Here is a 72,089-nt window from a genome sequence, read left to right on the forward strand (position 1 = left end):
CGACAAAAGTCATTGTAAAATTGCTAATAAACTAAAAGCCTAAAGAGGAGAAGATGGAACATGGCAATGAAGAAGCTGTCTGAAGAGATGAAGAACCCACTGGAGCGACTGCATGAAAAGGTGTTGTCAGTGGTAGGAGAAGAGCGGCCTACTGAAAAAGCCAAATCACAGTGGAGGATTTCTTACCTGCATCAGAGCTAGTTGTCAGAAGAAAGAGGAGGGCATACCTAGCACTGAATATAGTCACTGACTGGGAAGAAGCAGAGGACACAGGATGACTTATTTTGTGACTACTGCCAGAAATCAAAACAGAGATTTGATGCATAGAGTAAAGGAACCAACAAGAAGAGATGCAAAACTCATTTATAGAGCAGAGAAGTCCCTCTACGAATCAAGGCATAGACTTGTAGACATAGCCATGTCAGAAGGACGCTGACAATTAGGATAACTATGACAGATGATCGGCTAGAGAGCAGGTTAGACAAATCACTGGCAAGATGGTTGATCTTGGTGGATGCTCCAGGGTGCTGTACTGCTCCAAAGTAGGACTGCTGCAACCAGGGCAGTGATCTTCCTAAAGACAATCCAGAACTTTGGTGGTGATACAGCACCATTTACCACCATCACTTGTTGCTGCATTCACTCAGTCTACCTAGGGCACTTGTGATATAGTTATCGTGGCACTCCGGACCCCGCTGCCCGGCCGCTTCCTGGTGTCTGACGCGGTCTTGAAACGTCACTTCTCAAGTCCGCGTCAGAGACCCAGAAGCGCCGGACAGCGGGGACCAGAGTGCCGTGATACGGGACCCACCGTTGGAACTGGGGAGGTGAGTGGACGTCATTGCCCTCAGCCACCTCCTCCCTGGCCAGATCGAAAAAAAAGCCCCCCCCCCCGCCGGAGTACCCCTTTAGTCCTACTACAGCTGTACCTTGCTTAGACACCTTACCTAACATTTGCCTTGTGAATTGTCCCCGTTAGGTTTCTATCTTTTCTCCATCATAAAAGAAAAACAAGTAGAAGAACAATTTTATTGATTTCTTGCCACTGTTACTGTAATTACTGTACTATATTAAAGAAGGAAGGACTATAAACACACTAAAAAGTTTTTTTTTAGTTAATGTTCTCTCCATAAATTCTAGTTCCTCATAGAACTTTCTAGGAATTGATATGTTTATGAAATACCAAGTAACAGACACTGAGCTGTACAGTGAAAAAAAAACTTGCTTCCTAAAAACTAGTGAAGGGTCTGGGTATGATTCTAGTTAATGTGAACTACAGCATGCACTGTCAATAAATAGGACAAGAATGCAAACATGTATCAGAGTGACATGATAAACAGGCAAGTTAGTCAGAATAGAAGAGAGACGCATGTAGGTTTTAGTCTGTATATTGTGAATGTTAGGGAGAAGACCATCTCTGCCTCTCTGTGTAGTGTATAGCAAACCCCTGCCTGATCCTGGAGGCATCAGGAGAGCTGTCAGACACTGTTGCCAAGAACATGCCACAAAAACATGAATTAAAGGAGAGGTCCAGGCAAAATGTATTTTTTAATATGTTATTACATAAAGAAAGTTAGACACATTTCTAATATACACTTATTATGGGAAATGCACATAAAATACTATTTCCCTCAATTTAGTAGATCAGGCAGGCTTCAATTCTCCTAAAAAAAACGTGATGTCACAAATCAGTTGTAATTCCTATGAAGTATCCAGCAGAGGGCGTAGTGTATGAGAAATTACATTGTAAGAATACCTATGTCACAAGTGCCAGCAGCTCCATCCACAGCACATAGGATGGGGCTGCTGGCACTTGTGGTGCGGCTGCCCTGCTTCAGCTGCCTCCCCTCCATGCCAGCAGCCCCTAGTGAACACCCCCACCCCCCTAAAGACCCCCAAACTACCTGACTGCCTCATGCGGTCATGTGACTGCTTCTCTTAAAGCAATACCGACGTCACGCAGGGGGTGGGCTTGTGCAACATCCCTGCTGATTGGATGTGTTCCGGGCATCATGGGAAAGCGCTTTTCCTGCCCAGAACACTTCCTGCTTTCTAAAATGGCGGCTGCCATTTTAGAAAGCAAGAAAAGAATAAAATAAATTTGGAGCGGACTTCCAAAAATCCGAATCCGACCAGACTAGGACTTTTGGAAAAACCGGACCGGATCTCCTACCGGCCGAACTGGTTCGCTCATCTCTAGTAATTTCTCCATACACTGCGCCTCCTGTTGGACACTTCATAGGAATTACAACTGATTTGTGATGTCACAGTTTTTTAGGAGAATTGAAGCCTGCCTGATCTTCTAAATTGAGAAAAATAGCACTTTATGTCCATTTCCCATAATAAGTGTATATTAGAAATTTGTCTAACTTTCTTTATGTAATAACATAAAAAAAAAAAAAAAATTTGCCCAGAGTTGTCCTTTTTAGAATAGTAATTGCAGAACACAGGAGTCAAATCTCCAGCCAGTAATCCACCTGACAACAGCTGTTGGAGGGAATCCACTTGCTCATCCAAACCCTATTCCCTGTGCAACAGTTGTGGCCGGGATGAGCTACGGCAGGAAGTGCCCCATGCCTATGTCAGGACAAGGAGACATAGAAGATAATGCACCACTTACTTTTGAACTACAGTTATTATCACTTCCACAATGAACACACATGGACAGAGAACGGCATAAAAGGAGCATGACCCTGGCACCTGAAATTTTTGAACTGAATATGAAAAATATTATACAAAATGTTATGCATGGGTGGGCCAAGTCACTTACCTAACAACCTCAATGCGTGGATGTGCTTTATAAAACAGTGTTTAAACCTTATAGTTTTTGATTTGTTAGTATGCTCCAGTCAGACTGAGTCTTATGTTGAATAATGGAACAGGTGACTTTTTTTCCAACAATTCATTTTAAGCAGTATTTATTTCTTTATGTTATATTTAAATATCACTCGTATATTACCATGAATTCGTGTCTATAGCTCTCCCACCGTTAACCCTTGTATTACCTAATTTACATCCACTGACCTTTAATTAACCCCTTCACTCCTGTAATCAATTAATGCTTAACTCATTTCTTTCTGCATCATACATTTCTTGGGTCCCACAGATCCCTGCATGGAGGCTAAAAGGTAAAAAAAAACAGGAGGCAAACTTCACTTCTGCCTTCTGCTTGATGATGCTTGATCTGTCACTGAGCACCTTAAACGCCACGATCGCTGTAGATCGCGGCGTTTAAGGGGTTAATGAGACTTAACTGCGGGATCGCAGCTGACTCTCATTACCTGTGGCCCCGAGACTGATGTGAGCGGGATCGCTCTCACTGCAGCACTCCCGCACACATCAATAACCCCGTCAGTACAGGGAACGTATATATACATTTCTAATGCACGGGGTATGTGCAGTAGGAACGTATATATACTGTACATACTGACGCGAAGAGGTTAAAAATCTATGAATAATGCACTGTAAGGCTATGTTCACACAACAGGAAAATGATGGCCATCTTTCTGGACGGCCATCATTTTAGCACCAACAGTTGACTGTTTATTGTTAAAGACGGCCGCAAATAATGATTATGAACATTAATTACCAGCATCATTATGAATAGACGGCTGTCTTTTGGCGCTAAAATTACAGCCATCCTTGAGGACGAACATTATTTTCCTGTTGTGGGAACATAGTTTATATCACATGCCCTGCTTATATGACTATGTTTGCAATTTACATTAATGATTGTTTTTTGTTGTCATGCTTTAAAAAAAAAAAAAAAAAAAAAAGCTGTACCTACTTGTATCCAGGCACAGTCTCCTGAAAGCAGCTTTTTAGTTTTGTTGTTATAAATGCACGTGATGGAACTTTGGCGCAGTCCTCGGTGCATAAGGTACGTCAGAGACTGTGCTTTTGGCCATAACTTTCAAACTAATCAGTGTTTTGTTTTCCTTTGTTTGTGCCCAGTCTGAACTCTGTCTTGTGCCTTTTGTTCTGCTAATTGTTTTCCCTGCCCCACCAGTGTCTGATCTGCTAGTTTCCTCTGGTCAGGTAATGGTTAACCTGGTTTTGCATCAGTGATTGACAGTTGGTCTCTCCAATCACCTTCTGCACTGGGTTACTGGTCTCCTATTTTAGATCTCTGTTTCTGCCTGTGCCTTGACGGTTATTGAGCTCTGTCTCATGCCTGCTATTTTGTCTGTTCCCTAGTTCCTTGTATCCTTGATCTGCCTTCCTGACTTTCCCCGCTTGCTGCTTGCCTCTGACCTTTATTGCCTGTTATTTGACTTCGTCTTTAGATCTGATTTTGTACTTTTGTGACCCAGATTGCTGACTATTCTTATTGTGTTTGTTCGTCTTGTCTTTTGTTTCACGTATTCAGGCCAGGGACCAGCGCCCAGTTGCCCGCTGCCACTTTAGGGCAGATAGCGGCAAGTAGGCAGAGACAGTAGGCGGGGCTGAGCTTAGAGTACACTGTCCATGTCTCTCTTGCATCTCCCTGTGGCCTGAGTTTCGACACTTGTGCTGGTTGAAAAAAAAGAGACTAAACACATAAAATTCCGGCCACTACCGAGAGTCACAGCTCAATGAATACATCAATCAATCACATGACTGCCTTCTCTGTGAGAGCACAGAAGACCAGGACCTGTGTAAGGACTAAGAAGCTGGCTTCATGACCTGGATTTCAGATAAATATAGCTTTGTTTTAAAGCATGATAACAACAAATAATAATAATAATAATAATAATAATAATAATAATAATAATAATAATGAATGTAAATTGCAAACTTAAAAAATAGTTTTCAGTTTTTCCATTCTTTGGATTTTTTTCTCTAAATAAATAATTTGTATTAGGGAGAAAGGGTTCTCTGTTTTTAATTTTTTGTAATTTTTTGTCAACTTTTTCTTTTCTTTTTTACATTTTGTTCTCCTATTTGTGATCTCTTGACATCACATATAATACATTGCAAGGCTATGTTCACACAAAGTAAAAAAAAAAAAAAAGAAAAAAAAGGGAGAAAAAGAGAGAGAGAAAAGGCATCTGCTTTTTGTAAAAAATCCAAAAGTCCTAATGTACCTTTGTTATGCAAGTTATGGTTATTGTTTAACTGAGAAAGTATATTATTATTATGGTAATATTAACATTATGCTAGTACTGCTTCTAGGAAGACTTCATTTTTACCATCATTCATGTCAGTGTTTGGCTATGTTCACACAACAGCAAAAATAAATAAAAGGCAGCCGATTTTGATATTTAAAGCGCACAATGCTTTGAATAACGGACGTTTTTTATCGCGGACGTCAAAATAATGAACATGATCATTACGTCTTTTGCAAACAGCAGAAGTTTTTTATTAGTTGTTCACACAGTTTTTCTTTTGTCACCGTTCTTTCTCCATTTTTACTATTAAATTCTATGGACTTTTTCAATTAAGCCGCACCCAAAGTCCAATCAGTAAACTCAAACTAGAATAATGTACAAACACTAAGGGGAGGCCAGGCTGCTAAATGACGTCAGTTATTTTAGACTCAAAAAACGGAGCTGAAAAGACATTGTGTGAACATATCCTATGCATGCATCTCTGTCCAGGTTTTAGAGTTTACCTGTTTTGTATGTTGGCATATGATTATTTAAAGGAAATCTGTACATTCTATAACTTGCTCAGAGCTTACATGTTAAGGAGATGCTGCCAAGCTGCAGCATGCATGCCTCTTCTCCTCCCCAATTCCCCCTGTCCTGCTTGATTGATGATCTACAGGGCTTAGCTTCCAGCACTGAGCCCCATACACCAATCATTCAGGGCAAGGAGGGGTAGGGATAAGAGAAGACCTAAAAGCTGTAGCTCAGTACAGCCTGTTTGATGCTTGAGTTCTGAGCATGATGTAGCGGTGACAGTTTTCTTTATTCTGTATAGTGCATCTTGTACGTGTGTCTAAAGGGGAACCCCTGAACTGTGTCATACATTGTACTTCTATCTCCATGCTAAAATGTGGATTTTAACATGTTATGATAAAAATGTAAAATGTTATTGGACCCTGCAAGTGCTGAACATTTCTTCACGGTGGGAATTCACCTTGGCTGAGAGGCTCCTCAGCCGATGCACACAATATAAGGGCCATAGTGATAAGGTGTGTAGTAGAGACATGCCTAGCAGTTAACAATCTCTCACCAAGATGTACACTTCCACCAAGAGGCCTCTGAGATTCACTGTACAATTAGACATCTATAATAATTTATATGTCTGCATTCTGAGTTTTGAAGGTATCCAATATTTATATCAGAGTGCTTTATTTTTGTCAATTAGTTGTAAATTGGAGAAGACTTAAAGGGAACCTGTCACCCCCGTGCCGGGTGACAGGCTCCCGACCCCCGTTAGAGCCCCCTATACTTACCTAACTCCGACGGGTCCCGCTTCTGGAGGTGGTCGGGTGATGAAGATCTCAGCCGCTGCAGCCCGGCGCGCGCGCTGAGAGATGAGTCCAACACCCATAGAGAATGACAGGAGAGTCCAGCGCTCCATCATTCTCTATGAGCATTGGACTCATCTCTCAGCGCGCGCGCCGGGCTGCAGCAGCTGAGATCTTCATCACCCGGCCACCTCCAGAAGCGGGACCCGGCGGGATTAGGTAAGTATAGGGGGCTCTAACGGGGGGTTGGGAGCCTGTCACCCCGGCACGGGGGGTGACAGGTTCCCTTTAAAAGAAGAAAGCCTTAAGCAATCTGTTCTTTTGCCTTGTTTTTTCAAAATATGAAACTGCACAGAATTAGCTCTCTAAATGGGGGGGGCGACCCAATAGAAACTTTTCTTTCTTATACTCCAAAACTCAAATTAAGATACAGTGGTACCTCGGTTCTTGAACTGCTCGGTTCTCAAACTGCTTGGAACTCAAACTGTATTTTCAAGGAAAGTTTGCTTTGGTTCTCAAACACTTTTCGGGCCCCCAGTCTTGAAGTATTCGGTATCTGAACGTTTTTGTGAGAGTGGATGGTGGGTTGTAACGGGGTGAGTTTAGCACTGGAGAGGCTTCACATACAGTACAGTATTAGGCTATGTTCACACTATGTAGGTGTGCGGCTGTATTTTTTATGCGGCTGGAAATGTGCGGATGAAACTACGGCCGTGGGAAAAAATAGACATGCGGCTGAAAACATACGGTCATTTAGTTGGAAATCTGGTTCAACTAAAAATAACAAATAAAATCTTTAGAAAGTGATGCAAACACCTCTGGATGCATCTGGGAAAGTAGGGAAACAGTTTACAGGAATCACTATTACCGGGGTTGGCGATCCTCTGCAGTATGCCGATGCAGATGCCTCTCATGGTTAATATATTTAATTAATAAAACACATTTTCATTGTAATAAAGTCCCTCTCATTGTTTAATAATTAAATTTAAACGAATCCATCATTTTGCAATTAAATATACTGTTAAAATAAATATATATATAAATAAATGTATATTTATATATATATTTATTTTTTGACAGTATATTTAATTGCACAATAATGGATTCGTTTAAATTAAATTATTGAACAATGAAACTGATTTTATTACAACGAAAATGTGTTTTATTAATTAAATATTAAGTAGTACAGGAAGCTCCAGTAAGCTGTTAATTCATATTGCCAGCAATAGAGCTTTCTGTACTAATCATCACTTTACTTTAATGAAAACATCAAATGTTTCTTCTAATTATGTTATCACAATAGCATTATTAGAAGAAACATTTAGAATTATATGTGCACTCCTGTTTGTGTGTTTTTTGTGTGTTTCTCCCTTTTTGTTTTTCAGATATCGGATTAATCCAGTGGATTACATCGGATTAGCAGCACAGTGACTTCATTGTGCTGCGGACCAGCGAAGAGGACACATCGGGGTGAGTATAGAGCTCTCCCCACCCCCTCCCCAGCACTGCACCCCTCCCAACAAGGAAGGGGGGTCGCTTAACCCCTTCCTTGCTGGGATGGGTGCAGTCTGACATCAGTCTGGCCCCCAAGGGGTTAAGGGGGATGCAATACATCCTCCCTTAACCCCTTGGGGGCCAGACTGTAAGCAGCGATCTGTAAAAATGCTGCATACTGTAAGGAGCACAACACTGCTCACAATGATGGGTGTTGTGCTCCTGTTTGTGTGTTTTTTGTGTGTTTCTCCCTTTTTGTTTTTCAGATATCGGTATCCAGTGGATTACGTCGGATTCCGTGGACTACGTCGATGACCAGCGGTTGTTTGGTGTGTTTTTTTTTATAAAATGGTCAATGAGGGGTGTGGGGGTGTTTTTATTTGAATAAAAAAAAATTTCACTTGTGTCTTGTCTTTATTTCTTTACTTTATAGACTTAGTAGTGGAAGCCGTCTAATAGACAGAATCCATTACTAAGTCGGGGCCTAGTGTTAGCCGGTATAAAATGGCTAACACTAACCCCCCATTATTACCCCAGTACCCAATGCCACCAGGGGTACTGGGAATAGCCGGGTGCCAGTGGTCCCGGGAGCGCCAAAATTGGTGCTCCTGGACCGGGCGGCAGCAGGCTGGTAAGATTTAGGCTGGGGAGGGCCTAAACCAATGGCTCTTCCCACCCTGGTGTTACCAGGCTGCTGTCGCTTGGTTTTTAACCCGGCTGGTTATAAAAGCCATTGGTTTAGGCCCTCCCCAGCCTAAATATTACCAGCCTGCTGCCGCCCGGTCCAGGAGCGCCAATTTTGACGCTCCGGGACCACTGGCACCCGACTCTTTATTAATGGCACCCCTCATTATTAAAAAAAAACACCAAACAACCGCTGGTCATCGACGTAGTCCACGGAATCCGACGTAATCCACTGGATACCGATATCTGAAAAACAAAAAGGGAGAAACACACAAAAAACACACAAACAGGAGCACAACATCCATCATTGTGAGCGGTGTTGTGCTCCTTACAGTATGCAGCATCTTTACAGATCGCTGCTTACAGTCTGGCCCCCAAGGGGTTAAGGGAGGATGTATTGCATCCCCCTTAACCCCTTGGGGGCCAGACTGATGTCAGACTGCACCCATCCCAGCAAGGAAGGGGTTAAGTGCAGTCCTCTTCGCTGGTCCGCAGCACAATGAAGTCACTGTACTGCGGACCCGCTAATTATATGTGCGCTCAGCTGATCAGCCAATCAGCTGTGCGCACATATAATTCTAAATGTTTCTTCTAATAATGCTATTGTGATAACATAATTAGAAGAAACATTTGATGTTTTAATTAAAGTAAAGTGATGATTAGTACAGAATGCTCTATTGCCGGCAACATGAATTAACGGCTTACTGGAGCTTCCTGTACTAATTAATATTTAATTAATAAAACACATTTTCGTTGTAATAAAATCAGTTTCGTTGTTCAATAATTTGATTTAAACGAATTCATCATTGTGCAATTAAATATACTGTCAAAAAATAAATATATATATAAATATACATTTATTTATATATATATTTATTTTAACAGTATATTTAATAGCACAATGATGGATTCGTTAGAATTAAATTATTGAACAACGAAAGGGACTTTATAACAAAGAAAATGTGTTTTATTAATTAAATATATTAACCATGAGAGGCATCTGCATCGGCATCATTGCCGGCTATTTTTGAAGTACTCCGTACGGATCGCCTGTCAATCCACGGCCGCATTTCCAGCCGCAAACAATGGTCTTGTTAATTTTTTACGGGTCCGTTTACGATAGGGCCGTAGATTCATACATAGTGTGCACTGTGCAGCCGTATATCTTATACTTTCCAGCGTACGCATGAACCGGAAAAATCCGGCCAATGATTTACCGCCCGCAATACAGCCGCACAGATACAGAGTGTGAACCTAGCCTAAAGACTGCTAGAGTGCATATACAGTGCAGTAGTAGTACAGGCAGTGCACCACCATCTCCCTTACATTACAGTGTTGGTATGGGGGGACTCTATACAGTAATGATGAGTGAGGAGTTGGTGACTACTGTACTATAATTTCTGGTTTTGTTGAATGTTTCTTGTGTATAATTTACTATACAGTATACAGTGCTGCTCTGTAATGTACTGTAGAGATTATACAGGGCAATTATCAGTGTAATATATGGGTACTTTAGGTAATTATTGGTTGGTGCTGGAACCAATTTAACACATTTACAATATTTCCTATAGGAAGACACTGCTTGGCTCTCAAACTGCCTCCGGAACCGATTAGGTTCCAGAACCACTGTACTTTGTAGTGGCTCAGGTCTTTAACATTACTCATTATTTCTGACTTATTCCATGTTAGTTTCTCTACCAGACCAGCCCGCACCCTCCTTGTACTCAAATGTGAGGATAATCTACAAATCATGTTCACCTCGGAGCAAAGAAAAAGGGTTCTATCACTGGTGCATAAATGCTCAGTGAGCTCTCACTTTAAGGAGGCAGGCTATAAAATCCAGTTGGTTGTGAATCCCGGTTAAAGCGACTCTGTACTCACAATCTGTTCCCACTAAACCGCTTGTACCTTCGGATAGCTGCTTTTAATCCATGATCTGTCCTGCGGTCCCTTCGGCAGGTGATGCAGTTATTGTCCTAAAAAACAACTTTTAAACTTGCAGCTCGTGCCAAACGGGAGTGTCTGTGTCCTAACTTTGCACCACCCCTTCGTCCCTCCTCCCCACCCTCCTCATCACTAGGAATGCTCCAGGCAGATTGCCTCCTATTCCCCACCTGTGTCAGCACGGGACATGGGCTGGATCGTTAAGCACCTGTGCAATGTTCAGCATGAAGAAAATGTTCCAGTGGCATTCCTAATGATGAAGAGGGTGGGAAGAAGGGACGGAGTCTTGGTGCAAAGTTAGAGCACAGATACTCCCTTTGGGCATGGGCTGCAAGTTTAAAAGTTGTTTTTTAGGACAATAACTGCATCAGCTGCCAAATGGACCCCAGGACAGATCTTGAATTAAAAGCAGCTATCAGAAGGTACAAGTGGTTTGGGGCGGACAGATTGTGTGTACAGTGTCACTTTAAATTGCATGCAATGTGATCAGATGTGGACCCAACCTGTTGGCTATGCGGTACCTCGAAGGGAACTTTTCTTCTAGTCTGGTCCTGCCGACCAACATTCTAACCTCTTATTTGTTTGTACTATTTTGACAATCTTTATTCGCCTTGCCCTTTTGGAGTCGGACCCACCCTGTCATTGTACTTCTCTGTCATTAGTTAACAGCATATACTTCATAATCCCACTACTCACCAGTATTTCCCTTCTTCGTCCATCCACAACTTTCCATATTTTGCAAACTTGACCATGCCATTATCAGCAACTATGATTGAGCGATCCTTGGGAATATGCAGGTTCATGCACATCAACTCCTCCTTTGATCCATAGTGGCATCCTCGGTTGCATGTAATGGTCACATAGAGCTCTCCCTGACCTGGGATATTTATGAACTGCCTTGAAGCACATCTCATGTACTGAATCCTGGTGTCAGGTTTCAACAGCACCGATACTTTTGTTCCACCCTGCAGGGAGGCTTCCACACCGGACTCATGTACACTTATCCCAACTTGGTTTGTTACTTCTGTAGCAATTTCTTGAATGTGCAGCTTAGTTGACTGAAAAAATATTTTTATTTCACCAGTGCATGCATTGGCAACATGGGTGTTTTCTCTGCCCATTTCTACAACTGAAATATAAAATAACAGGGTTTTTTTCAATGTATATTAGATAAATAACCTAAGAAATATTACACATACCATTCAGCATTGTAAAAAAACAAGCATTTTAAGAATTTGTAAGGGTATTTTTATTTCAGATACTTTAAAAATGCTGTAAGGAATGTGCAGTAGCCTGGTGTGAACTGGGCCTGTTTTTTTTATTTTGTGTGACTCACCGGATTGCTTCTCAGCTACCAGCAATGCAAGAGTTACACTGAACTCTGCTAGCCTTGATTGCCGCAGCTGAGCAAGCCTGTTTGATTAAGGTTCTTCTCTGCCTGGGATCCTGTGCGCTCTCTCTAAACCAAACAAGGGGGAAAAGGAGTCTGCTCCGAATAAGTCAAGAAGCCATTTTTGACAAAAGGCCACCGGGGATTGCCACTCCTCCCCCTCAGGCAGCCCAACTATGCGGACATTGGATCTGCGAGAGCGATCCTCCAAGTCAATCAACTTGTCCTTTAGCCCTGTGTTATCTTTCTTTAAAATGTTCATTTCCCTCTGAACCAGAGCCATAGAGCTTTCCAGTGGTGAGATTTGTTTTTCCATCACTCCCATTTTATCTCGGATGCTGGAGAGATCCTGCCGGACCAACATTATATCAGATGATACAGTCCCCATCTGGGTAGTTAGGAGAGATATAGCTTGGCTACATTTGGAAATCTCTGACAGGATCTCTTTCAGGACTCCTGGATCCACCCCTCCTCTATACCCCGTCTCCCCCCCCCCCCCGGAATCTCTGAATGTGCAGCGAGGGCTTCCCCGGTAGAAGAGTCCAGAGACAGATCCAGCTTATTAATCCCCGGAGATTTCAGGTATTTCCCAATCTTGGGGGGCGGGGTAGAATCTTTGGCCACAGTCCCCTTGCCAGCTTTCTTACCCTGTGATTTGGTAGCCATAAAAAAAGGAATCAAACAGCATTCAAACAGTCGGCCGGCAGGCCTTATACTTTACAGATATTCCAGGAATGCAGGAGGGAAACCCCTACAGGCTTCAGTCCAACCACGGGTTAATTTGCCTGGTCCCCGAGAAACTAAATGGGGCAAAGAGGAGTCAGGAAGCAACCACGAACCACCCTCCGGCCACTCAGCAGGGATAGTCCTTAAGGAGGCAAACCAGAGGGTAGCGAGATTAAGTTCCAGAGTCCACATCACATCAATAACCTTATTATGCAGTCATTCTGTTGCCCCCATATCACAGGCTATCAAGATCACAGCAGGTCCTCTGCAGCAGTGAGAATAAGAGCTTACTTAAACAGTACCTTTGCTGCAAAAAAGGGGCCAAAAGGAGACAGGCAGGAGGAGGATAGAGCTGTGGATCCACATACACTGCGGCGCCTCCAGCGATTCACAGACGCCGGCAGAGCGCTCCGTCCATCCTCGGCACTCATAGGCTCCCCGGGGTCAGCTGACCGCTTCTACCAGTCGCGTGACCGCCGGCCGGCTCCGAAGCCCTGGCGACCCCTGCTGTCAATGGAATCGGCGCCAAGGACGTCCACGACCGGGCCACATCAGAAGGGCCTATCTCCACACCGGACCCCGCCGCTCATCACCGGGGCCCGGGGCACAGCTCCTCCAAGCCGGGCGCCTGGTCCGGGCACACATGGAGGGAAGAGGTAGGAGGAGGGGAGGGGGAAGAGGCAGGAGGTGCGGCACCTACTCCAGGGGCGCCCTCCCGAACCATGCTTATTAAAGTCCTTTGCTCCTCTGACAGAGACGCTCTCCTGAAGCTTGCCAGAATAAAGGGAGACATTTTTTGGAATGACGCTAAAAAAAAATTCTATCCAGATTTTTCCAGGGGAACGCAGGTTAAGAGAGCCTCGTACAGAGAGGTTATAAAACGGTTATCTAAGGCTGGCCTTTCTTTTTCTTTGCTGTTTCCGGCCCGGCTTCGGGTGGTGTATAAGAACTCTGTGCACTTCTTCACCTCCTCTGTGGAGGTGGATAGGTGGATAGAGGCAGAGGGCATAGAGTGTTAGTTCGCCTGGTAGCACTGGTCCGGATTTAATGTTATTATGGCTGAATTGATGTATTGGAGGGGGGCGTTGGGGGGGGGGGAGGGGGGGAGGGACGGGTTGGTATAGGTGTAGGATGAGTTGCTGCTATTGTTGGCATCACTGGGGGGGCTGGGGGGGGGACCTGGACAGAAGAGGATTTTTTTTTTTTTCTTTCCTCTTCTCGTTTAGATGGCTCCTGTTAGAATTTTGACCTGGAACGTCAGAGGAATGGCCGACAGGGTGAAGAAACATGCAATCCTGGGAGTAGTCACAAGGCATTTACCGGCAATAGTTGCCCTGATAGAGACACATATATCTAGGGATGCGGAAGTTATTTGTAAAAGATGGGCTAAATATGAATTTCACTCTACCCTGTCGTCCTTTTCCTCAGGCGTTTCAGTTTACGTACATAAAATGATTGATTTTGATTTGAATTGCAAGAAAATTGATTCTGAGGGTCGTTACATTTTTCTTTATGGTAAGCTAAATGGGGTGGCGGTGATTTTGGCATTTATCTATATTGCTCCTCCGTTTAAAACGGCGGTATTGGAAGCTTTGGTTGGGTTTGCGAATAACAAGGAATATGTTGCCCTCTACTCAATGGGGGATTACAATTGTGTATGGGACTCTCAGAGGGACCGTAGAGGGCGGTCCGCCGGCTGGGGCCTTGGCCCTACCCCTCTTAGGAGATTTTGCTCCGAGGCGGGTTGTGTCGACGCATGGCGTAAGCTGTACCCTGCTGTTACGGGCTTTACCTGCTTTAGTGCCACCCACCAAGCGGCCTCCAGGATAGTCTTGGTTATTTGTGAAGAGAACTCTGTATCCCACATAAAGAAAATTAAGTTGGAACCTAGGTCAGTGTCAGATCACTCCCCGATTTTGTTGGAGGTAGATTTAAGTCTCAAGGCAAGGGTTTGTAGCCCATTTCGGATAAATCCACACTGGCTTAGGGTCCTAAATAAGAACGAAGAGTTCTGTAAGGAAATATCCTGGTTTTGGTCAGCTAATAAATCTGCTACTCCGGTTATAATTGTCTGGGATGCTATGAAAGCATATATGAGGGGTATTTTTTTTAGGGATATCCTGGTCAAGAAAAGGGATTTTAAAAAAAAGGAGCAGGCTGTGTTGGATGAAGTAGAGGCTAAAAAATTATTGTATGAACAAAGAGACTCGCAAGAGTCCTGGCTGGTTCTACAAACTGCTCAAAAGAGCTATGAGACTCTCTTAAGGGAAAAAGCTCAGCAGAAAAAAAAATTTCAGGGCCAGAGTAATTTTATTGCAGGGGGTAAACCTAATAAGATTCTTGCAAATATTCTCAAGGGTAATCTAGATAAGACTCCCATTCGTGCATTGAAATCTCAGGGAGGGGCAATGGTAGATACCGACTCAGAGATTGAGGAGATTGTCTCCTTTTTTCCAAACTTTACCGCTCTGAGGCCCCCTCTAATATAGAGGAACAAACATTATTTTTGAGCAAGCTGGAATTACCAGAATTAACTCAGGAGCAGAGCGAGTCTCTGTGCGGAGATATTACCCTGGCGGAACTTGGTGAGGCGCTTGGCTCTTTCGTACGCAATTCCTCCCCCGGCTCTGATGGGCTGCCGCTACAATTTTACAGGGATCTCTCTGGTGTCGTCTTGCCCATTCTTCTGGACGTTTTTAATGAATCCTTGAAGGGAGGGAGGCTACCACAATCAATGAGGGAAGCCCATATAGTGTTAATTAAAAAGAAGGGAAAGGATCCTGCTGAGATATCGTCTTATCGCCCCATATCTCTCCTTAATACGGACGTTAAGCTGCTAGCTAAAATTCTGGCTCGGAGGTTGAACCCCGTTATTACCAAAATTATTGGGGAGGAACAGGGAGGCTTTATGCCGAATAAAACGGTTCACGATAACATCTTAAAGGTATTTGCCGCCATTTAGTCGGACTGTTCCGGGCCCCGCTCCATCCTGTCACTTGACGCAACTAAAGCGTTTGACAGGGTGGAGTGGGGTTTTTTGTGGCCAGTTCTTGAAAAAATGGGCGTTAGCGTCTCTTTTTTAGACTGGGTTAAGTTGTTGTATTCTGACCCTACGGCTAGGCTGATTATTAATGGTTCTCTTTCCCGTTCTTTTGATTTGTCCAAGGGAACTCGTCAGGGGTGTCCTCTCTCCCCCTATTATTTGCAATTTATATGGAGCCTCTGGCGGAATGGGTAAGGCGGCATGCGGAATTCCAGGGCTTTGGCCTTTGTGGGGAGTCGAATAAAATCCTGCTATATGCAGATGACGTTTTGCTGTTTATGAGGGAGCCGGTGAGGGTCCTCCCGGGTTTGGTCTCCGCATTAGAGAGGTATGGTCGTTTTTCAGGTCTGGAGATAAACTGGGGGAAGTCTTGTTTGTTTCCCCTAGATGAAGAAATAGAGTTTCCCTTAGGGAAAGTTAGGATTCTGAAAAAATCCGATTCATTAGAGTACCTAGGGGTGCTGATCACTAGCGATCCAGGGAAATACGGTCCAGCCAACCTGTCTCCTTTTAAGCGAAATTTAGAGAAGCGTATTAAAATCTGGACGAAGCTCCCGCTGGCCTTGGTAGACAGAGCTGCAATCATAAAATTAGTAGTGTTACCTCAGCTTCTGTTTTTCTTTGGAGCTGCTCCAATTTGGATTAGCAATGCCTGGATCCGTCGGATCGAGGTGAAGCTTGGGAGTCTTATATGGGGCAGGAAGAGGGTCACGCTGAAATACTCGGCCTTTGCCGCTCCAAGTAGTAGGGGTGGCTTTGGCATGCCGAATCTCCGACTTTATTTTGTTGCTGCACATTTTTCACGTATTCTTAGAGGGGTTAATTATGAGGTGTTTGCACATTTACTGTCTCTGAGTAAACACGATAATTGGTTTGAGCTGTTGGAATCCAGGAATTTGTTGGAAGGAATATTTAAAAGGGTTGAGTTTTGTTCTCTTATTAATAAAGTTTGGGTATATATTAAAGACATATGTGGGATAGTGGGAAGCACTCACTTCACTCCTCTTTGGAATAATTCTTTTTTGCACCATTTCTCTAATATTCCTAGTAGTTCATTTTGGATAGGGAAAGGTATCACTCGGCTTGATCAGATATTTGAAAATGGCTCACTTATTAAGTTTGAGGTACTTCAGGAGGTATATGGTGTGGATACTAGTCACTGGTTTTTTTATAAACAATTAGAATTTGCAAAAATCCACTCTGGGGAGGTTCACGGCTTTAAAATTTGTAGTTCAGTTTTGTTCAATAGATTCGTCGCCGATCTGGCAAGCAAGAAGTCCCTCTCATTTATATATAAGTCCCTGGTTATGGTGGTTCCCTGTAAAACTACGGAGAAATGTTGTTCCAAATGGAGCGGCTTCCTGGGAGATATAGAGAGGAGGGTCGTGAGCGGATCCTGGGAAATCTAAGCAGCGTCTCTCTTAGTGAAGCCCATAAATTCATCCAGTTTAAACTGTTGCACGGTGTTTACTACTCCCCTAAACAATGGGTATTTCGGAAAAATCTCAGTGTCCCAAGTGTAAACTGGAAGACGCTGATATTCTGCATTTGTTTTGGTCCTGCGAAAGTGTTGGGAAGTATTGGAGGGAAGTTTGTGACACGCTTGATAGCAAGCTTAAGTATAATGTTCCCAGGGATCCGCTCACTCTAATCCTGGGGGATTCCAGTAGAATCACGAAACATGAGAGGCTTATTATAAGGGCGTTGTTTTACGCTAGGTTGGTCATCCTCAGAAATTGGATAGTAGTAACTCCTCCCTCTGTACAAGAATGGATGAATACGGTTAACAAAATAATGTCGTATAAACGAATTTGGTATTTAAAGAAAAGAAATGGTGCTCATAAGCACCAGTGTTTTTGGGGAAAATGGGATCAGGAGTGATGGTTGTTTTTTTTTTTGTTTTTTTTCTTTTCTTTCTCCTCTTCAGTTCAGGAGTTCAGGGGGGGTGGGTTTGGGATAAAAGTTGGTTATGCGCAGGGGTTATTTGATGTGCCGTATGTTTAGGCATCGTGCTTTGTATAATTGTTTTTGTGTATTTGGCATACCCTGAAATACTTTATAAATAAATAAAAATTAAAAAAAAAAAAAAAAAAAGGTTCTTCTCTGCCTGTCTGTAACCTGAAGGATTAGAGCGCCGGTCCAATGGGGATCCGAACCGGGCTCCTAATTCTCATAGAAGAAAGCTGAGCAAGTCTCTCAGCGCTGGCTATTAAGGTTTATTCCCTGATCCCAGCTCCTCCTGTCTATTCCTGCGATCCCCGTACCTAATCCCTCTGCTCGTTTTGACCTGTTATCTGACCCTCCGCCTGACCTCTGACTATCCGATTGTTACCTGACTTTGTACCGTGTTGCCCATTTGGTTTGGACTTTGGCTTGTCGACTTTCCCTTTGTGTTTGTCTGAGTTAACACCTATTCTAGTGCAGGGACCGCCTTCGTGGTTATCTGCGGCTACCTAGGGCCGTTTGAGGCAAGTAGGTAGCGACATTAGGTGGGCTCTGTATCAGGGCTCACTGTCGTGTCTTGTCCCTACCTCCCTTGCCTGACACATGCATTTTTTTCCAAATAGTAGCTTAGGATCCAAAAGGTCAGAAAATTATAAAGGAAAGTCTAAAACTTTTATGTCCACTCTTGGTGGGTCAAAATACTAGAAATCACTCTGTGGTAACCAGTAGGAAGAGAGAGATCATGATCCCGCTGTATAGAGCTCTAGATCTGATAAACTGTATTTAGTTCTGGAGACCTCAACTTAACATGGATATTGATGGAAATAGGACAGGTCCAAAGATGGGCTACAAAAATGATGGGAGGAATAATAAAGAATTCAATGTCTATAGTATGAAGGAAAGAAGGGAAAAGGGAAAACAAAAACCATTAAGTATGATAATAGGCTTAATAAGTTTCAGGAGGGAAGAAGTTTTAGGCTATGTTCACACTACGTAAGTTTCCCGCCGTAGCGCGTTTCGTGAATAAGCAACCGGAGATTTACAAAGTTTGCGTACAATAGAAAGTATACGATCTACAGCTGCACAGTTCACACTACGTAAGAACTTATGCCAGGATCGTATGCGGCGCCGTAAAAAATGAACCAGACCATTGTTTGAGGATGGAAATGCTGTAACTTACGCCCGTAGCGTAACATGCGGTCCCGTACTGAGTGGTGATTTCTTCATTTTAGCACTTTGATTTGCCGATCCAAAAGGTTCTGTGGGGTGTCCGGCTAGCCGAAGATTTCCAAGTAAAAGACCGCTGTCAGAGCGCTCCGCATGGCACTTGGAAAGCGTAAGTAGACTACGGGCGTAAGTTCGCGGACCGTACGTAGCCGGCCGCAACTTACATAAATCCCGGCCGGAGTTTCACACGTATATGTCCGGCCGTGAAAAATATGCGTCCGGACATATACGTAGTGTGAACAGAGCCTCAAAATTAAACAAAAGAACAAGGGGACACCATCCAAGGTTAGTTTAGGGCAAGATGCCTGAAATAAACATAAAGCTATCATTAAAATGATGAACCATGTACTATTATCTCTGCCTTCAGTCTTGTCTTGCATATTTCTTGTATGTTTAGGTGAATTCTTGCTGCAGGGGCAATGACTTAAACACACTAAGAAAAGCAAACATAGGAGAGTCCACAGACTCATAGAAAACTGTATTAATAGACTATAGGTGAATTGCAGTAATATATTAACTTTGCTGACAGTTGTATTGTGTTACATGCCACTCCCACAGGTGGATTTTTCTGCCTTCTTACTTTTACAGCTACAGCCTTGTTCTGCTCTGTTGCAGACACAGTCTAGTAGAATTCTGCTGGAGTTAAGCCTAGGGTGTGTAAGCATGAGTGATACATTGTTATATTATTATGTCACTTTTCTTTACATTTTGAATTCCAGCCTCAGGGATTTCCTCACTACAGGAGATATCTTCCTTCCTTCTTCTCTACAGCACATTTCATTAAAATGCACGTCATCCTATGTCATATTTATGTTTTCTGTAGCCACTCACCTCTTTCATGGATGGAACTGGAGGTTCCTAAATTATTGTTCTAATTTTAAATAATTTCACTGGCATCTAGACATCCCTCAGCCAATGAGTGCGCTGTCCCGCCGCAGCGCACTGATTGGCCGAGTGGGGCGTCCTGGCGCCCGGAGCCACAGAACAAGCCGGAGCGCTGACCAGGTAATGTATGCAACGGACTGCAGGGGATTAAGGGGGCTGCGGCTCACATACTCGAGAGGATTTTGCTCTGAACTCGCAGTGTGACATCTGCTTTTATTCTTTTACGTGTGATCCCACCCTAAAGGCAGGATCCAATTAAGTTAGAACTTTTGACTCCTTTAAATTGTGATTGACCTCTTGTATGCCTGAGCTCCCCAAAGTCTTTCAGTCTGGATCTCCTTATTGAGTACACTCTTCCCCTTGCAATTTATTTATTTTTATAATTTAAGCACCTATCTCAGGCATGTCCAAAGTCTGGCCCGTGGGCCATTTGCGGCCCGCGTTCCGAACTTTTACGGCCCCCCAGGTATCCAGCAGCAGCAGATACCTTGCGGCTTTGCCGCTGCCGCTCTCGTCGCCACGCCACTCTAGTGCACGGAAAAGGAAAGCCAAAATCTCGTAATGTCCGAGATTTCGGCTTTCCTTTTTCTTGCACTAGAGTACTGAGTACTGACATCTCGGACATCGCGAGATTTTGGCTTTCCGAGATTTCAGTACTGAGTACTGACGGTGATCTGGCCAGCTGGAGATTTTGCACGTCGTGAGTTCTAGGGCTGGAGATTCTTACAGCTCCTCAGAGGTCAAGGAGGCTGATGACCTCAGCTTAGTTATACTGTATATAACTTATATAAATAATATATATTAAAAGTTCCAACGCCACCCTACTCTTCCAGAAGGGTTAGACCAGCAGGGTCCTCGAACAAAAAATTTCTGCAGCCATACATACTGTAGGTAGTGGTAGTCTCTGAAGAGGAGTTGGCTACTGTAGGCAAGGAAAAGCAGGGCTATACACTCACGATACATAAAGGGAGCATATAGGAATCTGTGGTAGCAAGCTGTCATACCCTTCATTAACCCCTGACTGCCTTTCACTGTGCTATAATTCCATTATCTGATGTGCGACTATTTCACAGCTTGCTATTATCTGCCTGTGTTATAAAGCATATAGCGTGTAGCATGTAAAATGGTCGGCCCTCGCACTCGGCCACTCTTCAAAAAAAGTTTGGACATGCCTGACCTATCTGATCAGCGGTTTGCACTCTTAAGTCCACCCCCATTTTCTTTGACTACTAAAAAGAAGAGGAGTACTTGTCCAGTTCCTCATTCTTTTGCCCATTACCACTGCAGGTAATGGTTGGGCAGACAGAGCCGCCAGGCAGAGAAGAGTTAGCTGATAAAGGTAAAAGTAAAGAAGGAAGCAACATGCAGAAGTTAGCCCCACAAATTCTCAGATACAGGTATATAATCAACAAGAACAGAGACAAAAAAACTGGAATATTACAGAATAATAAATATGTACTTTAATACTTTTAAAATAGATATAGGACAGTGAACCTGTCACTAATAAAAAAAAAAAACATCTGACAAGTCCAAAGGACATCAAAGGTCTTTATTGGTCAGGGTCTGAGTGCTGATACCCTGACTGATCAGTAGAAGGACTAGGGAGATAAGTATGCTGCTCCGCTCCCCTCCCTACTCTGTGTCCTAGACAGTTCCATAGACTTGCATTGGGAGGCCGTCCAGGACACATGACACAGAGCCAGGAGTGAAGGTGCTTGTTGTCCTGATCAAAACCTTTCATATGTTTATGTGACAAACAGTATCAACAAATATATATTTTTAAAGACAGGTAGACTTTAAAAGCAAGAAATAAATTTAGAGGTTTAAGTTTACATTTGATTTCTGAAGAGAACCAGATGCTATAGTAAGGTTTGGGCACAAAAAAATGCATAAGAAAATCTGTAAACCATATATACCACATATATAGGTAACATAAAGTGCTATTCTGTGAAAATATCAAATGCCTAATAACCAACCTGAGACAAATATAAAAGCTGTCATTATTTAAGGAAAAGTGCAAGCATAATACACTCAAATCATATCTGCCATTAAAAAAGTTGGGACACATCACAGGGACATGCTTAACGCTGCGATTGGTAGAGGGTCTCACCGAAAAAGTGTTTTCTCCCTTAGATATGTGCAGAAACAAAGGCTCAAGCTGGTGAGAGGATGTCAGGGTCGCCTTTGAAGCTTTCGAGAGTCTGTAGAAGAATGAGAGAAACCAGATCTGTAGGTACTATTTGTATTCTTGGTATCTCTATTGTATTATTTACTTAGTGTCCAGAGTGCTGACAGATCATAGAGCATAAAACGCAAGTGAAAATGGGGCGGCACAATGTTTCATAGAAAACTTTTTATTGTATTGTATACACATCACTGCATAATGTACACACATACATACACATTGCTGCACTGTATTCTGCACATACATAGCCCATCTCTATACTATATACTATACAAGCTGTGCAATTTACCAACACAGCTCTGCTATGTATTCTACCAATGCGTAACTTAGCTCTGCACACACACAAATGATCCAAATGATCATATAGCAATGGGAAGAGGCCATACTTATTCTCTAGGTACATGCATTCAGGCCACATAGGGACCCTCTGATGTACACCACAGCAATGCACACTAAGCCTTACCCATTGCATTGATGAGGTGCTCAGAGTTATTGGTAGTGTGGTATTGCCCAGTTCATAGCCATGATTATATCATATAAGGTAAAAACACATAATGCAGTTATGTTTGCTTTGTGGTTACAGTTGCATTGTGGTGGGACATACAGTATACTGTGTTGTTACTATTATTATTGGTTATTTTTAAAGCACCCTTGCTTCCAATGCGCTGTACAAGTGATGGGGGGTGACATAAAGAACATTCCAAATTTAGAAAACAAATTACATGAATAAAGTAAATGACAGGCACATGGCGTATTTACCACTAGGCATCCGTGGTCCAGTGCCTAGGGCAGCTCCTTGCAGGGGGGCAGCACCAGGGAGCAGGGGGAAGGTAACAACTTTTTTTATTTTTTTTTTATTTTTTTAGTCTCTCACCTCCCCATCAGACTTGCCAGTAAATCTAATGTCTTTTTGAGGGGGGTTGGGGGGTAGGTATGATCAGGTCTGGTGTGGTGGTGTTGTTCTGGTCTGTTATGGCTGTGACGCCTGAGGCTATTACTTATCAATCTAACAATCCTGTGGTGAGAATTCCCTCAGACAATGTGCAGGCTGCTCTAATCATAGATTCAATGTGCAAATTTATCTGTTAGGCCAATAAAAACCATGAAAACTCAATTCAGACAATGTTTCTACATGTAGAGAAATGCATGTGGCCGAAACAAGGCTCCCCCACGGTCCCCAATATGGGGCGTCTTCAGGTTTAGTGCCTAAGGCAGCAGTAGCTGTTAATACAGCCCTGAATACAAATTGTATCTTCCGGGACTACCACTGTCTATAGTTCTTCCTATTAATACATTTTAGGTAATATTAGCTTAATAAAGATGAATTTACTACACAAACTGAGCATAAGGTTTTTTTTGTATGGCTATATGCTTGCATTAGTAGTAGAAAACAGAAAATTGCCCCTTGGGTCTCTGCATAGGTGTGTATTAATGTTGGCCCTAGGTGAACTGACCACTTTTGGAATCTCTGAAGTGGTTTCTTTTTGGTAAAACAAAAGCATAGCTACATACACCCCCTCATCTGGATATTATAATATCCTTTATCATAAAATCTGTATCCATAGATCGGTTATCCCTGCACCCAAATCATTTTAGTACAGTATATACAACAGCCTATCTTTGCACAATACAACTCTCTATTTACTAATAGCATCTAGTGTAAATAACCTCTACCCACCAAGACCACAGGTAGAGAGTGATATGACCCCCTGTTCAGTAATATTATAAGCACGCGTTTTGATGTGTTAATTGGGTCCCTATAGACCCACTGGATCTAAACGAGGTAGGTAATGCAGCTATTCCATTCAGATAAAGTCTAGAGATCTCTTGGCCATGGTAGAATGAATAGATTTGTATGGAAGCATTTCCACAATGATTGAGCATTAAGCAAGTCCTTCTTCCATCAGACCAGGGGTTTTCAACTGGTGGCCTAATTGTCACGAACATGGCTTGGTTGGAGGAAAGATGCATATATGCAGCTAATAATCCTTATAGTCATAATTGAATCTGGTAGGAAAGATATATAGATGACGTTATAGCAACATGGCATTATCCATATGAAGTTGGAGGGAAAGGTTTGCTCTGGTCTTATTCCAACTAGACTGTTTAGAACAGTGTTTCTTAGCCTTTTTAAGCCAAGTACCCCCATGTGATAAGATGCTCCAGCCAAATACCCCCTAGGATGCAATCGATTATAAACATTGCCTTAGGTTTGATTCAAACGTACGTTTCAGAGCTAAATCTGCTGCAATACTCTGTAATGTTATGGCCTGTGGCTCTGTGCTGCGAGAATGTAGCCACTGCCTACTTAACTAGTTAGCTGCCGGGCCTTGAACAGATCATGCTTACCTGCAGTGGATTTCGCCATGAATTCTGTATGTATGAATCTACCCTTAATAAGGACAAGATCACACTGCCGCCATGGGCTCTGGATAGAATCTCTGCCAGCAATTTATTCACAGATCAGATCCCCCACAACAATGATACTGACCTGTAGGACCCAGTAATAATGCTCAAGTAATGTCATATAATAATGCCCCCCAAGTCAATAATATTGCCCCCCTAAGTCAATAATACCCTATGTGGCCAGTAGTAATACCCACCTTGTAGCAATGCCTCCTGTAACCTGATATGCCCCCTGCAGCCAGATACACTGCTTGCAGTCACATACAGCATGCCCCCTTCAGCTAGGTATATCTCTTGCAGCCAGGTATGTCCCTTGGATATGCTGTCTGTAGCTAGGTATGCCGCCTGCAGTCAGATATGTTTCTTGATGATAGGTATGTCCCCCATAGCTGGATATACGTCTTACTGCCAGATACCTCCCCCATGTAGTAAGATACCCCCCCCCCCCATGTAGTAAGATACCTCCCCCATGTAGTCATATACCTCCCCATGTAGTCTGATACCTCCTCATCTAGCCAGATACCTCTCCATAAAGTCAGGTTACTCGCCCATGTAGTCAGATACCTCCCACATGTAGTCAGATACCTCCCTTTGTAGTCAGATACCTCCCTTTGTAGTCAGATACCTCCCCATGTAGTATGATACCTCCTCATCTAGCCAGATAACTTATATATAGGCAGAGCAGGACTATCAATACTATTTACTTTGGGGCACCCCTACTAAATAACGTTCTACAATATACAAAAAAAAAAAGTTCAGTGACTTACAGGTGACGTCTTCTTATATCTGAGGCGTCACTTTTCTATTTCTCGCCTTCTGGCCCTGACCACCGTGATGATTCCTTGCACCTACATTTCATCTCTTCAGAACCTGCCAGAGAAACATCTCATGCTCCGCACTTTTCCAGAAACTTCCTTCCCTTATTCCCTCCTATAGGCTCTCATACAGTAGTAACTGCACATTTTGGTGAGTGAGTAGGAATGTGGGTTACCCCCTGTAAGTAGGATCTTCTGCAGTGCTCTCATATACTAAGAATGTCCCTACTGTGCCCTCATATAGTAGGAACGCCTCCTGCTGTGCCCTCATGTAGTAATAATGCCCACTGTTGTGCCCTGATATAGTTACAATGCCCCCTTCTGTGCCTCCATATAAATATAATGCCCCCTGCTGTGCCCTCCATATAGTAGTTATGCCTCCTGCTGTGCCTCCATATAATAATGTCCCCTGCTGTACCCCCAAATAGTGATAATGTCTCCTGTTGTACCCTAAATAGTTATAATGTCCCCTATTGTGCCCTCCATATAGTAATAATGCCCCCTGCTGTGTCCCCACATATGGTAATAATGCCTCCTGCCGTGCCCTCCATATAGTAATAATGTGGCCTGCTGTTCCCTTATATAGTAATAATGCCTCCTGCTCTGCCCCATATAGTAATAATGCCATCTGCTCAGCTATGCCCCCATATCGTAGTAATAATGCCTCCTGCTTTGCCCCATATAGTAATAATGCCTCCTGTGCAGTACTCATATAGTCTGCCCTCATAGTAATGTCCCCTGCCCCGGCTCTATAGTTATGTACCACCCTCCCCCCCCCCCATACCCCAACACAAAAAGAAAACTTCATACTCATCTAATCTAGGTTTGAAGTTCCTGTCTTTTCCAGCCTCTAAGCCCGGCGCTGCTGTGTGGTCTGAGGGGGAGAGTAGAGGTGGAGGAGGGGAGAAAGGGGCTGCGGGCACCCTCTGTAGGCGTGGGTTCGGGGGGGTCCCTAACTGGGGGTTTCGGGGGTCTGTAGCTACCGGTACTACCTGTTGGTGTGGGTGGGGGCTGTAACCAGGGGAGCTGTGGGTCAGCGCCGGTTGGGGCTGTAACTGAGGGAGCTGGGGGTCGGAGTAGGTTTGGGGGTCTATAACTAGGGGGGAGCTGCGGGTCGGTGTGGGTTGGGGGTTTCAGTAACCGGGGCAGATGCGAGTCGGCACAGGTTCTGGGGGTTTTATAGCTGACAGCAGCCTGGGCACCCTGTGCTCTCTGTTTTCTTCCCCTGGCAGCACGCTGCTTGCCTGCTGCTGGGAGAGGGAAGGTGAGAGCAGGGATAGAGCCTAGCTAACTCATGTTGGTATCACTAAAACAAATATTAATTGCTCAGAGCATTTAAGAACTCTTATTTTTTTGTGAAACCATACATGTTCTGTATTGTATTACATGTATAGTGTGCCATACACTAACAGCAAAAATAAATTCTTTATTTTATTTTTAGTGGGTAAAAAAAAAGTTTTTTTTTAATAATAAAAAATCACCACCTTTTCCAATTTTATAAATATAAATATATAAACATATTTGGTATCGCCACATGCGTAATCATCCGAGCTATTAGATTATCACATTCCTGATCTTGCACGGTTTGGCAAAAAAATCCAAAGTGAAAAAAATGTTTGGCCACATCAAATCCAGACACATTGTAATAAAAAGTGATCAAATAGCTGCATATACGCAAGTAAGGTATTGATAGAAAGTACAGATCAAGGCACAAAAGATGACACCTCACACAGCCCCATAGACCCAAAAACAAAAGTGTTATAAGCCTGGCAATAGAGCAATTTTAAGGAACATTTTTTTTTTAAAAAGGTTTTAATTTTCTAAAAGCCATCAAATAAAATAATAGTTATACAAGTTATATATCATTGTTATTGTACTGACTTGAGGAACATGTCAGTTTTACCATGAGGCAAATGACGTAAACACAAACCCACCCACCCCATAATAAAAAAAAAAGCATTGTATTTTCAATTTCACCACACATATAATTTCATTCTGGTTTCACAGCATACTTTATGTGAAAATTAAGCCTGTCATTGCAATGTACAATTAGTGGCACAAAAAGTAAGGGCTCATTTTGGTCTGTAGGTGAAAAAATGCATGCGCTATAGCTTTTTAAGCATGAGAAGAAAAAAACGAAAGCACAAAAATAAAAATTGGCCCAGTCTTCTAGGGGTTAAGCACATACATCCAGACTGCCCTACAGTGATGCATGAGATGACTATTAATTGTGTCAAAGCACCAACTTTGATCTTCATCAACAATAGAAACATTTTACGAGGTGCCTTGAGAAGGACATGTTGGTTTATTTTTAAATAGTAATGTTCTGTAGTTTTTATATAGTTTTTAGGCAATTCAGAGTCCAAAGTGCTGGAACTTTCCTTTGGGATCATTACCTTACCTTCAGAGACTTCACAGCAGATTTCTTACACCTGGTGATTGATGCCTACAACATGGAACACTGAGGGGGGAGCAGACTTTTTTTCTATATTTCACTTTACAGTGGTACCTCGGTTCTCAAACTCTTACTCGATTCTCAAACACTTTTCGGGCACCCAGTCTTTAAGTACTTGGTATCTGAACGTTTTTGCTAGCGTGGATGGTGGGTTGTACCTGGTGAGTTTAGCGCTGGTGAGGCTTCACATACAGTACAGTACGGTATAAGACTGCTGGACTACAAATACAGTACAGTAGTAGTACAGTCAGTGCACCACCATCTCCCATCCTGTACTGTACTGTATAAGATTGCTGGAGTGCATATACAGTACAGTAGTAGTACAGTCAGTGCACCACCATCTCCCATCCTGTACTGTATAAGACTGCTGGAGTGCATATACAGTACAGAAGTAGTACAGTCAGTGCACCACCATAATTGCTGGTTTTGTTGAATGTTTCTTGTGTATAATTTGTACTGTACAGTATAATGCTGTTCTGTCCTGTACTGTAGAGTTAAAGGGGTTGTGCGGCGCTAAGAAATTATTCACAAAATAACACACATTACAAAGTTATACAACTTTGTAATGTATGTTATGTATGTGAATGGCCCACTTCCCGTGTTCCCCGACCCCCGCGATTGGCTGAGCACAGTTATGCGATTGGCTGAGCATAACTGTTCTCAGCCAATCGCGGCTGAGCACAGTTATGACGCGGCAGAGGGGGGACGGCAGGAGCGGGTCGGCCGGCCTCCTGAAGATGACGTCTTTGACAAGATTACAGACAGGGTGGGTCTACACGGATCAGGTATGTATACTGCACTACACTTCCAGGTACACGGACGGAGGCTGGGGAACACGGGAAGGGGGCCATTCACATACATAACATAAATTACAAAGTTGCATAACTTTGTAATGTGTGTTATTTTGTGAATAATTTCTTAGCCCCGCACTACCCCTTTAAACTAGGCACTTATCAATGTAATATATGGGTACTGTAGGTAAGTATTGGTTGGTGCTGGAACCAATTACATTATTTCCTATGGGAAAGCACTGCTTGGCTCTCAAACTGCCTTCCGGAACCAATTAAGTTTGAGAACCGAGGGACCACTGTATATACTTTTTTAATAGTTTTATAAAGATTTTTAACATTCCCTTCTTACTTTTACTATCGTTATGGAGTATCGCGAGCAGAATGATGCGGAAACTTTTTTTTTTTCTTTTAGAACACGATTGCAACATAACAAATTGTGAAAAAAGAAAGGGTCTGCAAACTCTCCAAATGCATTGTATAATGTAGCTAAAATAAACTCGGTCAAATTGAAACCACAAACCTCAAGCTTGCCAGGACTTATAAACTAACGGTTATGTCTGCCAAGTGTCTATTTTTCTTTCCTGTAATTGCAAAAGGTCACAGATTAGGGTTTTTTTATTATTATTTCATTGTTTGATTGTTTTAGTGTCTGTTAGGGTATGATCTTTACATGCACAAAGACCTGGCATTATATTATATAACATAAATGACTAAAAGGAACCCTATTGAGGCTATGTTCACATGCAGTATAAACAACGGCAGTCACTTGATACTCAAAACAACAGCTGTTGTTTTGTGTATCAAATACGGACCTTTGTTTTAAATGCAAATTGTCTATAGACAACGGCCAGAAAAATTCACATGATCATTATTTCAACAGCCATTGTTCAATACATTGTGTGCATAACAGTCGTTGTTTGCATTGACTTCAGTGCAAATCATTTAATTATAAAAAGAATGGCCATTGTGTAAATTGACATCAACGGACGTTCTTTTAATTAAAAAGTATGTTGTGTAAACATAGCCAAAAATGTAATCTAATGTACAGGCAGCATACTATACAGCAGGAGTTCAGTGATTGATAGATAGTTTTACAACTTCATAAAGTTCTAATACAACTTATCATTTATTTATTGAAATCTTTGCTTGTTATGGGCTTAATAGTCAAGGGGGTGGTCCTACTCAATGACTGACAGCTATTTCTGGTAATTATTGACTAGTACCACCCATATGAATAATAAGCCCAGAATAATCATCGATTTAAATAGGCCCCACACATTTACCAAATGTTGCATAAATTAATAAAATAAGAAAACCGCAATATATAATTGTTCAGTTATCACTTACCAGGTTCCTTTCTTGATCCCATTAACTCATCATTCCCTCATCGAAAATGCATGGTTGAATTAAATAGTAACGCAAGGCTATATGCAAAGCTATGTCCTCCAGATTCCAAAGAAATGCAAGCTCATGCCTTATAAACAGTATGGCCCACATTCATCAAGGGGTGCAAAGTATAGACTAGTGTAAATTGGCCACAGCAACCAATTACAGCTCCTCTTTCATTTAACCAGCGCTAAAAGCTGAGCTGTGATTGGTTGCTGTGGGCAGTTTACACCAGGTGTATATTTTGCACCCTTTGATAAATCTCCCCCTATATGTACATTATCATTTAAATGGAGCAATTAAGCAATCATCTCAGTGATTAAACAGTGATTAAAAATTTGTCAGATGGGGTTTATATAGTATAATTAACCCTTTAAGGACAGAGCAAATTTCGATTTTTGCGTTTTCGGTTTTTCCTCCTTGTGCATAAAAGGCCATAGCACTTGCATTTTTCCACCTAGAAACCCACATGAGCCCTTATTTTTTGCGTCACTAATTGTACTTTGCAATTACAGGCTGAATTTTTCCATAAAGTACACTGCGAAACCAGAAAAAAATTCAAAGTGTGGTGAAATTGAAAAAAAAAACGCATTTTGTTTATTTGGGGGAAATGTGTTTTTACGCCATTCGCCCTGGGGTAAAACTGACTTGTTATACATGTTCCTCAAGTCGTTACGATTAAAACGATATGTAACATGTATAACTTATATTGTATCTGATGGCCTGTAAAAAATTTAAACCATTGTCAACAAATATACAACACTTAAAATCGCTCCATTCCCAGGCTTATAGCGCTTTTATCCTTTGGTCTATTGGGCTGTGCGAGGTGTCATTTTTTTGCGCCATGATTTGATCTTTCTATCGGTACCTTGATTGCGCATATACGACTTTTTGATCGCTTTTTATTACAATTTTTCTGGATTTGATGCGACCAAAAATGCGCAATTTTGCACTTTGGGATTTTTTTGCGCTGACGCCGTTTACCGTACGAGATCAGGAATGTAATTAATTAATAGTTCGGGCGATTACGCACGCGGCGATAGCAAACATGTTTGTTTATGTATTTATTTATTTACTTTTATTTATAACCTGGGAAAAGGGGGGTGATTCAGACTTTTATTAGGGGAGGGGACTTTTTACTATTAACAATACTTTTTTTTTTACTTTTACACATATACTAGAAGCCCCCCTAGGGGACTTCTAGTATATACACTTTGATCTCTCATTGAGATCTCTGCAGCATAGATATGCTGCAGAGATCCATGAGATAGGCACTCGTTTACTTCCGGCTGCTGCAGCCGGAAGTAAACGAGTGCCGAGCCGGGGACGGCGCCATCTTGGAGCGGTCCCCGGCCGGCTTCATTTGCGGAGATCGCTCCTCCGGGATAACATCCCGGAGGAGCGATCTCCCCACTAGACACCAGGGATGAGGCTGTGTCCGGTAATCGGATGCAGCTGTCAACTTTGACAGCTGCATCCGATTACTGTATTAGCGGGCACGGCGATCGGACCGTGCCCGCTAATACCTACGGTCCCGGGCTACACGCGGCACCCGGGACCGGCGCGGTTCAGAGCGGGGCCGCCGCGCGGCCCCGCTCTGAACTCCCTTACCGGCATCAGGGCGTAAATTTACGCCCGATGTCGTTAAGGGGTTAATACTAATACACTGGAATCCTCAATGAATTCAAATGGTTAAGGAATACTACCTTGGGCTATGTTCACACAACGTGTGTTTTGATTAAATCACTGCCGTTGTTGTAATTTGCATTGTATTTGAATGAATGGAATCCCAGCAGCACAAAAAACTGATGTCAGTTTTCTGCGTCTGCTATTCATTGAATAGCGGCCGCACCGACATGTCAGTTTACACGATGGAGAGTAAAGCTCCGGCCGCACGCTCAATTGTGTGTAGCTGTGAATTGGAACACGGGGGTGCACACCGGTGCACCTGCATCCAAATTCAGCAAAAATGAAGATCATCCAGCCGGTACTGCAGTACCAGCCAGCATGATCATCAGGAACACCAGCCCATGTTATACGTGGTGTGAGCCTGGCCTTGTGGTGAATATTTAAATATACTACACAGGATGGGAGATGGTGGGGCACTGACTGTAATACTACTACTGTACTGTATATGCACTCCAGCAGTCTTATACAGTACAGGATGGAAGATAGTGGTGCACTGACTGTACTACTACTGTACTGTATATGCACTCCAGCAATCTTATACAGTACAGGATGGGAGATGGTGGTGCACTGACTGTACTACTACTGTACTGTATATGTACTCCAGCAGTCATCTACAGTACAGGATGGGAGATGGTGGTGCACTGACTGTACTACTACTGTACTGTATATGCACTCCAGCAATCTTATACAGTACAGGATGGGAGATGGTGGTGCACTGACTGTACTACTTCTGTACTGTATATGCACTCCAGCAGTCTTATACAGTACAGGATGGGAGATGGTGGTGCACTGACTGTACTACTACTGTACTGTATATGCACTCCAGCAGTCTTATACAGTACAGGATGGGAGATGGTGGTGCACTACTGTACTACTACTGCACTGTATATGCACTCCAGCAGTCTTATACAGTACAGGATGGGAGATGGTGGTGCACTGACTGTACTACTACTGTACTGTATATGCACTCCAACAGTCTTATACAGTGCTATACTGTATGTGAAGCCTCACCAGTGCTAAACTCACCAGGTACAACCCACCATCCACGCTCGCAAAAACGTTCAGATACCAAGTACTTCAAGACTGGGTGCCCGAAAAGAGTTTGAGAACCAAAGCAAACTTTCCTTCAAAATACAGTTTGAGTTCCAAGCAGTTTGAGAACCGAGGTACCGCTGTATCTTAAGTTGTCAAGTACTTATCAGCTGCGAAGTAGTGTATGATTTCCAGTCTGGAGACCAAGAGAGGTTTTCTATGGGAATTGGCTGCTGCTCTGGACAGTTCCTAACATGGACAGAGATAGCAGCAGAGAGCACTGTGTCAGACTGGAAAGAATACCGAGCCGGGTGCCAGTGGTCCCGGAGCGTCAATATTGGCGCTCCTGGACCGGGTGGCAGCAGGCTGGTAAGATTTAGGCTGGGGAGGGCCTAAACCAACCACTGGCACCCGGCTATTCCCAGTACCCCTGGTGGCATTGGGTACTGGGGTAATAATAGGGGGTTAGTGTTAGCCATTTTATACCGGCTAACACTAGGCCCCAACTTAGTAATGGATTCCGTCTATTAGACGGCTTCCACTACTAAGTCTATAAAGTAAAGAAATAAAAACAAGACACAAGTTTAAAATATTTTTTATTCAAATAAAAACACCCCCACACCCCTCATTGACCATTTTATTAAAAAAATTCAAAGAACAACCGCTGGTCATAGACGTAGTCCATGGAATCCGACGTAATCCCCAGGATACCGATATCTGAAAAACAAAAAGGGAGAAACACACAAAAAACACACAAACAGGAGCACAACACCCATCATTGTTAACGGTGTTGTGCTCCTTACAGTATGCAGCATCTTTACAGATCGCTGCTTACAGTCTGACCCCCAAGGGGTTAAGGGAGGATGTATTGCATCCCCCTTAACCCCCTGGGGGCCAGACTGATGTCAGACTGCACCCATCCCAGCAAGGAAGGGGTTAAGTGACCCCCCTTCCTTGCTGGGAGGGGTGCAGTGCTGGGGAGGGGGTGGGGAGAGCTCTATACTCACCCCGATGTTGTCTCTTCGCTGGTCCGCAGCACAATGAAGTCACTGTACTGCGGACCGGCTCATTATATGTGCGCTCAGCCGAACAGCCAATCAGCTGAGCGCACATATAATTCTAAATGTTTCTTCTAATAATGCTATTGTGATAACATAATTAGAAGAAACATTTGATGTTTTCATTAAAGTAAAGTGATGATTAGTACAGAAAGCTCTATTGCCGGCATATGAATTAACGGCTTATAGAGCTTCCTGTACTAATTAATATTTAATTAATAAAACACATTTTCGTGGAAATAAATACAGTTTCTTTGTTCAATAATTTAATTCTAACGAATCCATCATTGTGCAATTAAATATACTGTCAAAAAATAAATATATATATAAATATACATTTATTTATATATATATTTATTTTAACAGTATATTTAATTGCAAAATGATGGAATCGTTTACATTTAATTATTGAACAATAAAAGGGACTTTATTAGACAGAAAATGTGTTTTATTAATTCAATTTATTAACCATGAGAGACATCGGCATTACTGCAGAGGATCGCAAACCCCGGTAATAGCAATTCATGTAAACTGTGTTCCCTGCTTTCCCAGATGCATCCAGAGGTGTTTCCATCACTTTCTTAACATTTTATTTGTTATTTTTAGTTGAACCAGATTTCCAAGTAAATGACCGTATGTTTTGAGCCGCATGTCTATTTTTTCCCACGGCCGGAGTTTCACCCGCACATTTACAGCCGCATAAAAATTACAGCCGCACAGTTACAGCGTGTGAACCCAGCCTAAGGTTATATTTTAAATTTAGTGGTCCACAAGACTAATTTGTAACCTGTCGGCTAATAGTTTTGACAATGCCTGATCAGTCCTGTAGTCAGTGTGTTACCTGTAGCAAGACAATGTTTTTCACCTATCAAAACGTATAATAATAACTCTACCATTGTTTAGTGTTTATTTGGAACTGTAGTTTCACATACTAGAAAGTCATGAGCCTGACTTTGCAATTGGTTTATTAAATTGTTTGGGAAGCATTACACCGCAGGCATCCCATACAGAAAACAGAAAGCTAAGTGTTAAGAAAATGTAATCCTTCCCCTGGACACATATAGTATGATAGAGAGGAAGTAGTGACACCAGTAAGTGACTGAAATAGGATTGATAGTTTAGCTGTTTGTTTAGTTTAGTGTTTAGTGGCTTGCTAGGTGTTATAACCTAAATGGTCAAAATTGCATCGCAAGGGTATCAATCTATGTAAGAATTTACCAAGGTAAGTCTGTGTGACGGAGAGAACTGTAACAAACTTTTGCACAAAAAAATGAGCCAAAACAGGGTATAAATCATGTTCTATATTTTAGATGCCATTGTGTAATATATATGAGAACTTGTATGCAATCATTTAAGCCATGAGAAAGCCAAGCACAGGGCAGCTATGATAGACTTGTTGTTAGTAGTTTGTATATTAACTTGTTAACACTGCAGTATTGATGTAGCGACGTACTTGGTGAATTAGATTATTTTCTAGTTAAATAATATCACTGTCAGCAATGCAAATATATTAGGAATTGGTGTGATACAGATCTATGATATGGTATCAATAAACAATTGTGGGGAAATACTGTACCATAGTGCACCTCCAGTATACTCCATATAAATAAATGAGATAAAACCCTCAGTATGTGGTTTATTATACGCTATATATATACTATATTGCAGAGTTATACCTCCCCAGCAGTACTGTTTTCTAAACTAGAACAAAATGTCACAAAAAGGCATCACAATACCCATGGCTGCAGCGTCTCTTGATATTGCTTTGCAATGAGCTCGGTGATTAACTTTTTTTTCCTTCCAGTAATGTATTAAAAAGGTGTTTGAGTGTTCTTACATATAAGGCTTTTTTATTTTCACATAGTATTTTGGTTAGTGTTTCTGTCAGTATTTTGATCATTTTTTTAGGCAAAATCAGGAGTGCAAAATTATAATGGGAAGATTTTCACAGTTTGGCTATGTTCACACAATGTCTATTGGTGGACCTTTTGACAACCGTTTTTTTTTTATGGCTGTCATTTTGAGTCCAAATACTGGCTGTTATTTGCCTAATTATGTTTGTCTTTTTGAAATAATGTATGAACATAACTTTTTAGTGTTTTTTACCCACTCCTGGTTTCCGTTAAAAAACATACTGACCAGAATACTATGGGGGACATTTACGAAAGCTCCTTTCGGGGCGTACACCATTGAGAATGCACAGATTTGCCCCTTCTCCCTGGCATACACCTGCCATATCCCCGACGAGGTGCGGCAATGTGGGAAGGAGGCGTGGCCTCCTCCCACACCTCATTTATCATGATTTACACCTGCTCACAAGCGTAAATCGTGATAGAAATCTACACCTGCTAGAAGCAGGAGGAGATTTGGTACCCCGGGCGCAGAAATAAGACATCCTCCTCTGACCTCCCTGGAATACTCACCATGCAGCGTACGTCGGGTCAGGCGTGCATCGGGATGTGCTGAAGACGTGAGGGCCATGGACCAGGCCACCTGCGGTGCCAATTTTGGAGGTCCACAGGGGAATTAGGTGTGTCCTGGGTGGGGGCGGGGGCTAATGGTTGGCCTTACCTTCCGGGGGGACCTTACTTTTGGGGGGTGCCCTAGTTTAGAGTAGGGGGTGCCTTACTTTTGGGGGATGCCTTACTTTAGGTTAGAGGGTAGAGTAGGTGGGGTCTCTTATTTTGGGTGGGTGTCTTATTTTCAGGGAAACACGGTAGGTGTGTTTTCTAATGCTATATTTCTTTTTTCTATCATCATCAATAATAATATTTAATGTCTGCATTTTTTTTTAATTTTAGAAAGTCTATTAGTTCATTCTAAGTATGGAGAGTCACATTGAATATGCCCTTCTAAACCTTCCCTTGGATTCCAGACCTTCACAGTTCAATATTCCTGAAACTAAAGACGAATTTAGTAAGTTTCTATAAAGAGGACCTGACCCTTTTAAGGAGTAAGAGCCTATTAACCCTTCAGAGAGAACAAGGGCAAAGCAAAAATGATAAGGGACAAAGAATGTATATTTTCACTATAGTGTGGAATTGTCTCGCTGCAGAAGGCCGCCAGCCTCCATGTCATATGCCTATGGGAGGCTCGCGTGGCTCCTCTCCCCGTGCTGAAGAATGATCATGTTCATTCTTTAGCACCGAGAGATGCAGCGCGCAAGCCTCCCATAGAGTGTCATCATGACACAGAGGCTGGCGGAATTCCGCCGTTCTTGCTCTGTGTGCACGGGGCCGTATATGTGAAGACAATGGGGGACATGTATCAACGGGCATACAGGGGTTTTTAGGCGGAAAGTTCAGATTTGCGCATTATTTTATTCGCAAATGGTCGATTTGCGAATAAAATATTCGCAAATCGGCACTTTTGGCAGGGTACGCCGGGGGTGCGGGGAGGGGGTGTGAAGGGGGTGCGATTCACCATCCGTTCCGCCAAAAGATACGCTGAAATCCTACTCCAGTCCTCAGCTGGCGTAGGTTTTCGGCTGTGCGCACCGGAGCGCACGGGATTTATGTAGAGGCAGTCCGCCTCTACATAAATCCCTGTAGCGCCGGAGATGCGGGGACATTTTTGAGTCCAGCGTTAAAAACGTTGGACTTAATAAATGTCCCCCAATATCTTGGAAGAAGCAGGATAGGTAGATGAGGCAATCTTCAAATCTTGTCAAAAATCTTGTATATACGAAAAACATGTTTTAAAATTGAAAGAAGTTCTTATGCTAATGCTGCGTTTACACAGACAGATTTATCTGACAGATTTCTTAAGCCAAAGCCAGGAACAGACCATAAACAGGGAAGGGGTCATAAAGGAAAGACTAAGATTTCTCCTCTTTTCAAATCCATTCCTGGCTTTGGCTTCCAAAATCTGTCAGATAAATCTGCCTGTGTAAACGCACCATAAGTCTTCTTCACACAGATTTCATTAAATTAAATGCTTTTTAATGTTTTTTTCTCTGTTATTCTGTGACAGATCCAACAACGGATGAAGTTAAGCAACAGAAAAAAAACAGTTGGCACAGGACAATTATAGCTTCCCTCTTAACTCTCCTAATTATTCTTAGCTGTGTGGTTGGGGTTCTTGGTAAGATGATTTCTGCCATTCACATGTATAAGTGTTTTGTTTTGGGTTTTTTTTGCCTTTGCTCTTATATACATAGTTCAATTTAAAAAATGGAGAAAAAAAAAGTCATCTCTAGTAGCTCATCCACATGGCTGCATCTCTGCACAGGTATTATGGGGAAGATTAGGGTGAATTCACACGGAAATATCCATATCCTGTGCTGTCTGTAGCAGCCAATCAGTGGTCAGCTTTCATGTTATTAGAGCTTGTTAATATTTGAAAGCTGAGCTGTGATTGGTTGCTTTGGGCAACAAGAAACGTTCTCACTGTAAGGGTAAATTCACACGGATGGATACGCAGCGGATTTCACGCTGTGAGTTTGCAGCAGAATCCGCTGCGATACCTCCCCTGTCACTTCTAATGTGATTACATACTCACAGTGGGATTTTCATCCTGCTGCCAGTATGTAAGTCCCGGCCCAATTATCCCCCGTTGCCCGGGATGATACATTACCTGCACCATGATCCGGCTGCATCTGAGGCTCCGGATCCCCGTAGGTCGCGCGCAGCCAATCAGTGACTGTGGCGGGGCCGTGCACTAATTGGCTGCACGGGACCTCCTGGAGCCAGGAGCCTCAGATGCAGCCTGATCATGTTGCAGGTAATGTATCATCCCGGGCAACGGGGGTTAATGGGGCCAGGACTTACATACTGGCAGCAGGATGACAATCCCACTGTGAGTATGTAATCACACTGGAAGTGACAGGGGAGGTATCGCAGCGGATTCTGCTGCAAACTCACAGCGTGAAATCCGCTGCGTATCCATCCGTGTGAATTTACCCTTACAGTGAGAACGTTTCTTGTTGCCCAAAGCAACCAATCACAGCTCAGCTTTCAAATATTAACAAGCTCTAATAACATGAAAGCTGACCACCGATTGGCTGCTACAGACAGCACAGGACACACTATAAGACTTTCGCTTTATTTTAATGCAAAGGACAGTATCCTGGGGTTAGAAAATCTTTTCCAAAGCTTTTTTTTTTTCAGGAAAGCTCTCCCCATTCTTAGCAATACATATGGCTGTGAAAGCTGTGAAATTGCCCTCTGATTATGTCACTAATACAGTAAATTAATATTTTTAACATCTGCCAGACAGGTTTCAGCTATACCGCGTCATGCTCGGGGCAGTTAAGTTACATAGCAGTTCTTGATAAAGATCCCGTAAATATATCATCTACTAGGCTTGAATAAAAGTTATGTTTTATTGAATAACCATTAGACATCAGCAAACCTCGAGCATGCTAGAGTCCATCTGAACCCGAACGTTCGGCATTTGATTAGCGGGGGCTGCTGAAGTTGGATAAAGCTCTCAAGTTGTCTGGAAAACATGGATACAGCCAATGACTATATCCATGCTTTCCACATAGCTTTAGGGCTTTATCTAACTTCAGCAGCCACCGCTAATCAAATGCCGAACGCTCGGGTTCAGATGGACTCTAGCATGCTCAAGTTTCGCTCATCTCTAATAAGAATACCTTGTAAAATTACTACATGTGTATGAAGAGGGGTAGTCCAATGTATATTATTATTTTACCATGTTGCCTGGGCTAAAGGGAACATAGTAGAACTATATACTTACCTGTCCTGCTGCACCGCATCTACCAATTCCTGGGTCACATGCTGTCCACCACTGTCTTCTTCATCAGAACTTCCGCTGACATGCCGTGCAGATAGGAAATGACTGCTGAGAATAGAACCAGCAGTTGTGGTGGACTGGCATGGGAAATTGTACAACTTATAGGTATCTCTCCCGACTTTCCCATACACATGTATACTTGAGTGTAGTTAATGGGGTGGGGTAAGCCGCAATTAGACAGCTCTGGTGTCTTGTTACAAATTCCATAACAAAAGTGTCAGGCATAAAAATCCAGTATGCGGACCCTTCTCTCCCCTCACATTATCTGTTGGTGACAGCTGGGAGGCTACCATTTACTTTTTTGGTCAACTTTTAGTATAAGGTATATGGGCACCTTAAGAAAGAGGGATGACTACATTGCTGTTTAGACAAAGTATACAGTTTTTTAAAAAAAATACTTTGTTCCCAGGACTTTAAACATTCACTTATGTACCATAAACAGACCTTAGGCTATGTTCACACACAGTATTTTGGTCAGTATTATTTCAACCAAAACCAGGAGTGGGTATAAAACACAGAAAGGCTGTGTTCACACATCATATAACACCGTCCGTTGCATAGCAACAGACAATGTTATACGGCCTGCCCCTGGCCGACTTTTGCTATGTTGCTGCAGCCGATACTGCTGTATCGGCTGCAGGAACATTATTTTTTTACAACTTAATTGTGGGCACCATTGGGTGTGCCCAAAATCAATTAACCATTCACTACAATGTAAAGTACAGCCACCGGCCGTACTTTACATTGTGTGAGCAGCTATTGTTTCCAGACAGTGTTCAGCCGGAAATAATAGGCATGTTCATTAAATTAATGCCCGTTCTGTAGAACAGGCGTTAAAATGACAATGTCGTAACACAGTGGGTGGCATTGCATTGCATTTGTGACTGCGGGGGTCTTGATCTGTAAGTGACAGGGGACTCCCCCTGTCACTTACACGCGGCATGGCCGCGGCACTTAACCCTTTAAGGACATGGCCCATTTTCGTTTTTACGTTTTCGGTTTTTCCTCCTTGTGTTTAAAAGGTCATAGCACTTGCATTTTTCCACCTAGAAACCCACATGACCCCTTATTTTTTGCGCCACTAATTGTACTCTGCAATTACAGGCTGAATTTTTGCATAAAGTACACTGCGAAACCAGAAAAAAATTCAAAGTGTGGTGAAATTGAAAAAAAAAATGCATTTCTTTTATTTGGGGGAAATGTGTTTTTACGCCATTCGCCCTGGGGTAAAACTGACTTGTTAGGCATGTTCCTCAAGTCGTTACGATTAAAACGATATATAACATGTATAACTTATATTGTATCTGATGGCCTGTAAAAAATTCAAACCGTTGTTAACCAATATACGTTCCTTAAAATCGCTCCATTCCCAGGCTTATAGCACTTTTATCCTTTGGTCTATGGGGCTGTGCGAGGTGTCATTTTTTGCGCCATGATGTGATCTTTCTATCGGTACCTTGATTGCGCATATACGACTTTTTGATCGCTTTATATTACATTTTTTCTGGATTTGATGCGACCAAAAATGCGCATTTTTGCACTTTTGGATTTTTTTGCGCTGACGCCGTTTACCGTACGAGATCAGGAATGAGATTAATTAATAGTTCGGGCGATTACGCACTCGGCGATAGCAAACATGTTTATTTATTTATTTATTTGTTTACTTTTATTTAAAACCTGGGAAAAGGGGGGTGATTAAGACTTTTATTAGGGGAGGGGGCTTTTTACTATTAACAACACTTTTTTTTTTTTTTTTACACATATACTAGAAGCCCCCCTAGGGGACTTCTAGTATATACACTTGGATCTCTCATTGAGATCTCTGCAGCATAGATATGCTGCAGAGATCCATGAGATCGGCACTCGTTTGCTTTCGGCTGCTGCAGCCGAAAACGAACGAGTGCCGAGCCGAAGACGGCGCCATCTTGGACGCGTCCCCGGCCGGCATCAGTAACGGAGATCGCTCCCCCGGGACAAGGTCCCGGAGGAGCGATCTCCCCCACTAGACACCAGGGAAACGTTGCCTCCGGTAATCGGAGGCAGCTGTCAACTTTGACAGCTGCCTCCGATTAGCTGATTAGCGGGCACGGCGATCAGACCGTGCCCGCTAATAGCAGCGGTCCCGGGCTACTCGCGGCACCCGGGATCGCGGCACTTCAAAGCGGGGCCGCCGCGCGGCCCCGCTTTGAAGTGCAAGTGAGGACATATGACGTACGCATACGTCCTAAGAGGTTAGGAGTTAATGACATGCTGCAGCATCATCGCTGCAGCCTGTCATTAACGGTGAGGTGCCGGCTGCTCACTGCAGCCAACCCCCACCTCCTATAAAGTACGCTCCTCTCCGGAGCGCGCTTCATAGCAGGAGAAACACCCAGGACGTACAGTTACGTCTAAGATCGTCTGGTGACAGACTTCCATGGCGTAACTGTACATCCAGGGTCGTCTAGGGGTTAATGCCAACCTTTCTTTGCATAATGTTATTAGGTATACTTGTGCATTGCATTGGAGTAAAATTATTGTCTAATATCCTGGTGAAGTGGGACGTTATTATATCCCTTCACTTAGGTTACTATACACCCATGTGGTGTTTTAATTGTTTTTAATCATGTCTGTTTTGGTGTTTTTTCTTCATGTTAAAATAAAAATAGATTTTTTTTTTTATATTTCCTTGAGTGGTGTGCACTTTTAATATAGTGTCCAGCATTTTTTTTTTTGGTTGTGATAACTGTGCATATGGACACTTAGCTGCACCCTGGTGTATACTTGTTGTGCGAGCTCCCCCATTTATTTATCTGCTGATTTCATTTCAATTAGCGTCTTTTCTTTTTCAAAAACCAACACTGTGAACATTGCCAAACTGTGCAAAACTTTTCATTATAATTTTTCTCTGTGGATACAAATACTGAGCAAAATACTGACAGAAATACTGACCAAAATGCTATATGTGAACATAGCCTCAGGCAAATGTTAGTTAGGGCCCTATTACACCAACAGATGTCTGACAGATTTTTTTAGCCAAAGCCAGGAATGGACTATAAACAGAGAACAGGTTGTAAAGGAAAGAAAGAGATTTCTCCTCTTTTCAAATCCATTCCTGGCTTTGGAGATCATGCACATTTTAGTAGTAGAGCTCTCAAGGAAGATCCATATATTTAAAGGAGTATTCCAAAAAGAAGGAGTTATTTAAATTAGCCAGATCTGATCACACGTTTTTTTCAGCTCCGTTTAAAATGACGTCCGTCATTTTGAGTCTAAAATAACGGACGTCATTTAGCTGTCTGACCTCCCCTTAGTGCAATGACTGGTGTTTGTACATTATTTTAGTTTGGGTTACTAATTGGCCTTAGTGAACAACTAATAAAAAACGTCTGCTGTTTGCAAAAGATGTCCAAAAATAATGATTGTGTTCATTATTTTGACGTCCGCAGTAAAAACATCCGTTATGCAATATATTGTGTGCATTGGACGTCCGTCTTCCCATTGACTTCAACGCATTGCCATTGCAGTCAGTTAAATCGTGGGGAAAAACTGACGTTTTTTAAATATTAAATTTGGACGCCTTTTCTCTATTTTTGACCTTGTGTGAACATAGCCATAAACAGTAAGAAACTGTGTGCCCTGGAAATTGAATCAGAACCCAGCATTTTGCAGCTTTATAGGTGACTGCTCCATTTACCATTGTTTAATTCTAAATGATTTATTGTTAAGTTTGCTTTAAACATTTTACTATAGATTTATTTATAGCATCACTTTGTATTTCAGTTTATCATATGCATGTGGGTAAAGATGAAACAAAAAATACATGCAAAGCATCGGTCAAGGAGAATTGTTCATATCTTGCTTTGCGAGAGGAGTTATGCATTAAAGTTCCAAATGCAACAAAGCATCAGGAAAATGGTAAATTATGTTTCCAAGTAAAATTATTCTCTAGTTTCTACTAGAGTAAAGATCCTATTACATGGGCCAATGTCAGCCCATGTAATATATTTTTTGATGATACATTCCTTTTATTGTCACTGACCACTTTAAGGGGTTGTCTGGGGTCGAAACCTATTTTTGTTACATTTATCACTCAAACCGTTAACTGTAAAAAAGTAAAGTCAACTTTTGAGCTACATGAGGTTTTTTTTATGTTTCTGTCACTCCTTCAGAATGTAAACTCTGTCCTGCTGACTGGAAGCTCTTTCAGGAAAACTGTTACTTCATTTCTATTGCTGACCAGTTTAGTTGGAAAGACAGTCAAGCCTTTTGTATAGAGATGAATTCTCATCTTCTGGTAATAAAGAATCAAGAGCAGATGGTAAGTATGCTTATGATAGATACATAGGTACATTAGTCAGTCTATGTCATACTTGTGTGTATACAGAGTACCTTGGTTTCTACAGCAGCTTAAAGGGTTGCTCTGACCCTTAATTTTATAGATACAGTATATATATATATATATATATATATATATATATATATATATATATATATCTATATATATAATATTTCTGTCCTTATATAGAACATAATAAAAAGCCTATTCTTAGCTAACCTCCAGGGTTCTCCTTGACACTCCCATTGCCAAAACAGAACTACAGTATCTCTTAAATGGATGCTGAAGCAATGGGCCTAGGCTTTTATAGTGGCTCCTGATTGGCCTCCTGGTTGGCTGGGAGAACTATTCTCAGGGCATTATGGACTATCCTGAGGTCATGTTACCCTTTCTCCTTCTCCTTTTTGACACCTGGTTTAGTAGGTTCTGCAGAACATACTGCTTGAGGTTCAAGTTTGTGCTGTAGTTTGTAGTTTTGTTATTAAGTTAAAGAGGTACTCAAGAAAAAGAAATAATTTTTAAATTAACTTTTGTCAGAAAGTTATACAACTTTGTTAATCTGAAGTTTTCCAGTACTTATAAGCTGCTGTATGTCCTGCAGGAAGTGGTGTATTCTTTCCAGTCTGATATGATGCTCTCTGCTGTCACTTCTGTCAATGACAGGAACAGGGGCGTAGCTAGGATTCATGGGGCCCCATAGCAAAAAACTGTATGGGGCCCCATGAATCCTGTACGCCCCCCCCCCCCCCCCCCGCACCAAACTGTAGCATTAGCACCTGTAGTTTATGGCTGACCGCAGTAGGATGACATCAAAGAGGTTTCTTTATAAAATGGAGATTTAGTGCTTCTTCTTTAAAAGTAGTGAAAGTTACAGAATTGAATAGAAAAGAATATCAGAGAAATGTCCTTAGTGTCTAGTGTCCATAGTTCATATAAGAGTCTTTTGAAGAGAAGGGTTTGTCTCACAAATCGTCACGAGCTTCAGGCAGCTGTTGCTTCACTCAAGCATCCTGGATGACATTCCTTCCTTCACGCTTCCATCATGGATTCCTCATGCGACACAACCTTCTCCTTGAAGGCTCTGGATCCTTCTTGTGACATAGGGCTCACAGCCCTGATCCAACCCAACTCCATCTTGGTGACTACCGTTCATATAGGGTTCATGACTCACTTTCAATGTCATGTGTGGGTGTGTTTATTATAATTGAGTGTGTGTGTCTGCACATATATGACCATAACAAATATAGAACTCTTTCTCTATGCATCAGCATAACCTGTTTCCAGTTATGGATGTATAGTTATCGTGCTGTGTACTGGCATCACCACCCTACATACGTCATGGAATCGTGAATAGTGCTTATGTATCTATTTCCAACGTATACACGTCCCCTTAGTATAGGATATGATATTATGTCAGTATTACAATCACTTTATACAGTGAATAGTGTTGTGCTATTATGGTGAGGTCAGTAGTATATATGACTTACATTATATTACACCAAGATATTGTTCATTGTAAAACACATCGTATTTAACACAAACACAGACAATGACGCACATAGACACAGAGGCACCATTAACATATATACAGATACGCCACTGACATACACACATATATACGCTGTAATGTGATTACACTAGTGCTGATGTATACACCATGAATAGACTGTACACAGGGAAATCATCTCAGTGTAATAAGAAATACTCAACCACAAATAAAAGAAAATGCAGCAGATATTAGTGGTGGGTTCTTTTATTAGAGCCCAGCATTAATAGAAGCTGCTGCAGAACATCTTTAGGAGCAAACCTGTCAATCACTTGAGACACTACTGACATACAAAAACACACATATACACCAGTGTTACAAACTATATATATATATATATATATATATATATATATATATAGCCACAGATACATACACACACACACATATACACCAGTGTTACAGACATTGCTGACATACACACACACATATAGCCACAGATACATACACATACTGACATATAAATATACACACAGATACATATATACACACACTGACATATACATATACCCACAGATACATACATACACTCACTGACACACATACACAGCACTTACAGCTCCCAGGCTTCCCCCTCCTCCTCCTGTAGTCCGGGCTGATCTTCACATAGAAGTATTCAGGACCTTTGGGTCATGTGACCCAAAGGTCCTTAATCCCTCTCCTGTGCTGTATGGCAGGTCCTGCTCCTCTGTTCAGCCCGCTCACCCGGCACTACAGTGAGGGGGCTGAACAGTGCAGTGGGGGTCCCTCTTCCTCTCTGGCCCCCTGGGGGAGCGGGGTACCTACCATGAAGGCAGGGCAGGCTTCCTCGGGGCCCCTTCCTGCAGGGGCCCCATAGCAGTCGCCTTCCCTGCCTTCATAGTAGCTACGCCACTGGTCAGGAACTGTGCAGAGTAGTAGCAAATCCCCATATTCTGGGGGAGAATGCTTTTGTTCTGAAACTTTTAATACATGAGAGTCACAGTGAAAAATTTTTATTAAAGTATTGTGTTGCTCCCCAAAAGTTATACAAATCACCAATATACACTTATTACGGGAAATGCTTATAAAGTGCTTTTTTCCCTGCACTTACTACTGTATCAAGGCTTCACTTCCTGGATAACATGGTGATGTCACTTCCTGGATAAACATGGTGATGTCACTTCCTGGATAAACATGGTGATGTCACTTCCTGGATAACATGGTGGTGTCAAGACCCAAATCCCAGAGCTGTGCGGGCTGTGGCTGCTGGAGAGGATGATGGCAGGGGATGCTCAGTGTCCCTCCAGTGCCCTGTGTCCCTCAGTGTCCCCCTACCATCATCCTCTCCAGCAGCCACAGCCCGCAAAGCTCTGGGAGTCGGGTCGTAAACATCGTTATGTTATCCAGGAAGTGACATCACCATGTTATCAAGGAAGTGACATCACCATGTTTATCCAGGAAGTGAAGCCTTGATGCAGTAGTAAGTGCAGGGGAAAAAAATCACTTTATAAGCATTTCCCTTTAGGAGTATTTACTATATAATTAATAAGCCATCTGACTGGAAGGCTTGAGATTTTTTAAAAATGTGATTTACATATCCACCAGCAGTCCTCATTGCATCTGCTTACACCTCTATAGGATGAAAAATACATAAATAGGAATCCAATCGTACCTTGTTACAGGGACATGTCAAACACTTGGATGCCGCAGCGGCATGTTGCCCCATTTCCAGTAATTAAAACGATTTCTCATCCCAGTATCTTTCCTCCTTCTCCCAGTAGTCCACTAATCATCAAGTATAACAGCATTGTACATACAGTATTCACACAGTTCACATAACTCAGCTTTAACCCATTATTTTTGTACTATTTGTCTTGAAACAGACTTTTTTGGAACAAGTAGCTGGTAAGGAAAACAGCTATTGGATCGGACTATATTTTAACAACACCATAAGGAACTGGACTTGGGTAAATTTGGAATCCAGCACGGACTTTCAGTAAGTATACATATCTACAACATGGTATGGTAATAAACATGACCCCCCTACACCCCACCCCCATTAAACCTAAAATTTATTTTAAAGGATCCAGGTGACAAGTCATAAGAGTCCACAATGTTCACTTTCACCACTGTCATTGATGTCACATTTTTCTTGTTTCACATTTTTACTTTTGTTCTTTCCTTTAAAGGCTCCCAGTTAAAATCACTCCTGGAGTAAATCAATGTATAGTGAAATCCTTCAATTATTACTCAGAGAACTGCAATAGTCCACAGAGCTGGATTTGTCAAAAGAAAGCGATAAGACTTTGATGATTAGTACAATCATTTTCTGACCAAAGAAGAATATAAGTATATACAATGGCCATTTTTATTTATTTATTTATTAATTTTAGAAAAATAACAATGTCAAGATTATACAGCATATAGTGACAAAACTATGCAACTCCCACTGTCCATTTTTTATTGTTTCAAAATAACTCCTCTAATAGGTTTCTTAAAGGGGTACTCCAGGGGTACTTTTTTCTTTCAAATCAGTCCTTATCAGCTGCTGTACGTCCTGCAGGAAGTGATGTATTCTTTCCAGTCTGACACAGTGCTCTCTGCTACCACCTCTGTCTGAGACAGGAACTGTCCAGAGCAGTAGCTATTCCCCACAGAAAACCTTTTCTGCTTTGGACAGTTTCTGTCACAGACAGAGGTGGCAGCAGAGAGCACTGTGTCAGACAGAAAAGAACACTCCACCTCCTTTAGCACATACAGCAACTGATAAATACAGGAAAACTGGAGAATTTTTAATAGAAGTAAATTACAAGTCTAATATATCTTTTTTTTTGCAGAGTACCCCTTTAAGTGTCTATGAATCAGTCTGTATTTTTGCCAGTCTACTAATTGATTTATTTTGGGTAAAGACCTTATGAACATTTAAAGGGGAGCTATCAGCAGGCTAGATGACTCTTACCTGGTGATACCCCCTTATAGCGCAGGGGATGCTGAGGAGGAAGGTATGTCTCTTACCCTCCTCCTCAGCATTGGTCCCACACGGTTAGGCGGGTAAAGTCTGCTCCGGAGCACCCTTAGGAGCACTGCTGCATCATCGGGCCTTCCTGCTCCTTTGATTATCATTAGAAAGGACAGGCCAGATGATGCAGCAGTGCTCCTAAGGGTGCTCTGGAGCAGATTTTACCCCGACTAACAGCGCAGGACAAGCACTGAGGATGAAGGTAACACACAAACCTTCCTCCTCAGCATCCCCGCCGCTACAGGGGGCTATCAGCAGGACAGATTTGTCTAATCTGCTGATAGTTCCCCTTTAAGATATATAGTTTATTATAGTTATAAGTTGAAAATAATAGGAATAAACAAAAGCGACAAAATTGTTATCTCGTTTATAAAGTATTATGACTGTAGTAGTCTAAACAATCGATTGAACATTTTGTTTAACCCCTTTGAGGACTAGGTTAATTTGGCCTTGGAGGTATGAATGATTTTTTTTGTTTGTTTTGTTTTTGCCTACTTGCATTCTTTTTTTTTTATTATCTATATTTTCAGCAAGGGTATATGAGGCATTGTTTTATTATGTGTGTGGAGCTGTATATAGGTGTAATATTTTGTTACTTTTGCGATTTAAATTAATTTTTATTTTAGCAAAAATATTGAAAATAAATTTAATTTTTTAAACAGTATGCCAACATACATTGCTAAATATTTCTATAATATTTTAATGTACTTGGAATTATGTTTAATAAAGATATTTTTTATGACTACTTTTTGAATCTGTAGCAAAATGTCATACCAACAAAGTAGTATTACATGTTACGTATGTGTGGGCTTGGTCTTACTGTAAAAGTTACATATTTAGCACCCGTGGCTAATCTAGTTTAGGGAACATACATTAGAAGTGTTGTGGTCTAAAAACCAATATATAGGTTTCTGCAGAGACTGACAGCCACAAAATGAATTAAATTTCCTGTTCTGGTCACAAACACAAAGAATGTCATATGACCTATAACACATATAGTAAATACTCTTAAAGCGACTCTGTACCCACATTCTGTGTCCCCCCCTCCCCAATCCGCTTGTACCTTCGAATAGTGGCTTTTAATCCATGATCTGTCCTGGGGTCCGCTGGGCAGGTGATGCAGTTATTGTCCTGAAAAAAAACTTTTAAACATTCAGCCCTGTGTCAAAGCCTAGAGTGTCTGTGCATTAGGCTGGCACACCCTCTGTCCCTCCTCCCTGCCCTCTTCATCATTAGGAATGCTCTAGCCAGGTATTCTCCTATTCCTCACTTGTCTGAACACTGCACAGGTGCCTTAACGATCCAGCCCATGTGCCGTGCTCACACAGGTGATGAATAGTAGAAAATCTGCCTGGAGCATTCCTAATGATGAGGAGGACGGGGAGGAGGGAGAGAGAGGTTGTGCCAGCTTAATGCACAGACACTCTAGGCCACGCCAGTTTGACAAAGGGCTGCAAATTTAAAAGTTGTTTTTTTTGGACAATAACTGCATCACCTGCCGAACGGACCCCAGGACAGATCTTGGATTAAAAGCAGTTATCCGAAGGTACAAGCGGTTTGGGGTAGGCAGACCGTGGGTACAGAGTCACTTTAACATTTTCAGATAATAGTATCATTTTCAGATAATAGTATCATTTTTGGTTCATGAAGATACCATACAGTAGTTTACGCTATGCCTAGTCCATTTTACTAAACTGTAAGAAACTGTAAGGTTGTGTAGGCCACCATACCACAATAGTTTTACATGTATGTGACTTTATAAAATATGGGTCAACTATGGGCCAGACTAAGCTAAGGTTATTACTTTAGGCTATGTTCATACATTGTCAAAAAATATGTTTTTGTTGAACAGCCATCATTTAAATAATACCAGCAAATAATGGCCGGTATTTTATAACATATGAATATTGGACAATGTTACAAATTACGGCCTTCTTTTTGATGGTGTGTGAACATATCATGAATAATTGCCTTGGTCAGATATCTCTTTTTTATATATTATGGGTATGTTTCCACAATGTAAAAATGAGGGCAAAATACAGCTGTAATTTTGAGGAAAAATTACAGCCATAATTTAAAAAATATTGAAGTCAATGGGAAATCTGCAGTCAGTGTACACATACCATATGTTACCGATATATACATCTATATACACCGATATATAACATACATCTGTTATCGATTCCCACCATCCAAATAATGAACATGCTCATTATTTACCACCTGCTTTTGCAAAATACAGCAGTTTTTATATTGTTCACACATTGTTTTATTCTCACTCAAAATTATGGTCATACCTTTACTTTTATTTTACTGCGGGTGAACCTAACCTCAATCCGGACATTGAAAAAGGGGACTCCGTAACCATCAATTTGTGGCAATTTTTCATGTAATTTTTTTGAACCAGAGCTAGAAGTGCATCCAGCTAGAAGGAAAAGACCTTAGCTGCATTGAGCGCTTTAACCAGCAGCCGGCAGTGTTATCGTTTGGCTGGTCTCCCTGAGAGTTTCTCTCATTATTCCTTTAACCCCTTAAGGTCCAAGCCAATTTTCGTTTTTGCGATTTTGCTTTTTCCATTTTATGTTTAAAAGTCCATAGCGCTTGCATTTTTTCACCTAGAGACTTATATGAGTGCTTATTTTTTGCGAAACCAATTGTACTTTGCAATTACAGGCATAATTTTTCCATAAAATATGTTGTGAAACCGGAAAAAAATCATTTGCGCTGTCAAATTGAAAAAAAAAACTAATTTGTTTTGATTTCGGGGAGTTTTGCATTTACGCTGTTCGCCCTATGATAAAACTGACTTGTTATGCATGTTCCTCAAGTCGTTACGATTACTATGATATATAACATGTATAACTTATATTGTATCGGATGGCCTGTAAAAAATTCAAACCATTGTTAACAAATATATGTCACTTAAAATCGCTCCATTCCCAGGCTTATAGCGCTTTTATCCTTTGGTCTATGGGGCTGTGTGAGGTGTCAGTTTTTGCGCCATGATGCGTTCTTTCTACCGGTACCTTGATTGCGCATATATGACTTTTTGATCGCTTTTTATTAAATTTTTTCTGGATTTGATGCGACCAAAAATGCCCAATTTTGCACTTTGGGATTTTTTTGCGCTTACGCCGTTTACCGTGCGAGATCAGGAATGTGATTAATTAATAGTTCGGGCGATTACGCGCGCGGCGATACTAAATATGTTTATTTATTTATTTATTTATTAATTTATATTTATAAAATGGGAAAAGGGGGGTGATTTGGACTTTTATTAGGGGAGGGGATTTTTTATTAATAAAAACACTTTTTTACTTTTTTTTTTTTACATGGACTAGAAGCCCCCCTGGGGGGCTTGTATATACATAGCACTGATCTCTCATAGAGATCAATGCTGTGTATATACACAGCAAAGATCCATGAGATCGGTCATAGATTGCTATGGCCTGCTGCAGGCCATAGCAATCTACTGCCGAGCCGGGATCAGCGTCATTCCGACGCTGAGGCCCGGCACGGCCAGAAGAACGGATCTCCCCCCCGCGATCGCATCGCGGGGGGGAGATCCGTGCCACTAGACACCAGGGATGTTGTGCATAAAGCACTTCAATGCAGCTGTCAGGTTTGACAGCTGCATTGAAGTGCTTAATTAGCCAGCGCGGCAACGGGACCCGCGCCGGCTAACAGAGGCACTGCCCGGCTGCACGTGTCAGCCGGGATCAGCGCCGTTCAGAGCCTCTGAACACCCCCCGCGGCGCCATGACGTATCAGATACGTCATGGGTCGCTAAGGGGTTAAATTTGTCAGTCACTCTTTATCCAATTCTGGCACTGGCTCAAAAAATCTGAATAAAAAAATTCCCACAAAAACTGAAACAAAAGTTATGTACAATACCAGATATAGAGAAAGATACCTCAAAATCCATATTTTGAAGGTGTGCAGCACTAAAATAGCACTATGGCTCCTTCATGGTAGGACCAAAGGTATGTCCTATCATACTGTGTACATACCAAGCTATTCTCAGCATTTTAATCCATAGAAGAATATCTCCATACCCGGAGTCTTATAATGAATGGAGTGGGGTGCGAGATTATGCAGTGCACCCATCTGAAAATTACAGCAACTAGCAGGGCAAGACCGACCCTGAGGAGAATGGTAAGACACATAGGGTGGTATTTCAGTTAGCCAACACATCCCATACCCGAACCCCCATAGATAACACCCTTCCCAGAAGTTAGCCCCACCCACATAGGTCTTCTCCTCTACAACTAAGGGGAAAAAGCCATACTTACCTGCTGTGCAGTTGCAGTACTGTAGTCTTTTTATCTAAACTCATGTCCTTCAGCTCTAAGGGAGGGAATGACCTCTTGTGGCCACAACAGTGACTGGCAGGGTGGAGAGCCAATGCTCTCCTCGCCTTGTCAATCACCCTGCTGCATTCAACTGTATGTTCTCCTTGCATATAAGTGCATACAGCTAAATGGTCAGACACAACATTTAGTAGCTGTGTGGGCCCCTCAGGAGCACTCAACAATGAAAATAGGTCCAGATTCTATCAAACGATCAACGATTTCTAATTGGTCATTTAATCGTTGCCTGCTATTACACCAGACAATTATCATTCAAATCCGAACGATCTAACGATTTTTCAAACGATAATCGTCCTCTGTAATATCACCCATACTGTACCTCCCTCCTCAGCTTCCCAGGCGCTATAGGGGACTAGATCTGTCTAACCGTCTGACATTTTCACTTTCATTATACTTTTTAGTTGTCACTAGAAGTATAATTACTCCTGCATAAAAAACACATGTCCCCATATGAGTTCATAGAAGAAAAAATAAAGTCTTTTGGCTCTCAGAAGGGGATGAGGAAAATATGAATTTGCAAAAACAAAAATTGGTCAGGTCATTAAGAGGTTTCCCAGTACATATTAGAAAATGCCATTATAAATTACTATTTATTAAATATATAATCATTAAATGTGAGTAATTCCCAATGAACATTCATTTCATTATGCAATGTCCCCTAGCTGCAGGTTCTTCCCTTTTATAATGGAGCCTAAAAATACTGAGCAAAAACTGAGTGTTGAAGGGACGAGGATTCTAGTAGCTTAACGGTAAATAACTGAATGATACAGTATGTCAGATCTTCAGTGTATTCAGCTGATCCTTCTATTGCACAGACTCTTGAATAACTTTTTCGTACCTTCTGATATTGTGTAAGAAGCTCGTTGCAATAAGGGTACTACAGAGAGCTACAGCCAAGGTAGATGCACAATATATACCGGCTATTGCAACGTCGATTCTTTGTGTGGAAAGTGGGGGAAAGGGTAGGCGTGAGAGACATTGAGACAGTGAGGCAGTCGGATTCTGAGTGGAATCCGCGGCCCGGGTTCTGCTCAGAATTTCTATCTGTTTTGCTAAGTGTGAACGGGTCCTAACAATGGATTATTTATCTGTCATGATTTTTATCTACTTTCATGTTTTTAACTTATTTTTGGCAAAGTTATTGATTTATTTCATGGAGATTGCTGCCTTTTGGCTTAAATTGGTACTATAGCTGAGGCTTTAAATTACCGAATATTGTAATAATGTGCAACTTTCTTAATTAGAGAAGTTACATAATGCATAATTACTGTGACATCAGAGATAAAATATAAGTACAGTATCAGTACTAGGGCCCTTATACAATAGGAGTTCTTCTTCCAAAAGCTGCTGAAGACAGAAAAAATAATCTGCAGCGTTTAACGGGATACTTCGGCGAAACTTTTTTTTTTATGTAGATTTCTAATTTACTACTATTTAAAAAAAGGCATACAGCAGCTGATAAGTACTGGAAGGTTTAAGATTTTTAAACAGACATAAATTACAAATCTAAATAACATTGTGACACCAGTTCATTTGAATTTTTTATTTCATTTGAGTACACTTTGTATACTAATATTTTGAGATCACTATCTAAAATACTAGTCTAAAGTGCCTTGATTGGCATATTGAATTGGTATGTCCACTGGTTGTTTGAAATTCACTAGGAAAAGATAGCTAAATGTAACCTGACAGATGTATCAAAAGAGGGAAATCAGTAGACTTATCAAATCAGTCAAAATCAGTAGATTTCCCAATTTGCACATGTAAACCTTTCACATGCACATACACTGTACATGCAAAGATAATGATACTTGTGTCATAGGTTATCTAAAGTGTGTTCACTGGTGTATTCCCTTTATACTGCATCTGTATATTATTACATGCTATCTCTGCTTAATAGGATGGCCCAAGAAATCCCCGAAGTGTTCTATGAGAACAGATCTTTGGTGACCTATTTTATGCTCGTTGGCTTCACGGACTTCCCCCATCTGCACCTTCCTCTTCTTCTGGCTTTCTATCTAATGTATATTCTGACTATGACAGGAAACAGTCTTATTCTAGTACTTGTGCTGTTTCATCCTTCATTGCAAAAACCAATGTATTTCTTTTTATGCCATTTGGCCTCTCTAGATATGTGTTATACTTCTGTCACTCTTCCTAATCTTATATGGCTCCATTCACAGGGTGACAGGCACATTTCATTTACAGGGTGTATTTTACAGCAGTACTTCTATATAGCGTTGGCAGTATCTGAATATTTCCTATTGGCAGCAATGGCATATGATCGATATGTTGCCATCTGTAACCCCTTGCATTACTCCTCGACCATGAATACTAAAACCTGCCTCATTCTACCCCTTGGGTGTTGGTTAACTGGCTTTATAAGTTCATCTTTTCCGGTCTCATTTTCCTCACATTTCAATTTTTGCAAATCGCATGTTATTAACCATTTCTTCTGCGACCTTACTGCCCTTGTAAAGTTATCATGTGATAGTAATACCAACATTGAAGTGCTGATACTTGTGGAGAGCCTTGTATTAGGATTTATGCCATTCATGTTTACTATGGCGTCATATATTATAATTGTACGTACTATTTATAGCATCCGTGTAAAAGGTGGAAGGAACAAGGCCTTCTCTACTTGTACATCCCATCTTACAGTGGTGGTTCTCTTCTATGGTACTATGATAGTGGTCTACATGCGCCCACCTTCTATGTACTTGCCCGCTCATGATAAGCTCTTTGCTTTGCTCTACACGGCTGTAATCCCCATGATCAATCCAATGATTTATACCCTAAGAAACGGAGAAGTGAATAATATTATTAAGAAAGGAGTCACTTTGGCTTTTTGCCTAATAAACCGATAAAGATATGTTATTAATAAAGACGTGAATAAAGCTTTACTAAACCTAGTTAGATTACACTACCATTGCATTGCATTATATAGACTGATCAATGAATTTCCAATGATGATTGTTGTTGGCTTTAAAATTGGCAATTCTAGAATGTAGAGATAAGTATTGTTGTATGTTTCTACTTACTTTTTAAAGTGACTGTACCACCAGGCCCAGGCTGAAGCACTGGAGGCAGGCCCACCCACCCCCAGTGGAAATAAACCCCAGCCCCTCCATGACTCCTTTAGAATCAATGGAACCCTATCATAGAGGGGCTAGGGTTTCCTCCCACTAAGGGGGGGGGCGGCCCGCCTCCAGTGATTCTGCCTGAGCCTGGTGGTACAGTCACTTTAAGGCTATGTTCACACACACCGTTAAAAGGATGGATGTTTCTATTGTACGGACATCAATTAAAGGAAAATAGCTGTCGTTATTTTATAATATTGGACATTGTTATACAAATTAGAGCCATTATTATAAAGTAACAGCCATTATTTAACTTTAAATGACGGCAGTCCAATTAAAATGGCCGTCATTTTAAAGGGGTGTAAACAAAAAACTAAACAAACAAACAAAAAAAAAACTATAACCTCAACTTTCTATGTTATTCTGCACTCATCATAAGACATAAAAGAAGCAGGAATCAATCAGCATCCAGGATGGTGTAAATCTTTAAGTGATTTATTAAATTACCAAACACATGTCAGCTTTTGGAGTGTTTGGAGATTGACAAAAAGCACTTGAAAATTTACACAAGTCTGGATGCTGTTGGATTTCTTCATATTTGATGTCCCTATGATACAGAATGTTAAACATTTGTATGAAATGATAGTAATGCTTCGGGCCACACACCTTGGCTAAAGCATGACCCACTCAAAAATGAAATAGCTAGAAGGATATTAACCCCTTAGTGACCGCCGATACGGCTTTCTACGGCGGTCACTAATGGTCCTTATTCTGCTGCCATCAGCTTTTTACGGCGATGGCAGAGAATAAGGCTGCGGGGCCGGGACGGCCCCCACCCCATCCCCCCGGCTACCGGAGGTAGCTGAGGGGTTGGGGCAGTGTGTGAGGTCCGTCCCGGCCCCCCCCCCCCCCTTACCGACGATCGCCGCTATTAACGTTATAGCGGCGGCCGTCGGTAAAGGGGATTACCGGTGCCGCCGCCGCCTTTCATCTCCCCCCGCCGTGAATCTACGGCGGGGGGAGATGAAATAAGTGTATATCAGACCCCAGATCAGACCCCCCTAGTGCCCCGGTATCTAACCCCCCTCCCCCGGCGGCCATCATTTCCAAGATGGCCGCCGCCATCGCTGTGAACCGACTAACGTCGGTTCACAGTGATTAAAAAGTTAAAATGAATGAAAGCCCCATGCTCTCCGCCACCGGAGGTAGCGGAGAGCATGGGGCAGTCATCGGGGACCCCCCTGTGGGGTCCCGGTACAAGCGATCAGCGGTATATACTATATACCGCTGATCGCTTGTACCATGTGCTCCCGGCACTTTTTATCCCCTGTCACCATAAATGATTGGTGACAGGGGATAAAAAGTGATGTCCCCCCACCCCCCAAGTCGCCCCCACCCCCCCTGTCACCCCCGTCCCCCAGTCACCCCCCCTTCCCCATATACTCACCGGATCCACGGAGCTCCTTCCTCCTCGACGTCCTGGCTGGTTATGAAGTGCGCATGCGCTTCACAACCAGCCAACTCTGAAAATTTAAAGTGACAGAGACCAATTTGGTCTCTGTCACTGAACTATGATTACTGAGATAGAAAATATCACAGTAATCATAGTAATACAGTGAAAATGAATATGTAAAGTACAAAAAGTGACAAACATACAAAAAAATAAAACACACACTTTTTATTATAGTAATAATTGCAGTTTACTCCCAAATTACCCCTAACCCCTCCCCAGATTACCCGTAACCACCGCACGTTGCCCGTAACCACCGCACGTTGTCCGTAACCACCGCACGTTGCCCGTAACCACCGCACGTTGCCCGTAACCACCGCACGTTGCCCGTAACCACCGCACGTTGCCCGTAACCACCGCAAATTGCCAGTGACCCCCTCCAGATTGCCCGTAACCACCCCAAATTACATGTACCCACCCCAGATTACCTATAAGCACTTCAGTTTATCAGTAACAATCCCAGATTGTCTGTAACCCTTCCAGGTTGCACATAACCCCCCCAGGTTCCCTGTAATCATGCCAGATTACATGTAACCCCCCCAGATTGCACGTAACCACTGCGCATTGCCTCTGACCACGCCACGATGCCTCTGACCACGCCACAATGCCTCTGACCACCGCACGTCGCCTCTGACCACCGCACGTCGCCTCTGACCACCACACGTCGCCTCTGACCACCGCACGTCGCCTCTGACCACCGCACGTTGCCTCTGACCACCGCACCTTGCCTCTGACCACCCCAAATTGCCAATGACCCCCTCCAGATTGCGGTGCCCATGTCAGATTACAGGTACCCACCCCAGATTGCCTATAAGAACTTCAGTTTATCCGTAACCACCCCACATTGCCCGTAACCACCCCACGTTGCCCGTAACCACCCCAGATTGTCAGTAAGCACTGCAGGTTGCGCGTAACCACCCCACGTTGCCCGTATCCACCTCAGATTGTCTGTAAGCACTGCAGGTTGCCCGTAACCAGCCAACGTTGCCTGTAACCACCCCAGATTGTCTGTAAGCATTGCAGGTTGCCCGTAACCACCCCACGTTGCCCGTATCCACCCCAGATTGTCTGTAAGCACTGCAGGTTGCCCGTAACCACCCCACGTTTCCCGTAACCATCCCAGATTGTCTGTAAGCACAGCAGCTTGCCCGTAACCAGCCCACGTTGCCCGTTACCAGCCCACGTTGCCTGTAACCAGCCCACGTTGCCTGTAACCAGCCCACGTTGCCTGTAACCAGCCCACGTTGCCTGTAACCACCCCATGTTGCCGTAACCACAGCAGGTTGCCCGTGACCACCACACGTTGCCCATAACCACCACACGTTGCCCGTAACCACCCCGCGTTGCCTGTAACCACCCCACGTTGCCTGTAACCACAGCAGGTTGCCCGTGACCACCCCATGTTGTCCGTAACCACCCCAGATTACCTGTAACCACCTTAGGTTGCCCATAACCACCCCTGGTTGCCCGTAACCACCCCACATTACCTGTAATCTCATTTTTTTTATTTTATTTTAGTAACTGCGCTATTCTAATAACCATTACTAGCTGCGGTTTTGCTCCTGTAAATTGGCGCTCCTTCCCTTCTGAGCCCTGCTGTGTGCCCATACAGTGGTTTATGCCCACATATGAGGTACCGTTTTACTCAGGAGAACCTGCGTTACAGATTTTGGGGTACGTTTTCTCTCCTGTTCCTCGTCAAATTGAGAAATTTCAAACTAAACCAACATATTATTGGAAAAATTCGAGTTTTTCATTTTTACTGGCCAATTTTGAATACTTTCCTCTAATACCTGTGGGGTAAAAATGGTCACCACACCCCAAGATGAATTCTTTGAGGGGTGCTCTTTCCAAGATGTGGTGACTTTTGGAGGGAATCTATTCTGCTGACACTACAGGGGCTCAGCAAACGCACCTGGCGCTCAGAAACTTCTTCAGAAAAATCTGCACTGAAAATGCTAATTGGCGCTCCTTCCCTTCTGAGCCCGGCTGTGTGCCCATGCAGTGGTTTATGCCCACATATGGGGTACCGTTCTACTCAGGAGAACCTGCTTTACATATATTGGGGTGACATTTCTCTCCTGTTCCTCGTGAAATTGAGAAATTTCAAACTAAAGGAACATATTATTGGAAAAATTCGAGTTTTTCATTTTTACTGTCTACTTTTGAATACTTTCCTCAAATACCTGTGGGGTCAAAATGCTCACCACACCCCAAAATAAATTCTATGAGGGGTGCACTTTCCAAAATGGAGTGACTTATGGCGAGATTTTACTCCGCTAGCACTACAGGGGCGCTGCAAACGCACCTGGCGCTCAGAAACTTCTTCAGCAAAATCTGCATTGAAAAAGCTAATTGGCGCTCCTTCCCTTTTGAGCCCTCCTGTGTGCCCATACAGTGGTTTACGCCCATATATGGGGTACCATTGTACTCAGGAGAACCTGCATTACAAATTTTGTGGTACTTTTTTCCTCTTGTTCCTCGTGAAATTGAGAAATTTCAAACTAAAAGAACATAATATTGGAAAAATTTGAGTTTTTCATTTTTACTGTCTACTTTTGAATACTTTCCTCTAATACCTGTGGGGTCAAAATGGTCACCACACACCAAGATGAATACTTTGAGGGGTGCACTTTCCAAAATGGAGTGACTTTTGGGGGGGTTCTCTTCTACGGACACTACAGGGGCTCTGCAAACGCACCTGGCGCTCGGAAACTTCTGCAGCAAAATCTGCATTGAAAAAGCTAATTGGCGCTCCTTCCCTTCTGAGCCCTCCTGTGTGCCCATGCAGTGGTTTATGCCCACATATGGGGTACCATTGTACTCAGGAGAACCTGTGTTACAAATTTTGGGGTACTTTTTTCCTCTTGTTCCTCGTGAAATTGAGAAATTTCAAACTAAACGAACATATTATTGGAAGAATTCAAGTTTTTCATTTTTACTGTCTTCTTTTGAATACTTTCCTGTAATACCTGTGGGGTCAAAATGGTCACCACACACCAAGATGAATTCTTTGAGGGGTGTACTTTCCAAAATGGGGTGACTTATGGGGGGTTTTCTCTCTGCTGACACTACAGGGGCACTACAAACGCACCTGGCGCTCAGAAACTTCTTCAGCAAAATCTGCATTGGAAAAGCTAATTGGCGCTCCCTTCCTTCTGAGCCCTGCTGTGTGCCCATACAGTGGTTTACGCCCACATATGGGGTACCGTTGTACTCAAGAGAACCTGCATTACAAATTTTGGGGTGCTTTTTGTCTCATATTCCTTTTGAAAATGAGAAACTTTAATCTAAACGTATATATTATTGGAAAATTAAAATTTTCTATTTTTTTACTGCCTAATTGTGAATACTTTCCTCCAGCCCCTGTAGGGTTAAAATGCTCATTATACCCCTAGATTAATTCTTTAAGGTGTGTAGTTTCCAAAATGGGGTCACTTATGGGGGTTTTCAGGATACCAGACTTCTAAATCCATTTAAAAAAAGAACTGGTCCCTAAAAAAATCAGTTTCACGAAAATGTGATAATTTGCTGATAAATTTCTAAGCCCCATAACACCCTAAAAAAGTAAAATATGTTTACCAAATTATGCCAGAATAAAGAAGACATATTGGTAATGTGACTTAGTAACTAATTTATGTGCTACGACTTTCTTTTTTTAGAAGCAGAGAATTTCAAAGTTCATAAAATGCAAATTTTTTCAATTTTTCATGATATTTTGATGTTTTTCACAAAAAACACACAAAATAGTGACCAAATTTTGCCACTAACATAAAGTGCCATATGTCACGAAAAAACAATCTCAGAATCGCTAGCATACGTTAAAGCATCACTGAGCTATAAGAGCATAAAGTGAGACAGGTCAGATTTTGAAAAATTAGCCTGGTCATTAAGGCCCAAACTAGCTGCAGCACGAAGGGGTTAAAGTGTCATTGTCGTTTTTGCCTTTTGTTTTTTTACAGAAATTAATAGTCCAGGCGATTTTAAGAAACTTTGTAATTGGGTTAATTAGGCAAATATGCCATTATCTGCATTCAAAAAGACTTTCCCCCTCCCTCTTCTCTCTCATTCACTGCTCATTATCAGGAAATCTCAACTCTTTTACATCAGTCGAGCCCTGTCTGTTTTATGGAGAGGGGAGGAGGGAGATTGGTCCCCAGCAGAGAACAAAGGATTACACAGTGGGTATGATGTAAAAGCCCATATACAGAGGTCAGAGAGGTCAGTGCTGACTTCAGAGGAGATAGCCCTGTGATGTAGCTGTAAATTAACTCTTTGTAGTCCTGTTTTGGTGCCTCATCTCCCTCCACCCCTCCCCTCTCCATATGCAACCATGAAGACAGGGGGGAGCTTTAAACTGCTTTTTCATGATAAAATGCATTTTCTGGCTAATAAACGCAAATATAAAGTTTCTTATAATCGCCTGTACTATTTATTTCTTCAAAACAAATTTAAATGACAGATACACTTTTAAGTGTACCCGTCATAATGTCCGCTGCCAGATCAGAGGTGGATTTCCCTTTTTACCTGGAAGTTCACGCATCCATGGCTACATACATACCGAGACCATAATGTGCACAACCCCCATTGGATTAGAATGGCGGTGACAGCTATTGTGGTCTTAGTGTATTCATAGTCATGGACACCTAAACTTTCGGCTGAAGAGTAAAATTCACCGCTGATCTGGCAGCATCTGTCATGAAAGGAATATTTTAACTCCTGTGTTGTCTGCAGGATTTCTGCAGGCCTCTTTGCTTTAAGAACATGCAGAAAATCCTGAAGATTGACAAAAGTGAAGAGTAAAATTATTCCATTTTATAACTCATTTTTAGGTTTCATGTTATGTTCAAAGTCCATGCGCACACCAAACCCTCAAGCACACAACCCATGCCACAGGAAAGTGTAGCATCTTCCAGCACACACTGTGTTATTAATCTCTTTCTCTAAAAAAGTAATATCTTATTTTACTGGGGAAGGCTCCATACAGTAAAGCACAGAGTGACTAGGTTGTGTTTGACACCATATGACTAGTGATTAGCAAACTTGCTGAACATTTTGCTTCAGTCAAGCCCAAACAAGTTGAATGCAGCCCTAGGGAGTCCTGGAAAACATGGATACAGCCATAGGCTATATTCACACTACGTAAAAGTACGGCATCGGCAACAACGGCCGTACTTTATGCAGTGTGGGACATTGCCTATTCCTCTATGGGATCCCGGTCGGAGAGCATACACATCGTATACGCTCTAGCTTGAATCACATGCGGCGCCGCAATTCAATGAATTGCGGCCGTAGAAAGACCTGTCAGTTCACACAATGAAGCGAGCGGTTCCAGACGCTTGCTTCATTGTGTGCAGTGGCAAGTTCTGAACGCATCAGAACACTACGACTAAAAAGATCATCTGTGCAGACCGGCCATTCCGTGACCAGGCCGGGGTCACAGAACGGCCGGTCTCACACGTTGTGTAAAATGCTTGAATGCTTGTTACTCAAGTTGAGTATTTTCCGATACTCGAGTGCTCAATTCAAGTAATGAATCCCATAAAAGTCAATAGGTTGTCTGGTGCACCTGAAATCCTCAGAAAGTGATGAACACACCAAGGAAATGGACCTGGCACAACAGGGGGAGCATGCATGGATACATTAAAGACCCCCAGCTCCCTGAATTACGTCACTTTTGCAGTCTGACAATATGGTGCACCCACCCCAAGATAAAATCCAATTCAAAGTGGTGAAAAAAGTTATGAAATACTCTTTCCTGTACATTTACGTGTAGAGAAACCGAAAAGGACTATGCTGGTACCATACTGTACAGCAGATGATTTTTTGTGCTATATTTTTCATGGCTGATTAAAGCTGCTAAACATGCGGGGAGAAGACAATCACTTTCATTTGAGCACCATGTGGTATCTGCTTGAGTATCGAGTACTTTCAGGGAATGTGTTACTCTAGCGAGTAGTGGGCTTGAACGCGTACATTCACTCACTTCTATAAAGATCAAATGGCACAAAGCTACAAACACGCAGTATAGTATAAAGTCAGTACAATTTAAGTACAAATAAAAATATTCACCAAAGTATACAACTTTGACATTATTTTGGTCATTATTCACATGTGCAATTTTTTATTTTATTTTTTACATCCCTGCTTTCCATGTCTGCATGTTTTTGGTTGTTGTTTCTCTCTCAGCGGATTTTCTACTGCGATACGGTAGGTGTGAAGGCACCCAGAGGGAGATTTATGAAAGGGTGTAAATATACACCTGGTGTAAACTGCCCACAGCAACCAATCACAGCTCCTCTTATATTGTACCAGAGCTGAAAGCTGAGCTGTGATTGGTTGCTGTGGGCAGTTTATACCAGTTGTATATTTACACCCTTTAATAAATCTTCCCCATACTGAATATACCGTGGACAGTCTTGAATGTGTTAATTAGGGCATGTTGAATAAACAGATAAAGATATTTTAAAAACGGATGTATATATATATATATATATATATATATATATATATATATATATATTCTGGGCGGATGTGTTCTACTAAGGCTCGTGTCAGTACTTCATTGGCTGAGGTACAAAATGCCTTAACCCCTTAACGACCGCGGGCGTAAGTGTACTCCCCCAAAACCCGTGCCTTAACGCAAAAGGGGCGTACATTTACGCCCGCGGTTTCCCCGATCGCTGCGTGTACACACGCAGCGATCGGGGAAGATGGCCTGCTATAATGTATAGGTAATTATAATGTATAGGTATAGGTACCTATAATGTATGTAATGTATAGGTACCTATAATGTATAGGTGATTAACCCCTCCCGTGCTGACGATCGCCGCTATTGGCTGATCAAATCAGATCAGCCAATGGCGGCGATCTGCAGCTTTCCGGGTCATCGGTGACCCGATGGCCCAGAGAGCAATGGCGGTCGGTGCTGTCCGAGAACGGCACTGACCGTCATTACTGTTAAAAGTAATGGTGGCCACGGTGCCACGTCCCGATCGCCGTGATATAAGTCCCCAAAAAAGTGTTAAATCCAGAGCAGGTATTGACCCATACTCACCGGATCCAGCGTCCCGATCACGTCTTCCGGGTTCCGATCTCGTCCTCGTCTTCGTCAGCGTCTTCGTCTTTTTCCGGGGGTCCCCATCGGCAATCATCGGCTCCAGCGTCGTCAAACTTCGGCTTTTTCCGGAATTTGCGTTCTACTGCCCCCTAGCGGCTGATAAGTGTATATAATACACATATCAGTAGCTATAGGGTTGAAAGTTTTTTTTTTTTTTTTATTTTCCGCACCCTATCGCCGCTGAGTACTGATCAGCATCGCATGTAAGTGCGCCGCTAATCAGCAACTCCTCCTTTTTGGCGTAGGGTGTTTTTTTCCTATATCCTACTGCCACGGTCTGCTTATAAGTGCCTCACATAAGTGCGGCATTTATCGGCAACTCCTTTCTTGGCGTAGGTTTTTTTTTATACTTAATGTTAAAAAAACATGTAAAAAACACCATTACACTACACGGAATAAAGTTTTACACTACACCACTACACATTTACATACCCCATATACTAGTCCCCGTATAGAGATGGCCCCCAGGGTGTTTTCGGCCAGTGAGGATGAATGGGGGGATCCTTCGTTCCTCCATTCATCCTCCAATGACGTATCTGGGGGTAGCGTAGCGTACGCTGCCCCCCAGACACGTCTTTTCCGCTAGCACCGTCCCAATAAGAGATAACGGTATGGCGTTAAATTCTACAAACTCTGAGAGAGTACCTCAGGGTACTCTTACAGATTAAGGCTATGTTCACACTATGTATGTGTGCGGCTGTATTTTTTATGCGGCTGTAAATGTGCGGATGAAACTACGGCCGTGGGAAAAAATAGACATGCGGCTGAAAACATACGGTCATTTACTTGGAAATCTGGTTCAACTAAAAATAACAAATAAAATCTTAAGAAAGTGATGCAAACACCTCTGGATGCATCTGGGAAAGCAGGGAAACAGTTTAGATGAATTGCTATTACCGGGGTTTGCGATCCTCTGCAGTATGCCGATGCCTCTCATGGTTAATATATTGAATTAATTAACCACATTTTCTTCGTAATAAAGTCCCTTTCGTTGTTCAAGAATTTAATTCTAACGAATCCATCATTTTGCAATTAAATATACTGTCAAAAAATAAATATATATATAAATATACATTTATTTATATATATATTTATTTTAACAGTATATTTAATTGCAAAATGATGGATTAGTTTAAATTTAATTATTGAACAACGAAAGGGACTTTATTACGAAGAAAATGTGTTTTATTAATTTAATATATTAACTATTAGAGGCATCGGCATTCGGCATTATTGCCGGCTATTTTTGAAGTACTCCGTACGGACCGCCTGTCAATCCACGGCCGCATTTCCAGCCGCAAACAATGGTCTTGTTCATTTTTTACGGGTCCGTTTACGATAGGGCCGTAGATTCATACATAGTGTGCACTGTGCAGCCGTATATCGTATACTTTCCAGCGTACGCATGAACCACCAAAAATACCGCCGCACAATTACAACCGCAAATACAGCCGCACAGTTACATAGTCTGAACCTAGCCTTAGGGTACGTGCACACTGCGGAATGGCGAAGGATAACCCTTTGTGCACTGCGCAGCTGGCACCCGCCGGCGGATTGATGCGGGCGCGTGTCTCCTCCGGTGTCATAGACTCCATTCTATGCACAGGCGAATTCCGTCGTCCGTCCAAAGAATGAACACGTTCATTCTTTGGACAGAGGGCAGACTCCGCCCATGCATAGAATGGAGTGTGACACAAGTGGAGACGCGTGCCTGCATCAGTCCGCCGGTGGGTGCCAGCTGCGGAATGCACAAAGGGTTATCCTTCGCCATTCCGCAGTGTGCACGTACCCTTAGAGTGTATGAAGGAAGGGACACCCGAATCCAGCCCCCAGATGCCCCCCCCCATCCTCGTAGTGGGAAGATCATTCGGGAACTGATCTTCCCACTACTGGATAAAGGTTACCACCCGTACGGGGATGACTCTTATACCAGCACCCCCCTCTTCCGGTTCCACGCTGCCAGAGCTACTGTAGCTTGCGGTACGATCCGAAAATATCAGAAGCAGTAATAGAGCCCTAATATTTAGCAGCCATGGAGCGGACCCAGCGCTTCTGGATATGAAGGACTCCATATCGCACCAGGGCAACATTTTCCAGGTGACGTCTCGCACACCGGAGAAGGGGAGACTCCAGAAGAAGTGCAGAGTGTGGCGTAACAGGGGGATCAGGAAGGACGCCATTTTCCAGTGTGACACCTGTCCTGATCACCCCGGCCTCTGCATACTGGATCGCTTCAAGGCGCACCACACGTCATCGGAGTTCTACATTATCTAAATTCTGTCCCTTATTCCTATTTCAGGGGTCACGTTGATCCAGGGATTATTCTGATCGCCAATATGGAGTCAGGAAGGAATTTTAACTAACACTAAAACCCACAGGCCGAGGCTCGGGGCACAAACCCCAATTAACGAAAATACCCCCCAAAAAAAGATAATAAATAAAATATAACTTTTAATCATATTCCGTAAAAAATCAAAGTGAACCTGATTAAAATTACATAACACCTAGATCTGTCTCACAGTGTAATCATAAAGGTATGGAGATACAATGATCCTCCCTCAATCACCTAATATCATGAACAGTGCAGCCTGCAGAACTGTACTTTCCTATTACAAGATCTAGGTGTATGATAATAAAACAAAAGTGCCCCCTCTCTACATGTTTCGTTGCTACAGCAACGTCATCAGGAGAAAAACAGGCAACACTGGTTACCTATACTGGCTGCTATTTATATGACTGGCCATAAACATGAACCCTAGCACCGCCCCAAACAAGGGTGCACTAATACCCAATCACTGATCATATTGCTCAATATTATGAACATAAGAGGTCGCGATTGGTCATGTGGTTACATGGTTCCACCTACTATTCTATGCACCTGTAGCGCTCACCTGTGTCCACATAATACGTCACAGAAACACCTTGATCATGCGGCAGCGCCATGTCACCTGATCGCAACATACCGGAAGTGACGTACCGCATATCACGTGACTCAATACAGTCACGTGACCGCATCATCATATCACTAACTGCGCATGACAGCGCACTTAGAAAGCAGTGTGTACTGCTCATTCCAGTGCGCATGTCATCACACTTAGGCTGAAATTCAAATACTAGATATTTCTTGCTTAAGGTATTCCTAATTATCTAAACAGCCTAATCCAAAAGACATAAATGTGTGAAGTATATTATCACTATACTACAGGTACAATAACTAATAGTAAGGTAAGTGTATATGGCCATTAATAGATGAAAAATAAAATTATTCACAAATCAATCAAATGAAATGAATTCATTATTGCCCACCAGTATATTAAATTATAACTGTTCACTATACCCATGTCACAAATTACTCTATTTATGGCACGTCCAGCGCCCTATAGATGATAATTCTAAAAGAAATATCACAAATTACTCTGTTTATGGCACATCCAGTGTCCTATAGATTACTATTCTAGAGGAAAGCAGCAAAGGAGAAACCCTCATTCAGTCCCGACGGGACTTGAGTTTGAAGGCGAAATATCCATCTCGCCTCCTCTTTAAGAGGATCGTTACGACGCAGTATACCTATTGGCCAGTATCTCAGGGCCCGTCGTAATTGCTCCGATGAACAGGGATTCCAGCTAGAATGCAGAAAACTGTATCAGCGATTTCGGCAAAGGGGATACCCTAGTAAACATCTAAGGAAAGCCTACCATAGAGCATGCAGTAGTGACAGATCCCAGCTCCTACAGGATAAGCAGTTTCACGAGACAGGAAAGATGATAAGATGTATCGGCAATTATGATGGACATGCGGATCAAGTGATGGCTATCCTGAGGAGACATTGGCATCTATTAAGGGCTGATACTGATTTAGCCCCAGTGATTGGTCAACATCCGAGCGTTACGTTTAGGAGAGGGCCCAATCTCAAGGACGTTTTGGTTCATAGTCATCTACAGTCTACACCTGGCCCTCGTACATGGCTTGAGAATAATGTAAAGGGGTTTTTCCCTTGTGGACATTGTGGTCTTTGCCAGTATATGTCCAAGACAAAAACTTTTCAGAACCCAAAAGATGGCAAAACATATGAAGTGAGACAGTTTCTCAATTGTAGCAGTAAAAACGTAATTTATATCGCTCAGTGTACGTGCCCACTTTTATATGTGGGTAAGACAACCCAAGAATTACGTCGGAGAGTGTTGAAACATATGAGTACCATTAGAACAGCAGCAGACACACCACTTGCAAGACATATTTGACATGTACATAATGGTAGAGCTGTGGATATTAAATTTTGGGGCTTATGCCAGTTTAAACTGGGCCCACGTAAAGGTGATATAGACAAGACTCTTCTTAAAGAGGAGGCGAGATGGATATTTCGCCTTCAAACTCAAGTCCCGTCGGGACTGAATGAGGGTTTCTCCTTTGCTGCTTTCCTCTAGAATAGTAATCTATAGGGCACTGGATGTGCCATAAACAGAGTAATTTGTGATATTTCTTTTAGAATTATCATCTATAGGGCGCTGGACGTGCCATAAATAGAGTAATTTGTGACATGGGTATAGTGAACAGTTATAATTTAATATACTGGTGGGCAATAATGAATTCATTTCATTTGATTGATTTGTGAATAATTTTATTTTTCATCTATTAATGGCCATATACACTTACCTTACTATTAGTTATTGTACCTGTAGTATAGTGATAATATACTTCACACATTTATGTCTTTTGGATTAGGCTGTTTAGATAATTAGGAATACCTTAAGCAAGAAATATCTAGTATTTGAATTTCAGCCTAAGTGTGATGACATGCGCACTGGAATGAGCAGTACACACTGCTTTCTAAGTGCGCTGTCATGCGCAGTTAGTGATATGATGATGCGGTCACGTGACTGTATTGAGTCACGTGATATGCGGTACGTCACTTCCGGTATGTTGCGATCAGGTGACATGGCGCTGCCGCATGATCAAGGTGTTTCTGTGACGTATTATGTGGACACAGGTGAGCGCTACAGGTGCATAGAATAGTAGGTGGAACCATGTAACCACATGACCAATCGCGACCTCTTATGTTCATAATATTGAGCAATATGATCAGTGATTGGGTATTAGTGCACCCTTGTTTGGGGCGGTGCTAGGGTTCATGTTTATGGCCAGTCATATAAATAGCAGCCAGTATAGGTAACCAGTGTTGCCTGTTTTTCTCCTGATGACGTTGCTGTAGCAACGAAACATGTAGAGAGGGGGCACTTTTGTTTTATTATCATACACCTAGATCTTGTAATAGGAAAGTACAGTTCTGCAGGCTGCACTGTTCATGATATTAGGTGATTGAGGGAGGATCATTGTATCTCCATACCTTTATGATTACACTGTGAGACAGATCTAGGTGTTATGTAATTTTAATCAGGTTCACTTTGATTTTTTACGGAATATGATTAAAAGTTATATTTTATTTATTATCTTTTTTTGGGGGGTATTTTCGTTAATTGGGGTTTGTGCCCCGGGCCTCGGCCTGTGGGTTTTAGTGTTAGTTATTATAAGTGGAATCGCTGACCCACCCGTGAGAGGGGTGTGTGTCTTGGGAAGGAATTTTTTTCCCAGTGATGAGGCTACTGTCATCTGCCTCACAAGGGTTTTTTTGCCTTCCTCTGGATCAACACAGGTTGAATTTGATGAACTCCTGTCATTTTCAACCTTATAAACTAATAATTGGCCTAATACCCCCAAATAAATTAAAATTGTCCCTTTTCCCCAGCTAAATAGGTATGGCCGCCATTCCCATTAGAGACATGCCATGATGCAATTACAAAGCCCCCTGGTGACGGGCACATTTGGGCCGTGAAAAAGAAAAAAATAGATTTTTTTATTTTCACACCACATGTTCTACATATGTGCCCGTCACCAGTGGGGTCCATATGCTCACTGCACCCCTTGTTAGATTCCTTATGGAATGCAGTTTCCAGAATGGGGTCACTTGTGGGGGGTTTTTACTGTCCTGGCCGCACAGTAGCTTTGTAATTGCAACATGGCCTCCATCCTCCATTCCAGCCTCTAAACGGCGCTCTGTCCCTTTGGTGGCTTGCCTTGTGCCCATATGGAACATTATGTCCACATGTGGGGTATTTTTGTACTCAGGGGAAATTACTCTACACGTTTTGCGTTCATTTCCTTTTTTAACCCCTCGTGGAAATGGAAAAAATCAAGGCTAGACCAACATATAGAGTAAAAAAAATTTAATTTTTATACTAAATTATTGATCTTGTCTTGATTTTTTTATTTTAAAAAGGGGTTAAAAAATAAAGAAAAACACAAAATGTGTAGAGCAATTTCCCCTGAGTACGGAAATACCCCACATGTGGACATAAAGTGCCATGCGGGTGCAGTGTAAGCCTCCAAAGGGAAGGAGCACCATTTGGTTTTTGGAGGCTGGGTTTGGCTGTAATGGATTTCGAGGGGCAGTGTTTCATTTAAAAGGCCCCTGTGTTGCCAAGACAGTTGAAACCCCCCACAAGTGACCCCATTATGGAAACTACACCCCTCAAGGAATGTAACAAGGGGTGTAGTGAGTATATGGACCCCACTGGTGACGGGCACAAATGTGTAACAATGTAGCGTGAAAATGAAATATTACATTTTTTACACTATAATGTTAGTCTAGCCTTGATTTTTTCATTTTCACAAGGGGTTAAAAGATAAAAAAACACACAAAATGTGTAGAGCAATTTCCGTAAATACCCCACATATGGACATAAAGCGCCATGTGGGTGCAGGGCAAGCCTCCGAAGGTAAGGAGCGCCATTTGGATTTTGGAGGTTGGATTTGGCCAGAATGGATGATGAACGCCATGTCGCATTTACAGAGCCCTCGTGCTGCCAAAACACTGGAACCCCCCAAAAGTGACCCCATTCTGCAAACAACACCCCTCAGGGAATCTAACAAGGTGTGCAATGAGGATATGGACCCCTTGATGACGGGCACATTTGTGCCGTGAAAGTGAAAAAATGAAAATTTTCCCTTTCACGTCACATTGTTCCACATTTGTGTCCGTCACCAGTGGGGTCCATATGCCCAGTGCACCCCTTATTAGATTCCTTGAGGGGTGTAGTTTCCAGAATGGGGTCACTTGTGGGGGGTTTCCAGTGGTTTGGCAGCACGATCGCTTTGTAAATGCGACATGACCCTTGAAATCCTTTCCAGTGAAATTCAGCTTCCAAAAGCCAATTGGCGCTCCTTCCCTTTGGAGGCTCGTCCTGCGCCCGCTTGGCACTTTATGTCCACATGTGGGGTATTTCCGTACTCGGAAGAAACTGCGCTACACGGTTTGGGGGTTTTTATTCCTTTTATCCCTTTGTGAAAATGAAAAATTGAAGGCTAGAAAACATTTTAGTGTAAAAAATATTTTTTTCTTTTTTCACGCTACATTGTTCTGAAAATCTGTGAAGCACCTGTGGGGTCCAGATGCTCACCGCACCCCTTGTTACATTCCTTGAGGGGTGTAGTTTTCTAAATGGTGTCCCTTTAGGGGTGTTTTTTAGGTTTTGGCACCCCAGAGCCTCTGCCAACCTGAAGTGGTACAGTCAAAAATGACCTAATATAACGGAGGCGTTGAAATTCACTAGGCGCTCCTTTGTATCTGAGGCTTGTGGTTGCGTCAAATAGCGCAATAGGGCCACATATGGGGTATTTCTATAAACTGCAGAAATGGGGCAATCAATATTTTCTCTGCACAGAAAATTAAAATTTTCAAATTTCTTACACACTTAGCTTTTATTTCTGTGACTACCCTAAAGGGTTAAAAACTTTCTGGATGTGCTTTTGCAGAGTTTGGGGGGTGCAGTTTCTGAAATGGGGTGCTTTGCGGGGCTTTCT

The 72,089-nt window shown here is 42.3% G+C and overlaps 2 protein-coding genes across 2 annotated transcripts in view; both read left to right on the top strand.

Moving 5' to 3' along the window:
* Positions 1 to 34,696: 34,696 nt before the first annotated feature.
* LOC138800008 (killer cell lectin-like receptor subfamily B member 1B allele C) lies at positions 34,697 to 47,583 on the top strand. The gene is made up of 7 exons (XM_069981816.1): positions 34,697 to 34,773; positions 36,353 to 36,467; positions 37,524 to 37,634; positions 43,071 to 43,205; positions 43,460 to 43,608; positions 47,017 to 47,129; positions 47,323 to 47,583. Exons 2-7 carry the CDS (start codon positions 36,377 to 36,379, stop codon positions 47,441 to 47,443), a joined length of 720 nt encoding a protein of 239 aa, XP_069837917.1. The 5' UTR covers positions 34,697 to 34,773; positions 36,353 to 36,376; the 3' UTR covers positions 47,444 to 47,583.
* Positions 47,584 to 69,167: 21,584 nt separating this feature from the next.
* Positions 69,168 to 72,089, top strand: part of LOC138800009 (olfactory receptor 5AR1-like) — a 27,102-nt gene continuing 24,180 nt past the window's right edge. The window contains exon 1 of the mRNA XM_069981817.1: positions 69,168 to 69,219. Within this exon, the coding sequence (XP_069837918.1) occupies positions 69,168 to 69,219 (52 nt within the window). The remainder of the gene's footprint in view (positions 69,220 to 72,089) is intronic.

Source organism: Dendropsophus ebraccatus, chromosome 8, assembly GCF_027789765.1.
Source record: "Dendropsophus ebraccatus isolate aDenEbr1 chromosome 8, aDenEbr1.pat, whole genome shotgun sequence".
NCBI classification, from domain to species: domain Eukaryota; kingdom Metazoa; phylum Chordata; class Amphibia; order Anura; family Hylidae; genus Dendropsophus; species Dendropsophus ebraccatus.

What these genes read in the sequence shown, in the direction of transcription:
- LOC138800008 (XM_069981816.1), top strand. Translation starts at nt 36,377, where the DNA reads ATGGAGAGTCACATTGAATATGCCCTTCTAAACCTTCCCTTGGATTCC. An exon ending in AACAAAGCATCAGGAAAATG is followed by an intron (nt 43,206 to 43,459) that starts GTAAATTATGTT and finishes TCACTCCTTCAG; the next exon opens with AATGTAAACTCTGTCCTGCT. An exon ending in GAATCCAGCACGGACTTTCA is followed by an intron (nt 47,130 to 47,322) that starts GTAAGTATACAT and finishes TTTCCTTTAAAG; the next exon opens with GCTCCCAGTTAAAATCACTC.